This window comes from Athene noctua, chromosome 11 (assembly GCF_965140245.1).
Source record: "Athene noctua chromosome 11, bAthNoc1.hap1.1, whole genome shotgun sequence".
Taxonomy (NCBI): Eukaryota; Metazoa; Chordata; class Aves; order Strigiformes; family Strigidae; genus Athene; species Athene noctua.
In genome coordinates this window covers 23,407,118-23,478,528 of record NC_134047.1, presented here as the reverse complement: position 1 = coordinate 23,478,528, position 71,411 = coordinate 23,407,118, and the positions used below count along the sequence as shown (strand labels likewise).

The 71,411-nt window shown below is 43.8% G+C and overlaps 2 protein-coding genes across 9 annotated transcripts; one reads left to right on the top strand and one right to left on the bottom strand.

Moving 5' to 3' along the window:
* Positions 1-9,407: 9,407 nt before the first annotated feature.
* On the bottom strand, positions 9,408-22,886 carry CHMP1B (charged multivesicular body protein 1B). Of its 6 annotated transcripts, none has more exons than XR_012634344.1 (10): positions 22,743-22,886; positions 20,204-20,301; positions 19,276-19,422; positions 18,531-18,599; positions 18,055-18,162; positions 17,009-17,052; positions 16,064-16,136; positions 14,961-15,028; positions 13,456-13,515; positions 9,408-13,414 (listed from the first exon to the last, which is right to left on the bottom strand). XR_012634344.1 is itself a non-coding variant. In XM_074915078.1 (9 exons), exons 1-8 carry the CDS (start codon positions 22,756-22,758, stop codon positions 14,984-14,986), a joined length of 600 nt encoding a protein of 199 aa, XP_074771179.1. In that variant the 5' UTR covers positions 22,759-22,886; the 3' UTR covers positions 9,408-13,515; positions 14,961-14,983. The 6 variants fall into 6 exon arrangements, 2 of the variants coding, with proteins under 2 accessions (XP_074771179.1, XP_074771178.1); XR_012634345.1 differs by having other exon boundaries at positions 9,408-12,922; XR_012634342.1 differs by having other exon boundaries at positions 13,456-15,028; positions 22,743-22,885.
* Positions 22,887-50,218: 27,332 nt separating this feature from the next.
* On the top strand, positions 50,219-65,525 carry TENT5D (terminal nucleotidyltransferase 5D). 3 transcript variants are annotated; one of them, XM_074915212.1, is made up of 3 exons: positions 50,219-50,331; positions 57,109-57,231; positions 64,108-65,525. In XM_074915212.1, exon 3 carries the CDS (start codon positions 64,127-64,129, stop codon positions 65,300-65,302), a length of 1,176 nt encoding a protein of 391 aa, XP_074771313.1. In that variant the 5' UTR covers positions 50,219-50,331; positions 57,109-57,231; positions 64,108-64,126; the 3' UTR covers positions 65,303-65,525. The 3 variants fall into 3 exon arrangements, with proteins under 3 accessions (XP_074771313.1, XP_074771314.1, XP_074771312.1); XM_074915213.1 differs by lacking the exon at positions 57,109-57,231 and having other exon boundaries at positions 50,256-50,331; XM_074915211.1 differs by lacking the exons at positions 50,219-50,331; positions 57,109-57,231 and adding an exon at positions 57,505-57,592.
* Positions 65,526-71,411: the final 5,886 nt, after the last annotated feature.

The following is a 71,411-nucleotide window of genomic DNA, read 5'->3' as shown; positions in this document are numbered from 1 at the left end:
TGCGGGGGCCAGGACCATCCATCGTGCTGCCAGGGCACCTTTGTGGGGAGCTCCCAATCTGGATTTGAGATTTAAGGAGGAATTTGGCTCCCTCCGGGCAGCGCCGGGGCTGCCACTGCTGCAGCCCTTAGCAGAGAGCCCTGCTCTGGCGAGGCGCTGCCATCTGGCCCATCTGTTTTTCCAGTAACCTGTAGACACCGATAACATTTAACAATGAGATCCAGGTTATCACAGACCATTTGCCTTTTCTTTTTTTTTCCATTTGTTTTGCTTCGTTAATCTCACTCTGTATTTTGCTTTCCTCCTGCTGCAAACCAAGGAGCTCCGTGGGGGAAATCCCACACCACCTCGTTTCCCCTCACCGCAGCCCTTTTTGTCTCCTTTTGGCTTAGCTTTGAACCATTTTGATGCTGAAGGATTGTAGCAGAAGGCAGAAGAAGGACCTGCTTCCTCCCCACTTTTCCATGATTTTTTTCCATCACACTTGAAAGCGTGGGCAACTACCCTGGGCTGAGGTGACATCCCACCTTGCAGGTGACACCCCGCGGCTGCTCCTGGGCTGCAGATGCTCAGCACTGCCCAAAATCAAGCCCAGTGCAAACAGAATTGAGCTAAAACACAGTGGGTTTGGCTTTTCCTTTGGTGTGGAAGTACAAATCACCAGAAGCAGGTTTGGAAGAAACCTTGCCTTGGTTTCTGTGAGGGCAGGGTGAAGCAAACCTGCCCCAGGCATGGCTGATGGTTTGCATTTGCAGCCTGGCCAGGATACGCCCAAAAGACAGTAACTTCAGCAGAAGAGTACAGGACTGAAGCAGTAAAGGGGTTTTTCAGTGATCTAAGCTCTTCCTTTCCTCCTGGAGTCGGAGGTGAGAGCAGGAGGTCAGCACCCTCTGCTCAGAGGGAGGCACGGAGCGGGGTGATGGGTCAGCGCCGTCGGTGCGCTCAGTCTTTTTCTCGCTGCCCGTCGTGCTCTGCCCCTTTTCACTGTAAAGTTGCCATTTCACAACGTATCGTACTATTTCAGCTTCTAACGCACCAAAGGTTATAAAGTCTGACTGCCATGAGTTATTCATTTAAGATGAACTTCTCGTTCGATTCTTGCTGCTAATGGCAGGACAGTCCCAAAGAAAGCGTCTCCCAGTAACCATGAATCCAGTGATTCATCTGTTTTGGAAAGCTCTTCTGCCCTTCCCACTGCAGCGTGTAAGCACCATACTGGCTGTAATACACCTGTGGAATGAATTCCCGGTGGATTCCTACTGCTCTGGAAGAGCCAGGAGGCCATGCCCAGTGTCTACATCCTTTTGACACTCTACGTTGCACTTGGATGAGAAACCAAAAGCTCCTTGGGGTACGGCTCTGCCTCGGCCAGCCCGGGCAGTGCAGGAGACCCATCCCACACCAGGCATGTCCCGATATTGCCTGTCCTGGTCAACAGGACATTTTGGGGCTGATTGTTAATCATCTGCTGAGAAATTCTCTTTGCTGCTGTGCGGAGCTGGCTTGAGGAATGCAAAATCACATCAACTTTGATTTAATATTTTCACAGTCATAGAATCATCTGGGTTGGAAAAGCCCTTGAAGCTCCTCCAGCCCAACCATGACCCTCCCCCTGACCGTTCCCAACTCCCCCAGATCCCTCAGCGCTGGCTCAGCCCGACTCTTCAACCCCCCCAGGGATCCCGGGGACTCCCCCCTGCCCTGGGCAGCCCATTCCAACGCCCAACAGCCCCTTCTGCACAGAAATCCTTCCTCAGAGCCAGCCTGACCCTGCCCTGGGCAGCTTGAGGCCATTCCCTCGGGGCCTGGCGCTGGGGCCTTGGCTCCAGAGACTCATCCCCCCTCTCTGCCCCCTCCTGGCAGGGAGTTGCAGAGGGCCAGGAGGTAATCTTGAAGCATTAGGAAGTATTGCTAGTTATTCCTCCAGAAAAACCCAACCACCTCTAGATAGCACCTGCAGAACAAAAAATTAGATTTAAAGGAGCACATTGTAATTTTGAGGTGGTTTTTCTTTTTTTCTTTCTTTTTTTTTTTTTTTTTTTTCCAGGCTGCTCTAAGCAAGGCCGCATTTAATTAGCACTCTCTGAGTTGCAGCATAAATCTCACCGGTGGGGAAGGAAGCGAACTGCAGCGTGAGCTGTCAGCAGCTCCCTGTGATCTGACAGGGTCCAGCAAATGCTTCCCCCACCCTGACCCCGCCTGTCAGTCAGCTTTCGGGGGAGAAGCCCCTTCTCACCCGCCTCTCGTCTCTTTGGTGAGGGGCAGCAGCCAGCTACAGTTTTGACTAGCTGTCATTTATCGTTATTTTGGGGAGGAAGGAGCCAGGCAGGCACTCTTCACCCCAAAGGTGCAGGCAGAGCAGAATTTGAGATGATGGGTGGGGATTTCCACCGGCACAAATGGGAATAAGATTCGGAGCTTTCCAGGCTGTACCAAAAATAGCGGACCAATTTCAATCTCAATTATAGCTCGGTAACCCCAGAGTATAATTCAGAAGTCAGCTTCTAGTATTTCAATTCAGGATAAAGAATAATATTCCACTTCCCTCTCCGCACCCTGAGTGATTTTCATTGCTAATCTCGACTTGAACACGTGTTCCAGCGAGATACTAAAGGATATGAGTGTGCTAAAGAAAACACGTGAAAAAGTTAGGTAGAAATGCTGGGTTAAAATCTGCGGAGGACTCAGTTTAATAACACGGCTCCTTGTGACAAAATATTCCATTTATCAGAGTAAAATGTGAAAAACAACTTACTTCACGTCTGCGGCACTCGGGCAACTCCTGCAAACAACACGTCTCGTTAAAGTCTCCCACCACTGATTAGGGACTCGGTCTTCACAACAGGCCTGGCGACATCCCTCCTGATTGGAGCCAGCATTTTTAAGAAACACCAGAAAAACTAATAGTAGATGATGGTTTTATCTTCCTCGCCTTTACATTAGAGTCCCCAGGGAGCAAAGAATTGCTATTTTTGTACGTAAGCGTGAGCTGGGTTGTAAGTGCTTTGCTGGAGCTGAGTTTTTGGGAGGATGTTCAGGCTGTTCCCAGAGGCCGGAGCTCTTTGGCTTCACGGAAACCACGTACCCTGAGCTTTGCTGGATGCGCCACATCGTACCCTCCTCGCCGAGATAGGAACGGGGCCCTTGGGAAGGCGTTAGGGAGAGGAGGGTGTTGGTCTCTTGGTTAAAAGTCTATTTTGCACAGAGCTTTTCTGGAAATGTCCACCCCAGTGGGCTGTCGGTCCTGTAAGAGCCCAGCACCGGGATACAGAGGTCCAGAATCCCAGAATCATCCGGGTTGGAAAAGCCCTTGCAGCTCCTCCAGCCCAACCATGACCCTCCCCCTGACCCTTCCCAACTCCCCCAGATCCCTCAGCGCTGGCTCAGCCCGAAACGCAGCCCCTTCACCGCACTGTGCTCCTCGCTCTCCTGACCAGCAAGTCACCTTATAGGCAACAATAAAAGTTCATTTGTGACTATCGAGGGCCTTTTTGTTTTCATCATTATGATCCCATGCTTTGCAAATGATGCTTTTCATTTATTTATGTCTGTCGGCTCGGCAGCCGTTTGGATGTCTCTGTTACCACAAAGCTCCTACCAATGGGCCTTGTGGAGAAGAAAAAAAAATGTAAAAAACCCCCACACATATTTAGTCTTTATTTTGGAAAACACTCCTTTTCTTAGGCTTCCAGTCAATATTATCATTCTAATAATAAATCTCTCCAAGAATTAATATTTAGAAAAACCTACCTGAAGGCTATTTTCCATCTTAGAAGACGAGTCTTCATCTGCTCTCGTTCTGATGACAAAGGAAATTGGCTTTATTCTTTAAATTAACATTATTATCTAGAAACATATATTTATCACTTACATGGTTCACCTGTGAGCACTTCTATGCAATGCTTTGCATTTCAAAGGCCAACCGAAGAGATTAATCCCTTGGGTGGGAAAAGGGGATGCCGGAGGTACAGTTGAGGTATGTGCTCTTCCAACAACAAAATAGTGATTTTCCAGCCCTTTTGCAGTCTGTCACTGGGGTCTCCCAGGGCAGAAAAGCCCCTTCGGTGTTTCTGCCCACCCGTAGACCTTCCTACAGCTTTGGCTCACCCCTCCAGGAGAAAGGGACGGCACATGAAGACGTGCCCCTTTCCTGCTATGCGGGCTTTCCCCCTTTGCTGTAGGAATTATTTCTTTGTTACTTAATCATCTGTAATTATCTCCTGGAGTAAATTCTGTTGGTGCATCAATTTTCAAACACAACAGTCATTTTTATCAGTCATGTTTATTTAATTTTAGCTGATTAGCACAGAACCTAACAAGTGGCTTAGACTAACAGTGTGTCACTGCCCAAGTATTTTGTAGGTAACAAGAAGACATGGAACAGCGCACATGTTGCTTTGTCTGCATTAATCTATTTACATTGTAATTCTTCAACTGTTTTTAATGGCTGGTTCAGCTGGAAGCGATTAGTTGTCTAAATTAAAGCCACATTTCTCACTTTGCACACTGGAAAGGTTTTTAGCTGTTGTCTTTTCCTTGCTTTTTGTTTTCCAAATCAAGACGGATACCATTTGAAAACGCATGAAATCTGATTGAGGGGATTGATCCGGGTGTTTGGAGCCTTGTTCCCATGTATTCCTCTTGAAGCCAAACACTTGGACGGGCCACAAAATGGTGTGTTTAAAGTTGAACTCTGCAGCACGGCTGTCAGCACAGACTTGTCTTGGGCTGCGCAGGAGCCGACCCAGCAGCCGGGCTTTGGAGGGAAACCTCAGGGTGGCTCCGAAAGCAAGGAGAAGAGAAAGTCCTAAAGACACAGCACGGGATGTTCTGGGCTGGTCCACAAGGGCAGCAGACCTTTGTTTATAAATTAATTAAGTTAATATGTTTGTGTTATGCACAATGTAATTTCTATAGAACTTCAGAGCGTCAGCACATGTTGGATCTCACCCTTTTTTTTTTTTTTTTTTTTTTTTTTTTTTGGCACTTTACAGGAAAAAAAGGTCATATTTGCAAAAAAAGGTCATAGAGCACTTGTAGTCAGCTTGGTGTTGCTCCAGGCCTTGCTCCTGAGCAGCACGACAATGCTCATCCCATCTCCTCTCATCTCCCTGGCTGAGGATTTTCCAGGTCTGGCCCAAACACCACGCTCTTCTCCCAGCACCACAGCAGGTATAAGATGTGCCAAGTCTCACAAGAGATTTTCAGCTCAGAAGGCACCCACAGCTATGGGAGATTGCAGTCAAATGTCTCCCATGAGGTTTGGACCCTCCATGCAAGGTGGGGATAGATCACTTCCCACCCCAGCAGAGATGCTGGGAATTATTTCTCTGTATGAGCTCAGCGCAGTGGCTGTGCCCACATTCACTCCCAGTCGCAATGGTGCTGCACCTTCTGCCTGCTCAGCTCCAGGGGTTCAGATGAGTTTTTGGCTGTTAGGAGGTGATGGGAGCCTTCTGGTTGGCTTCAATCCAACCGGTATTAAGACCAGGCTGCGGGGACCTGCAGTCTCCAGCAAGATGTGTTCCTGACGTGCAGACCCGGGACGGCCCAAGAAGACCTTCAGCCTCCTGACTGAGTCCTCCTGACTCTGCGGTCTCTCTTGATAAGTATCGAGTGAGAGCTGTTGGCTTTGTCCTTTCCCAGAGCAGCATGGCAGTGCTGCAAGGTGATGTCTACCTTGAGGAAAGGGATGACTGTAACACTGGTCAGGCTCACAGATCCCATGGGAAATGCGGGGTGAGCAAATGAAGATTTCGCTGAGGATGCAGCACCCTCCGAGGGCTCCTATTTACCTCCAACAACTACCTGGAGTCACCTCTGCCAGCACTGCCTGGTGTGCATGAGGGACAGAGCCCCAGAGAAATTTTCCTTAAGTAGTACTATTTAAGAGCATTCTGCTTAAAAATATGCTCTCCATGCTATCCTCTTATGAAGGCAAGGAAAGAAAAGCCCCCGTTGTGCCTTAAATGGTCTTCAGAACATCCCATAAGGTGGTACCCAGGGCACCAGCCTGGGAAGGTGGATACAGGGGAGGAACCTCCCCAGAGAAAACAAGGTTTTGAACCGCAGCCTCCTGTGGGAGCATCTGCAAGGGCTGTCGAACAGGTTTCAGTATGGGCTTCACTGAACTCAACACGTTTTCTTTTCATTTCAGCAATTAAAAGTAAAATTCACGTGGTATAGTCCAAACTGGGTCTTAAGACAATATCCAAACCAAATAAATCAAGCATTTTCATAGATTTACTCCCAAGGAAGCACTTACCTGGTCGTCGAGCAAAACAAGGTGAAAGGAAGGAAGGGTAATGCGCTGTTTGTTCCTCTTCCTCTCCTCTTCCCACCCACCCCCAAACCTAAAGACAGCAGCCCCCAATCAAGAGTTTTCTGCCTTCACCAGTTTGTCACAACCTGAAAGTCCCTCAAATATTTGTGCGTATTCAATTATCCTATCTGTGGCATCTGTACCTCATTACATGCTCCGGCTGAACGGTGCGCGGAGTCGGGTTGCGCAGAGGCAAAGGTCAGAGGAACCTCCAGCCTGCATTTTGCCATCGGTTGATTATTCAGATAACAACCAACCATCCAGAAGACTGAGGGCTTCTCCGTGGCTACAGACAGGACCCCGTCGCTGTAGCAAAAGAAAAGACAGCTAACTCTTCTTAGCTACCCACTACCTTGAACATCTAAAAAATAATAAAGCAAATAGATGGTATTTCTCACAGCTTGGTGCACCGAGGAAGAGCTGGTACTCGGCAGTAGCCTTCTTGCCCTGCCATGTCTTGCTTTTAATATACTGCCCAGCATTAATCAAGCAGTTTAGAAGCATCCTGTATCAGCTCTGCAAAACAGAGCTTAAATGATTTACTGTCAGATTCTTTCAGCTCCTGTTAGCCTCCTGTTTTTCTTTCATGTGGGTAGCAGAGGTCAGCAGCGGCAGGAGATGCATGCTTTCACTTTGTCTCACATTTGCTGCTGTCATTCTGATCCCGCTCTGGTCCCCGCAGAGCGACAGGATGTGTTCATGCTCACAGCCCTGGATGCTAATTGATTTTAGGGAGCCCATTCATCAGTTAAATTTAGTAGATCACCCACCAGGTTTGCTGTTCACTGTCAAAGGTAATTCAATTAAGACTCCACAAGTGTGACTAACTATGCGACGGTGAATATGTTTAGCAGCTGTGTTGCTGTATCTTCTCCATCCTATTGTGTCTGTGAACCAGCCCCGGCGTAGCACGTACCGAGCCATGTACCTTGGCTGATTAATGTATACAACAGCTCTGCAGCAGTGCCAAAAATTAAGTCCAAATGTCTTCTTTAGTATGCAACGACATGCAAATGCCCAAGTGTAACAGCTGTAGTAAAACCTCTGAAGTGCTGAAAGGCAGCAGTGGCTACAGTGGTGGAATTAACTCCGTGCATCTACAGGCTTTTTTTTTAAGTTTCAAAAGAATAAAATTTGGATTTTCAAGTCCATTGGTAGCTTGGGATCTCTTAATTCCTACTTGTAAATAGCTGGTTTCCCTTTAGCCATCACTCAGGGTTCATATGAAAACCATCCACTATGACTTTATCCCACCACCGAAGCTGTGGATAAATCAGGCGCAGATTGCAGCACTCTTCTTAAAAGATGTTTCTATTAAACACGGGAGGTGGAGGAAGCCTTGCTGAACCCCTCCTGGCTGACAAACCACGCTCTGACTCTTCTCGTCTGCTGGCATCGGTCACCCGTATGTGGTTTGGTAGTAATTAAGCACATCAGCGATCCCATTGTACACCAACAGGACAAAATGGTGTGTCTGCTTAACAGATTAAAGGCAAACGTTATCTGAAAAGCGCAGGTAAACAAGACACACATCCCTCAACCTTTCACCCTTGAAGACCAAGGTTCACATCCCACTAGAGCACAAATAAATAGGAGACTGGACTCTCCTGAGTCACTGCTGGTGAGTTTATATTCATGGTGAGATTATTGAAAAGCCCGACAGACTTGGTGGAGGCAGGGATGGGAGAGGAAGGGTGGGATGCAAGTTTGGAAGGGGCTGGGAGCAGAGGTCACAAAGAAACTCCCCAAATCACTGCCCGTACAGAAAGCTGCATGTATTTACCTACAACGACTGCCTAAAATTATTCTTATAAAATTAACTAAGCACTGAAACGCAGAGTTTCTAACAGCTACCATTGCACAGGTCCTGTTTCAGCGATTTCTTCTGCAAGAGTCGAAGCCCAAACACTGAGATTTCCCAATTTTTGTGCGGTTGTAGAAAATAAATGAGGTGCAGCGACTCCACAAACCACCGGTCTTTCTGCACATCTTTTCTAGAGCAGGAGGAGGAATACTTGTGCAGTTCAGTAAACCGTACCCCGAGAAAACATCCAGATTTCCCAGACACCATCACAAACCTTTATGAAGAGCTTGGGAATACCTGGTCTGTTTAGTACTCTAACCACGGGCTAACTGAAATTGTAAAACTCCAACGAGAACACGTTTGAAAGAGAACCTGGGGTATTTTGTATTTGCTGCTTTACACAAGCTATACACAAGACAACTCGGGGTTTGGCAAGTACTAACCTTTGCTGTACAGTGTATTTTAAAAAAATAATATTTGGATGAAAAAGCAGTGCCATTTTTACATGTAATAATTACCCCTAATATACATTCATACTTCTGCTACCTTAACTAGAATTATCTCTGCAGAGAGGTTGTTAGAAGTATCTGTTTTGTACAGAGGCACCAAGTTTTTAAGCAGTGGTCAAATACAGCAACATAACTGGGTACGGAATGACTTTGGCATACAGTTGCTGCCAAGAACCCTTTTTTTGTTTTTCCTGTTGAATCTCTCCCTTCTTCTAGCCTTAATAAATTAAGGCACCTGCTATACAAATCAGCAGAAATCTGGAAAATCATTGTCACTTCAGTGTGGAAACGATGCCCATCACAAAAGAACAAATGGGGTATGTAGCCTACATGGAACTTTTTTTTTTTTTTTTTAAAAAAAAAAAAAAAAAAAAAAAAAGAAGGCTCTATTTGTCAAATTACTGGAGGAAAAGTTGATCTTACTGTTATGGACTTTATCCACTTCCAGGTCATATCAGTTAGTTACAGCAGTCTCCTGGAGACTGGAACTAATTTACAACACTCCGAACGGGCCTGCCTGCTTCAACTACGCATTTCAAGTCAAATGTTGGGACTGCACATTCACTTGGAGCTGAAAAACCACCAGCAACAGCAAGAGAGCTTAAGGGTTCCAGTATTAACCCATATTGCAGCAAGAGAAACAAAGTCCTGGCTGTGATAAGAACAAAGTGAAATAATTTGTACAGACTCCAGGATTATGTTAAAGTAATCTTTGAGAAAGGAAAGAATTCTTAAACAAATAAATAAAAAAAAATACTGAGTGGCTTTAAAGGAAGTTCTAAAATGTTTTACTCTCCCTGACAGCTCATTTTGACAGAAATTGATTGTAATAAAGAATTATGAATCAGATAGCAAGGAAATTAAATTAAGCTGATTATTATCTTGTCAGATACCCATATTAGTTGGCGTGTAACATTTATTGCTCTAGACGTTCACAAAAAGATTGTTTCACTCCGAGTTAACAAGTTTAGGATATCCGAAGCAATACGCACAGGTCGTGGCAACAGTAAACCATCTTTTAGATTAGAAATGGGTGATACTTAAGTACTTTTATCCTCTGGAATCACCCTCGTCTAGGTTAAGAGCCCGATAGCAGCCTGTCTCCTGCGAGATGGTCTGGTTCTGGCTGCTCCCCACGGCAGCTGCACCGTTGGCAGACATTCCAAAGGAGGGGAAAGAGCTGGGATCCTACGGCCCGGTGATTTTCTATCTCGAACGGTGTATCACAGCTGATTCAGCATGACTTTCTTAATAAAGAGTAGTAAAGGTCAAGCAAGAGCCTGTTACACTCACTCACCGCATCTTCTCCCAAGTTAAAAAGGCTCAATTGGCACTTGAAATTAGTTACAGATTGTTCGCATCAGACTTTTCCTTTATTTGAATGGTAATGAAGAGAGCTGCTTCCGATACAAGTAAGGCCACTGACCCTTCTTGGGATTTCATTGAAAAAATATTGGTTGACGAAAAAAGAAAGTACTGAGCAGAATGCTGCCATTAGTTCAGACCAGACCCTTGCAATAGCTGAATGCTAACGCCAAAGGCAAAAACTGCAACGCGCTATACGGACAGGGAGAATCCTGACACCAAAGCGAGTACTTCATCAAATCAAATCTCAACGTGGGCAACCCTTCTAGTAAGAAAACGAAATCTCTTACAATTTTCCATCAGTACAGTGTGCGTTTCCTTCTGTATAAAACAGAATTATCACAGGACAAAACCTGAACAACAGCTAAAGAAACCCAAGATGACTTAACTAAAAATTAAACCATTTAAAACAAGTTTTAAGCAAGAAGTTGTTACCGCACTCTTAACAGTAGCTCTCAAAAATAATGCCTGAAGACAGCAAAGAAACGTTTTGAAGTGCATTTAGCACCGATGGCTAGGTGTTGGCACAAATTACCTGGCAGCCCTGTGCAACGTATTTCCAGGTTGTGTTTCCTGCAACAGAGCAGCTTTTAGGCAAGGATCAAAGCCCTGACACAGGCATGTCCTACCGAGACGCGATACTGCCCAGAAACAAATGTTCCACAGGACACACGGTTCCTTCAACCAGCTAGTGAGGGCTCTGTGAAAGTCCTCTTTGTTTTAAGAATTTGAAAAAAATAATAATTTATGTAGGACCTATGCAAAAGCAAAGCTTGAAGCTCCCTCTGCTGGTTCCCAAACAGTAATGGAAGGCAAAAATAAAACCGGGAAGTTTTCAGCTCTGGGGAGGACAAACTCCAAACCACACCAGCTCCTGCCAGCTTTCCACATGACCCCTTATTGGATATGGTAAGGAGAGAAAACCCTCTGAGATGTTTAAACATGAGGGATACACTCCATTCCACACTAAAAATCTTAAAAAAAAAACCCACGCAATTTTAAACAAACCCGCTCAGATGTTTAAGCATAAAGGATACACGCTCCATTCCACACTAAACATCTTAAAAAAATTCATAAAACTTTAAATAAACCATCTCTGATGTTTAAGCATGAGGAAAACACTCTATTCCACACTAAACATCTTTAAAAAAACCCATAAAATTTTAAATAATTATATTTTATGTTGTTATACTTAATCACTCCCTAAGCCGTTGTCCCAAATCTTTCACGATAATACCCACTTTAGTTTCTTCTAAAAAAGGAAAATACTGATAACATCATGACATCTGCCTGTTCATCCAGACACCATGCCCGCCAGCCAACAGCCCTATAACCTCGGAACACATCCGAAATACGTGTCCGTACAGTTTTATTTACCACTTGCAGTTACATTTACAAATCGTCCCGTACAAGTAAAGCAGTTTTCAGAATGAACTCTACCAGAGCTACAAAAATTATTCTTTTTTCTATACACGTCACCAGCTTCAGAATTTATTTCTATACACGATTGCTGATTATATTTAACAAAATCTCACTATTTTTTGGCTCTGGGGATCTCCACAAAGGCAACTTGATCAGTTTATCCCATTGCAACCGAGAAAGTTCTTGTTCTTCCTTTCCTTCCCTCTCCTTTCATCTGAAGCTCTTCATGGCTTTTTCTGGAATTCAGATGAAGGCGAATGCTACTGTACACTAGCAGTTTTAGTAACCGAGGAAAAAAAAATGTCGAGCAATACCATCTTGCAACATTTCAAGCAATGTTTCACTTTGGAGGTGCCTGCTCAGAATCATAAATATTGAAATATTATCTGCTAATAAGGTTACATAAAAGCACATACCATTTATTTAACATGAAATGAACTTCTACACACACAGTCAACTGAGGAGAAACACCAGCAGTGTAGGAGTGAGGAGCCAGTTCTTCAGAAAAGAGCAAATGTTTTGAGGAGAGCCTGAATGGAGGAAGGATGTGAAACTCAAATATTGCCCTAAGAGTAACTTCCAGTTTTAAGCACTTCCAAAAGACGTGAGAAAAACACACACATTAAAAATGTAACTGTTAAAACTTTCTAAACACCAGCTCTCACCCACAAGTGCTTCCAGAGAGAAACAAGTTCTCCCCAGGAGAGGGCAGCTGCTCTCTACACAGAAGCAGCCAGTACAAAATCCTGGCCCTGCTGTAATACGCAGCAATTCTCAGAGTAAAGTCAGCAGGGCAAAAATTCCTTGTTTCAAACACGTCTTCCTACCCCAAGTCAGCTAAGCCTGCTCACCTTTTTGTATCATGGTCCCACAGAGGTAACAGTAATAATGTCAATCAAGCCTTTATGTTTACTTGTTAATCGCTTTTAAAAAACGATACTGGAGATCTATTCTGGTAGTGGAGTTAGCAAGCCTGGGATAAGATCAAAACTATGAAACAGGCTGTGTATAGCCAGTCAGATAAGCTGATTTAACATTTACTTTGCGGCAATCTAATCAGTCTCATCTCCCTTTATTTTTAAATTCCTCCAAAGCCCCGAAGCTCACAGCAAGACAAGATACTCCAAAAATCAAACACACGGGATCTCAGAATTGCTGTCTACCCCCTCAAATAGTTGAAGAATAGCCAGGAACAGTCTAAAAGCAGCATAATCTTTAACATTAAAATAAGCCAGGCAAGCTAGCTAAGTTGTCTAATATCAAAAACCGAAAACCTCACTGCTTTATGGTACAGCTTCATCAACAAGCAGCCGCAAAGTAAACTCAGATGCGGATTTATCACACAACAGCAAGTTTCCAATCCTATCGTGATATGAAGTAACTGAATATCAAAAAAAAATGATGTAAGTTCAGCAAGGCAAAGGCACACACACAAGCAGTTACCACAGTTGTGGTTAACCTGATTGCATAGATACACCATTATGTTTTGTTCAGAAGGAGCTAGAGAAGAAAAAAAAAAAAAAAAAAGTCATATATAGCCCCTTTCCTAAGGCGTTTTATTAGTAATTTGAAAGAATTGTACCAAGACTACAGCTGTGAGGACACGGTTTTTAAACACCTGCCAATTTACAGGAATAACGTTCAAGGTGTTTGAGAGAAAGCTGCATTGAAAATAAATGTAAACAAGTGAAAAGACCCTATTTTAAACAAATTGTTTTACTTTCGGCCACCAGTGAGAGAGAGACAATTCCACAACATTTTAGGTTGTTTTGTCTATCTTATTTTCCCTATTTTTACAGTAGCCTTGAATACTTCAGTATGTAACATCCTGCTAAACCTTCAAAGTGATTTTGAGTAACACATTCAAAATGCAGTTTGAAACTGCTCTGAAATGTTTCAGCGTTTTCACGGAAAAAATTCCGCTTGACTAAAAAAGTGAAGTTTTTTTTTTTTATTTAAATATTTCCCCACCACTGGAAAACCCACGTGATCCTGATCATCAGCAAATTAAGAACTAATTCCAAGTCTAGTACCTGAACACCAGCAGATTAAGAACTAATTCCAAGTCTAGTGCTTCACACCTTTCCTCACTCCTACAAAGAGAAAACAAAAAGATGAGCCCAAAAAGTCAGAGAATTTTAACATCACCGTTTATGACAACACATCACAAGTAGTCTCAGCTACAAATTTCTACAACCATTTCTTTACTTCGCAACTGCAGCAAGTTTGAAGCTACTGAACGCAGGCAGTAGATTCTCTTACTGTGCAGGGATAGAAAGGGATCACTCAAACCAGTTTCTCCATACTACTGCTGTATTACAGATCATGGCATTTTATCTGCAGAGAGCAACACTATACCTTAAAAAATAAATGTGGCTGTTCTTAATGCAACAGAACTCCCTTTGAGCGAGCTGGCCTACGCTGCTCATCCACATCCACACCCCACCTGCTGTGAGGTGCAGAGGAGGAAGAGCTGAGCTAAGGGAGTGCCCTGGCTAGAGAAGAGAGGGCTGGGACCTCGACCCACGAAGGGAGGACTGGGAAGATGTGAACCTGAGGAAGAGCACTTTTGTATTTTTCAAAGAACACTGAGCTGCATCACAAGACTTGTCTTTACATATAAAAAAGTGACAAGATTAAAAGCAAAGATGGAGTGAGGAGGAATGCAGAAAAGCAGGCTTCAGTTACTTCATATAAGGCTTCTCCGCTTGAATCTACAAAAATGGAGAGCAGGAGCTCCCTGTGAACAGGAACTAGAGGTTGGCAGAACAGAGGTGTGAGTGGCAACACTGCCTGCACCTGGGATACCGAGAAAAAAGCAAAATGGAGAAGCTACAGCACCTGATGTTACACAACAAGCAAGCTGCAACACTCAACAGAACTGACAAAGAGTTGAAAATAGATTTTATTCCTCCTGTACTAAAGGGATGACACAGTACACAAGTTCCCAATTATATGAAAACAGCTTTTGGGAACTCATTTTTGAACTAAATCACCAATTTCAGCACTATTACCATAGCTTTAAAAGACTAAAAAATTCAGACTGAAGTCCCCTTATTTGTTTTAAGCATATTTTCCATGAAGTTCATGCTGCCCAGCATTGCATGTTTCAGGAGCCTGGCTGCCTAAGAAAGTTATCTACAACAATCACCCGAACTGAACACATCAGTTCTCCAACCATAAACAGTTCTCATAATTTAAAAAAAAAAAAAAAAAAAAAAATCACTGCATAATTTAAAATATATATCAATGACACACAGCTTTTCTTCTAGCTAGAATGTACCAACATTACTAGCTGACTTAGAATATCAACTTGATTTTGTGAAAAAAGCTTGCAAAAAATGTGTCAACTTCAAAATGTACAGAAAAGGACATTAGAGATGGTATTTTTGGGTTACTCCATGTATTTTAGAAAGAGTAGCAAGCTAGGAGTGAAGCACCCTATATTAGAAATATTCAAACACTGAAGCCATACTGCATACACCTTTCTAGTGTAGTGAAGGGTTAGGTACAGCAAGGGTGTTTTGAAAGCACGTACAAAGAACCACAGCTCCGTTTAACTTAAACTTGATCACGAAGGCGGGCCAATCTCTGTGACAGCTCATCCTGCAGAATTGTAAAACACAAAGAAACCGCCTATCAGTAACATGAAAATTAATTTTTGCAACATTCTGCAACGGTCAAGCAATCTCATGTCTAGAGGATGTGAAATTCTCTCACGTACAAGTCTTAAGATTTGCTCAAGACCTCAAGAAGGGCTGTACCAGGTGAGACCAGAGGTCTCTGCAGCCATTTTATCTCCAGCAGCGGGTACCTAGGAAGGAGTTTCAGAACACAGCAAGTAGAGATATGGTCGGTTTAGGTTTGGTTGGGGTTTTTTTTAATCATCATCTTTGCAAGTGCAAATCAGCTCTTATCATCCTTATTCGGATGCAGCCTTGACTGACAGAGGCTGGTATCCAGCTGAACTGCTACAGCCAGGGAGCAGCAGGTCAAACTCTTTTAGGGGGCCTGGTACAAGGTGAAACTAAACTTTTCAAAGAATGGGGGGTACTTGGGGCTTCCCAAAGATTGGTCAGTTAAGATAAGGCTCGCTAAAGCCTTCTCCACAAAGACAAGATGACAGAAATTAACTGTTCTCTTTCCATTCCCTCAAATATATTCCCCTAGAATGGGAAAAGCAACTCACCAACAGATCTGCACAACCTTGACATCAGGATCTGCCCAGGCACAAGGAATTCTAAGCTATCTACCCAGGGTGCAGGTGGAATCCTTTGCACTAGTCCCAAAAGACCTTTCACACATTAAAGGGGAAAAAAAAACCCAAAGGTCTTGTGTATGCTATGAGAAATGGCTGGATTCATTCAATTCGGAGTAGGAAGGAGAGTCAGTTGTTTGGAACTCTGTGAAATAATCATGCGAAAAGTACACCTGAAACATCTACGCTTTCTGGATTTACTAAGCAGACAAATGCATCGTTAAAATTATTTTGATTGCAAGACTGTTTTAACTACACACTATTTCTTTTGGACAGCTAAAATCTAATTACAACTTAGCAAGCTTGTTTTGACCAAGTGAAGCGTTAACTCCCATACCACCTTTCTGTAGAAAACATTGATTTCAACTGAATCTAATGCTTACCTGTTCTGCTGAGGCAACACTTGTACCAACGGAACCCGTCTGTCCCTGAGGTAGTTCCATGTTCAGATCAAGACTAACAGGAGGAAACAAAACAAAAAACCCCAAGTCAGGCATAAATGGCTAAAGGAAGAAGCACAATAACTGACAAGCAGAGGAATCCTGAGATAGCATGAGGCCACCAGCACCCCATGAATGCTGTACTCCAGCTAGTTAGACAAGTTAATTAGTAAATCTGACTCATTACCAAGACAACAACTATATATACTTATTATATATTATAACTAGCTATAGCTAAATGAATTCTGCTTAACCAGGACTAAGCAAGATTGCTGGTTAACAGAGGTGTATCAGACAGGGCATACATACGAATAACAAAAAGGTCACTCGTAAAAAAAGTGCTTTACTAAAAAATTTGTAAAAAGTATTTATCCTTAAGCCAATGGAGTGACATTTGCATCTTATACATCACCAAGAAGGCAAGGAAAATTCTCTGAAATAATTCAGCATATCCCCAAAGGCTTAAATATCATGACAAACTGTTTTGCAACGTCTAGCTTGTGAGAGCAGAACTACAGGAAGTTTTAACGTGGTAAGAGGGGGAAAAAAAGAGGAAAAGAGTGGAGAAATATGGCAAAGATTCATAATGCTAAAGCTAACCCAAGTAAATAATAAAACACCATCCTGACATGACAAGCGATGTACGATTTTAGGCTTTTGCACAACCACCCCTGTATCCTGACATTCACAGCAGCTCTGAGTAAAACCAGAATGAAATACTGGCAACTTAACTACAAGAGTGATGTCCAGAGGTGAAAGGAAAAGGGTGATTCTACTCTGCTTCCAAAAGACACATATAAAACAAGGGTATCTGACCTTCAAGTTAACCAGGAAGGGTTGCTGGAACCAGGATTTATTCAAAAAATAGTCACGTAAAATTTTACCTACCCTGCTTCATCTGCCATTTCTTGTAGAAGCATATCCACTTGGTTCTAGAGTAAAGAAAAAAAAATAAACTGATTGTTGCATATTGTAGTTTATGGCAACCTTTTCTGCTAAATCTTGAGAGAACAGAAAATATTTTAACAAAACTGATTTAAAGGTCGACCTTTTACAGCGCAGTTTTGTGCTTAACCACCAGAGGGCCCTGTATGAACTCAAAAATAACACGTAGAGGTGCTCAGCCTGTTAAAATTAATTGAACTCTAGCTTCTGAAATAATGCCTCTAAAAAATTAAACTTACCTGTAAAAAAACCCCCAAACATATACTTGAGTATTTCAAGTGTTGATTATCAGCTGCTAAAACACTGCTTTGCAGAATACAGAAAAAAAGCTCACCTCCAACAGATTTGATTTACTGGATTTGAGCTTAGGTTGGTTTGTTTATTTTGTTTACAAAGCACAATCTCCAGTAAATTTCTCTCTCCGACAAAACTCCCCTTGGAATAGCACATTTAGCTCCTTGTGGAATAGCACAGTCACTAGGAATTCTTAACTATGTTGAGCATTGTTTAAAGATTTATTTTAGTAAATAAATTGAAAGTAAGTAGTTAACTACATTTCCATTGCATATACTGCTACTAATTTGGTGGTGACTACTGTCCTTTTGTTAATATCAGCAAGTTAGAACTACTGACTTTCTCACAGCGTATTCTGCTTTGATAATTAATGATGTAGCATCTTCTGGCTCAGAATTTCATTAAGAACTCATCAAAACACTGCTGATTCAGTAGGAGGGTTAAAGTTTTCAAGCTACAATATAAAATAAAGCCTATTATAAGAGTGAAACAGACTAAAATACACCTATGTGATCCTCTGTACTTGTGACTAATTTGAAATAGTCTCTTCATCACAAAGCAGCACAAAGCACAAGTGAAAAGGCTCCAGTTGCTGCTAAGTCTCAAAGTGGGCAGAAAGAAGAGAATCGGGCATGTCCATAGTTTAGACACACAATTTAAGATCACCTTTTTTAATAAAAATGTACTATTCTTACTTGTGGCGTCGTTAGCGTGGTAGTGTTGCTCATTGTGTCTTCCATCTGTTGTGTCTGAACGTCTAGTGTTTCAAACTGATGCTCAAATTTATCCATTAGTGCAGATATCTATTAAAAAAAAAAAAATCACTGAAATCAAAGATCTGCAGATGAGAACTGTATCTCAGCTGGCAAACACAGAATCACACTACAAGGACAAGCGGCTCCTGGAGCTCAGAAGTTGTCCCCCTCCCCTCCCAGTGCCAGCTCTGAAGCTGATCTAACTGCAGTTCCAGCAGGCTGGTCAGGGCCCTGCCTGGTCAGAGTTCTGAGCATCTCCATTTCTGAGCACTTTACAACCACACTGGGTAACCTGTTCCAAGATTTACCAACCACACCACAAAGCTTTCTCTCTTGACTGGAACCTCCTTTTTTTACAATGTGTGTCCATTGCCCTTTCTGCTTCAGATGTGCAGCTCCAAGAGAAGCCTCTTTACCTTTTCCAAGTTCATGCTCTTCAGTGTGGCATCCATAGACTTAACTACTCCTGCCATCGACTTCGTTACCTGAATTGATGTAAAGGAAATTATTACAAAGAAAGAAAAACAAGCAGTTTCTTACCAAGCTCTCTTATCACTGGCCACAGAGTTTCGACAGTATCAAACAGCAGGGCACACGCTATTGCCATCTAGAACGCCACTTTGTCTTATAGCTTATATAATTTCAAATTCTATAAATTAAGGACTTCAAATATGCATTCTGAGCTGAAATTCACTAAAACCTGAGGTGTATATGGCATTACCTTTTGTGGGTCTTGAGACCTGTCAAAAGTTAAGGGATATATTTGGCATACAGATCACATGACAGAATAAACTCTCTGGCTGAAGAGCAGTAGCATACCTTAAAAAAACACCTGAGCTAAAAAACATTTCTGGAATCACAACTTCTATGTCATGACTTTATGTCTTTGGAAGGGGAGCACTATTTCTGCAAAATAATCTTAACAGTATAACCTGTGAAACACACTGTATCCTTGCAGGCACGAGTAGTAACAGCTAACAGGAGTTATAAGCTACAAAACACAGTAAAGACCAGCTGCCAGGGGATCCCAGCACTCCATTTACTACTGGCTATATCTGAAACCAAATCTGAAACTTTTCAGCTCGTTACAGACAGAATTAAGTCACTTCCAAGAAGATGAGGGGTTTCACCTTTACAGCAGACTTGTGCAAACAGACTTACCTTGCCCATCGTCACTGCAGTCTGAACTCTGGCAGCTACAGCGTCTACCCTGGCACTCATGCGCAAGAAGTTAATGGCTTGATTCTTCTGGCGGATCGCGTTCTCCGCGTGTATTCGTGCGACTTCCATGTTACCCTTCTGAATTGCCTGTTGAAAAAAAAAAAACCAACAGAAAAAAAGCATTTTAACCCTCCCTGCTCTTGTAAACATGATTTCTGAATAGCCTATTTAATTTTTGAAATAAGCATCAAATATGGTTGGACTAGATGATCTTCAAGGTCTTTTCTAACCCAGATGATTCTGTGATTCATCACAGTATCTTTTCTATTAAAAGAGAAAATAAACCCCTTCCTAACCCCCCCCAACAGTTCTCAAACATTTTCAGAATGTGAACCCCTAACTTCTTCCCAAGGAAGGCATCTAGTATGCACTTCAAGTGGGAGGTTTTACAAAGTTACAGAAACATCGTTTTCTCATTTCTAAAGATATTTTCATTATCAAGACCCAAACACAGATACAGCTGGTATGGTTGTATCTCATGGACAAAAACACAGTCAAATAAATTTAGTCTCTCTCTTTACTACTTCAAAGACCCAAAAACTATTTCAAAGTTCCTCTTCATAAGCCCTTTTAACACAAGATGATAAACATTAAGATAAAATATTTTTAACTTTGAGAACAACAATCTGTAATGCAACACATACAAGACAATCTGCTCAGGTTTGACATGCCATACAAGAGGATACACAAGAATGTATCCTCACATTTATTAGTAAGGGAAGATTTGTACCCTTGTATTTTAAATCACGAGCATCTACCACAGTATTATTAGCATACATACCAGGAAAATGGTAAAGACACCAGATATTTTCCTGCTGTAATATGTAAACAATAGATCTAAAGAGCTTGCTTCAGACTCACTGCTTACCTTCTTAATTTTAGCTTTCTCAGCCTTTTCTTCTTTGTCACATTTTTTTGAGTTTCTGTTGAGCTCCTTTGCAGCAAACTTCAAATTAAACAGGTGTTCTGCAGCACAAGTTAAGGGTTCAATCCTTTCACTGTTGTATACGGCTCTCCTGTTCACAGTACTACCAAATCTAGCATATACTGTGGTTCCCCATTAGCAATATTAAAACTTGGAAAATGTTATTTAAGTAAGCCCTTGAAATTCACACAATAAGGAGACCTACCAAGCTGCTTTAAAATTATAATGCCACTTACCATCTAGATTCTAAGATGCAAGGTCATAAAAAATAAATTCAGATCCCAAACTGGCTCCTTTTAACATCAGACCTACTTCAGACTGATAAACACAACCAACCAAATATCCCCAAGAGGAACTGAAAGCCCTACAGGCAAGCCAGCTATTATACTTTCACTCACACACCCAGAGTCCTCTACTCCCAGTGAAATGAAGAGCAGTTTACTGGCCTGTCTGGAACCTCTCCATCCAAAAAAAAAAAAAAAAAAAGCCACTGAGGAACAACAAGACAAATTAACAATGTAGTAACAGCAAACTGGCTTGCCTGACCATGCCGGGGCACAAACCACGAGCAGAGCTGCCCTTTCAAACCACAGCGTGATCTCGGGTTTAAATGGCTCCCACAGCTCCTTCCGAGCAGCCTCCCAGCCCTGGGTGATGGGAGCAATTCTGGGGGCCCCGCCACCTCCGTCATCTGACTTTTGGGGAAAGAATACTTAAGTCAGCAAGAGAAACTTTTCAAAAATTCAAGTCCTGCTTAAGCTGAAAGCTCTAAGAAGACCGTAGAACGAGCCTTCATAGTGACTTTGAGCGACTGCATTAAACTGTTACGGACAGAGAATAAAGCATGTGCAGTAAAAATAAGAATTAAAACCCCATACTCTTAAAACACTGTTGATGAAAGCTTCCAAGTTCTATCAGTCTCTCTCAAACAAAAGTACAAAGCTTTAGAGGCTTCATTTGTGCCACCTTTTGATATCCCAAGAGGAAGATGCAGCAAGTATTCAGATGCTTAACAGTTAAGTGGAAGCACATAAAGCTAAACATTATGAGGCACTTGAGGGTTCTTTAATACTTCAAGTATGTAAATTATTCTAGAAGTGTTGGGTTTTTTTTCCTTTAAAGTCCAGCCATGCATCTTAGAGCTCTGTCAGCAACCTGAAGACATTAGGAAGCCTGTTGATGTAATTGTAATTCTGTAAACATCACAAGCTAAAAAAAGGTAACAGCCGTGCCTATACATCTAGGATATCCATTAAGGTAGCCGTTAACACTAAAATTTCTGCTTGTATTTTACTTTGTTCCTTTAAAACCTGGGTCACTACCGCTCTCTGCAGCAACGTGTACTGCACTAAGCCACAGATTAGGTCGTTTACCAAACAGGAAAATACTTTTAGGTTATTCATTGAAGTAGACTTCAGGTCAGAGACCAGAATAACTGGGTGAAACGCGGCACCAACTATTTAACAGCATTGCAGAGCAGTTTATTTCGAAGTAACTTCCTCAGTTACTCACTTGAGGCACGCACTTTTGACATCAGAACAGCTCACCCTGCCACCTCCGGAGCTCTTCCACCCCATGACGAGCACATACTCGCTCCTCCCTCGAAACGCCTTTCTCAACGTGCCACGACCCAAGTGAAACTAAACTTCCACCACTAACAGTGACTCAGAGTCATCTGCCCCAGCACTCCCACAACAACCGGCACACCGCGCACTGCCTGCACATCTCAACCACCCCAAGACCTCTGCAACCTTTCAGCTTTTTCTGCCCCCCGTTAAGATACAGCAAAAAAGTTTAGGTTCGCCCGTAAAGATTTTCCCTGCGTGTAACTTGTTTCCAACACCAGGGTGTGTTCTGCTGACCGCGCCTGCTCTTTGGGGGGACAGTTTGCCTTGCTGACAGCCCCCCAGCCCACACCCAGCGCTGGATGTGCGGCCCTGCTGCACAGTCTGCGCTGCTCTACGCTGTAAATTGGTTTTTGTACCTCAGGAACTGGGCTGTCCCTCCGTGCCTCACAGCCCTGGGAGCGGCCACACCGCCTTCCCCCTCCTCGCCCCCCAGTTAAGGTTGGCAAGAAAATCTGAGCTTCCCATTTCCTCCCCAACCCATGCGGAGGTGTGGGGGGGAAGCAATCCCCAAATTCAGAAAGCACAGCTCCCTTCAATCACAGCCAGCCCCCAACCCTCCTCCTCCTCCTGGAGAAGCCCCCCCTGAAGCGAGGCCCTTGCCCCCCCCCGCCGCGATGGGGAAGGGACTCGCTTCCTCCTTCCCACCGCACCCGGTGGTGTCCCGGCGGCTGCGCCCCGGGCGGAGAGGCCTCACCCGACACCCCCGAGCAACCACGGGCCCCAGAAGCGCCGGCTCCCGCCTCAATCCGCCCCCAACCCCGTGAGGGCCGACACCCGCCGGGCCTCCCCGCCGCCAGCCCCCCGCCGCCCCTCCCGGCGGGGGCGCTCGGCCCAGCGCCGCGCCCCGAGGATACTCTCCATGTTGGACATGGCGGCGGGCGGCTCCGCGGCGCTCCGGCCCGGCCGGGCGGCGGGAACGCGACGCTACAACCGGCGCTGCTGCCCGCCCGCTGCCTCCGCCCCTCCCTCCCCGGCTCGGTGTCCCGGCGGCTCCGGCTTCCGGCCGCCCCCGGGCCGCTCCGCGCAGCCGCGACGGGCGGGAACGCGCATGCGCGGGGCGCCGCCTGCCGGTCACGCGGCGGGAGCGGGAGCGCGCGGGGCCGGGCGGCGCCTCAGGGGGCTGCGCGCGCGCTCCCTCCCGCAGCCGCTGCCCGCCCGCCGCCATGGCCGCGGGTCCGCAGCCACCCCCAGCCTCCCCCAGCCACCCCCAGCCTCCCCTCAGCTTTTCCCAGCCTCCCTCAGCCTCCCCTCAGCCTCCTTAAGCTTCCCTCAGCCTCCTCCAGCTTCCCCTCAGCCTCCCCCAGCCTCCTCCAGCCTCCTTCAGCCTCCTTCAGCTTCCCCTCAGCCTCCTCCCAGCCTCCCTCAGCCTCCTCCAGCCTCCCCCCAGCCTCTTCCATCCTCTCCCTAGCCTCCTTCAGCCTTCCCTCAGCCTCCCCCCAGCCTCCTTTAGCTTCCCCCAGCCTCCCTCATCCTCCTTTAGCCTCCCTCAGCCTCCCTCAGCCAGCTGAAAGCACCAGCTGATAAAAATTATTTTTTTTCTGGCAGCAGCTTCAGCTCCCGTTTATATAAAGACATTTCGAAGAGTAAATTTTTGCTTTGTCGCATTCGAGGGCCACTTGAAGTATGCCCAGAGCAACTATAGCAACTTCGGCGAGTGATCAGTGCATTTCACAGAGTGAGATGGTAGGAGTCCGTTAGGAAAAAAAACGCAAAGCACGTTAATAACTTTTTGAGGAGAGATGCCGATAGATAAAGTTTTAGATCTGAGATCCCGCAATCCGGTGTCTAACTGAACTGCTCATGTGTGCATCCCCGTGATAATCAATACTGTAGGAGTTAGGCTCATGGTTGGACTGGATAATCTTCAAGGTCTTTTCCAGCTGAGGTGATTCTGTGATTCTGAGAATGTAAAAGGTGACCCCGGGGCTGGCTGGCTGCGGGCAGGGGTCTGGTGAGCAGCAGGACGGGGTGAGCGCGGAGTGACGCTTTCCCTGCGGCCTCTCCAAGCGTCCCAAAATTGGTGATAAAGGTACGTCCCCAGCCACGCATTTCCGCGCCATCCCGGGTTAAATGGCTTGATGCGTTTTACACCTGGGGCTTCGGATTGGTGAAAAACGCCGACATCCTGAACACCCTCTGTTAAACCGCTCCGGTGTGTTGTGGTAAGGACTGCTGTTGGCTGGGAACTTTCAAGGTGCATTAAAGCATCTCAGTTAATTATCAGGAGAGACAGTAAGCCATTGTTCCCTACTCACCTTCTACGTGACATTTATTATTCTGTAGAAATTTCCAGAAAACACCCTTAGCCCTTTCTTTTTCAGTCTTTCTTCATTACAAGCATTTTCCGTGCTTCATTTCTTGCAGAGAAACGGCTTCATATAGAATTGTGTTGGTTGTGCTGGTAATATTCTTTTCTGTTTTGTTCTCTATTCCTTCACAGAGGTTCATAATATTCTATTCAGTTTCATCATAACCCACCACTTGTCCTTGAATAGTAACAGGCAGCTCAGAACCTCTGTTTTATTTGTGAAATTAGATTTTTTTTTTTTTCCTCCATCACTGCACATATATCTGCGTTGAATTTAATCTGGGATTTTTTTGGCCAGTCACTCACTGTCTGCAACTCTTCACAATCTACAGAGAAACATACCTGAGCAAAGTTTGCCACCTCACTGTTCATCCCCGGTTTAAATAACATCCCTGCTAAATGTGGCCTAAACCAAAATCAAATGGGATCCCTGGTCTAAGGAGATGCAATTTAAATCCCAGTCCTGTAGCCCCTTATGTACAGGCTTAACGACGGGCACTTTGTCATCCTCTGGGTGCCAATAAACCAACTCATTGTGTGTAAATTTAAGCACGTAATAATACCAATAATAACTGAGGAGGGAGGATCTTACTAGTGAGAATTTAAACTCAAGATTTGAAAATATCAGATAAGTATTTGTTAAAAAATCAGGGTCATATTTATTTGCTTTGGAAAAGATAGACAAATTGATTAGATATGCCTTTTTTTTTTTTTTTCTCCCTGGAAAAGTATCTAAAAATGATGATTTTATATTTCCAGTTAGATTCTGATACAGAAATGTTACATGCCAAGTTTCAAAATAGCTCGGAACATTTTTATTTATATCAAGAGGGTTTAATATAAAATACATTTATGTTTTTATTACCAAAATATAAAATAAACAAGGTATGTAACCATACTAAGGAGGCAGGGAAGTACATTATACACCCGTATTTTTTTTCTACCTGTTGCTAGGTATCATCTCCTCAACTCACCAAACCTTAAAAATGTATTTAAGCTCCTGTAAACAACCTTCAACCAAACCAAAAGTGCAATGGGACCGGTTCAGAAGTTTAAAGATAAAGACGTGTTCAACTGCTGCATAGTGCTATAGTTGATGCTACTGCATTTTTCTCTAAAGCTACGTTGTTGTACAGCGCAGGATATATTTGTGTCTACACATGCGTGCACAATCTTGATATATGGAGGGGAAGGATAACATAGACTGAAGTTTTGTATTGGCCTTACCTATAATTTATTTATACTTTAATTAAAATATTCTGTTCTTTTTTTAAGATTATCCCCTCTGAGGATATGGTGTTAAGTTTCATTTCAATTCTAATAAAATACAGTATCAATATACAGTAATATTTTTTTAGTGATAATAACTTTTAAACCTGACAAGCAAATAATGTAAAACTCTGATGCGCTGAGGGAACACTGAAAACCGGTAACATCAGATTTTTCTGTTGCTACCCTTTCTTGTCTTCCAGCAGCAAAGGAAACCGATGGGATTACTTTTCAAAGGAAGCAGAATCTTATTCCATGAAGCTATGCAAACGAACTGTAAATCCCACGCAGTATTTCTATAAATTTTGCGTCCCTCCCCTGAATTCCCCGCAGTGTGTCCTACCTGCAGCTGTAGGCTATTCTGGGGTAGTGCAATCTCTGCTCTTCCCTTTGAGGCTGAGCAGAAGAGAACTACACTAAGTTGCAGAATTTTAATACATTGGAAAAAAAAAAAAAAAAGCAAAATAGCCAGAAAAAAAGCTACTGATTTAACACCCACTGGAGTTACTGGAAGAACTTTCACTGCCTTGCGGTTAGTGCAAATGTTCAGAGGAACAAGGTTTATGTTCTGAAGAACAGAGACTTTAATCTTTAGAGCACTGAGGATGACCTATATAAAGCCTTGAGCACAAGTTTGATACCAAACTGTATTTTTATCATATTTATCAAAAAGTCCCAAAGTTCTGCAGTTAATTGCACGTATTTCAGTGTCCCTAAGTAGAAGATACCCCACTAAGCGTGCAACATTTCTCTTTGGGCCGCTTGGAACACAAAGATCAGACGTGAGTTGTGTTTGCTCTTGAGTTGCTGGAGATGCCATTTTACAAGCTCGTGACAGTCGGCTTTAATAAGTGGTAGTTCCTCCAGCACATTAAATTATTTTCTTGAGTCACCTTGCTGAGTCACTCCGATAGCTTGAGATGCAGGTTTTTTCCTGATGGTGTATCTTTCAGACAGAAGTCGTTAATGGGAGTGCTGCGATGTCTAATCATTAAAAGATTGAGAGTCAGGATCAATAATTTTGAAAGAGCTAAGGAGGACTCTCATTTATTATATGGTAACAACAGCATAACTTTATGCACAGACCTCTTCTAAGACAAAGACCCGCACCCAAACCCCACTTCTCCAAAAAAGAAAGAACAAAATGACAACAGCATTCATCATATCTACTAAACTGTTCAACACTTGGAAAAGAGCGAGAAAATAAGATCTTCTGCCTTTGAATTGACTGCGAGATAGAACATAATTATAGGAACAGAACTTCCAAAAATAAAGTTCACAAGCATATCGTTAGCTGAAGGGCTTTTTTCACCCTTCAAATCACTTTAAGAGAATGTATTTCTGATTGCCTCCAGCTTTTAATTAAAGAACTATTTTTAGCAGTATGAAGTAAAATGAATACTTTTAGTAAAAGCTATACATCCTAGTTAGATACAAAATACAGATTATATGTGTTAAGGTTTAATTTTTTTTTTCATTGCCTTTTATTTCTTTAGATAGATAGGGCTAGAGTCTCACCTGCCGGCGTTCCAAACAGCATGTCAGCCATTTACAGCAACTGAGGAGTTGGGATTTAATCTTTTATGATATTAAAAGAGCTCGATTCAATCATTTATTAACTTTCAGCTAAACGTGAAGTAAATCTCTGTGTCTGTCCCTGTCCCAGAAGCACATTGGGGGAGTTAATAATCCTCCCGGTATCATTCCCAGACGCACAGCTGCCATCACACTGGTTGACTCTCACCTCGTCTGGCAGCAGCAAATGGGAAAAAATCAGCTCTCTGGTGATTGAAAGTGGTACAGTCTTGACATCCCACATCTGAGAAGTGTCATAAGCTTTATTTCTGGTAACACTTGACTTATTCAAAACTGACAGCTACTCGATCTAAAAGCTAAAAAGTATTGTTATTCATACCAAACCTGTTCTCCTCCCTGAGTTCAAACCCTAACTTACTCATGGTCGGACCTTGCTTACTACAGGGTAAATGTAACTACGGTTCTCAGAGTTAAATGCACTGTATTTTAGAGGAGTACAACTTGCAGTTAGACTTAGACCAATATATACTGGGTTCAGCTTTGGGCCCCTCGCTACAAGACGTTGAGGGGCTGGAGTGTGTCCAGGGAAGGGCAGCGAAGCTGGTGGAGGGGCTGGAAAAAGGAGGCTGAGGGGAGACCTCCTGGCCTTACAACTCCCTGACAGGAGGGTGTAGCGAGGTGGGGGTCGGTCTCTTCTCCCAAGTACGAAAAGACAGGACACGAGCAGAAGGTCTCAAGTTGCCCAAGGGGAGGTTTAGACTGGATATTAGGAAAAATTTCTTGACTGAAAGGGTCGTCAAGCGCTGGAACAGGCTGCCCAGGGAAGGGGTGGAGTCAGTACCTCCATCCTGGGAGGTATTTAAAAGACGTGTAGATGTGGTGCTTAGGGACGTGGTTTAGTGGTGGACTTGGCAGTGCTGGGTTTATGGTTGGACTCGACGATCTTAAAGGTCTTTTCCAACCTCAATGATTCTGTGATTTTTCTCTTCAAAACCTGGTCTTCCATGTAGAGTTTTAGGTGTCATTCATCATTGATGAACTAAACTATCAGACTAGAGCTTTATTTCTTTAACAGATCTTTCTGGCCAACATAACTAGGTTAATCCTGCTCAAACCTGAAGAATATTCTTGCTGGTGTATTGACTGATTCACTTTGAGTGCCACTAGCCGTCAGAATAGGGAAGCAACTGCATTTTTCAAATGGAATGTGTAAAACTCTTTATAGTGTACAAATAGTCTATGTTAATGTGAGGTCATCTGTTTGTTACACAAATAAACATCTAAGATTCTGATTTTTCTTCCAAACTGAGTAGAGTCTTTTAATGTCTTAGGGCTGGTAATTGGAAGCCTTTAGAAGTGCTGAAAATTGGACAGTGCTAAGAAGGTTGATGTTCACTACTTGTCTTCCATCAGAGAAGGCTTTCTTCAGGTACCAGAATTCTTATTAGTAAAAATTGCTGATTTGTTACTTCATAGCTTGCTAAGCTTTCAAACATGAAATCACATTTTTTCTTCATGACAATGAACTTATCTCTCAGTCTTAAACACGGGTATCTGTATTATTCATAAATAGGGTGTTCAGAAAAGGTATTGCAACAGGAAATTTAATCCTGCTTTTTAATAATTCAAGTCTGTATTTATTTATTAGGATCATTCTGTATGCCTCCTGAATTCTTGATATAGTCACTCGGATTTCTTAGAGAAGCCCGTGAGCGTTACTTAGCTGTTGCTTTTTATGGGAAGACAGCAGGAATAAAACATTTTGTTACTTCTGAAAACACCATATCAAACCATTTATGAATGAAAACCTTTCATTCCTGGACTTAGAGCCAGACCAGGAAGTTTGAGATTGGGTCGAGGAGCCCTGATTTACCTTCTTAGGTGAAGGTGGGGGCTTTTGGGTCAGTGTAGGAGCGCTGGCCCCGCGGGCTGGTGCGGGCACAGGGGCGCTAGGAAAGGCGGCTCGCTGGCTGCGTGGTTAATACCGTGTTCTGCCGAAGCGTCTCAGGCAAAACCCTGCCAATAACGGGATGTATCAGAACTGACAGCTTCCTCATTTACCCCCACCGTGCGAAATTCATATATGAATAGCTTGTAGATGTGGTAATAATGTAGGAGTACTTATAGCAAATGAACTGTAATAAGTGTGGCAGAAGACACTTCTGAGCAAAGCTAGTAACAGTAATTATTCTAGCTTGTGTCTCGGGAGTCTGAATTCATAATGATAAAGATTGCTGAGTCCTGACTGTAAAAGCTTTGAAATACCTCCCGGTGACAGACACGCGGTGACTAGCAGCTGCACTGCTCTGTGTTTCTAACGGGAGAGGTGGCTGTAAAGCACCTTTTCAGGGGATGCGAAAAGATGCAATTATGGTGTAGGATTTTCTGGATCTGATCCATGCTCGTAAGTAATTCTTAAAGCACTGGTTCGCAGAAACAAGTCATTTCGTCTGTGGTTTTAAAACCAAATCTGTGGAGAGACATAGAAGAGATTTAACATATTTAATAAAGAATTAACTGTGAGCAGACTGCTCCTGCGTGACCAGCCCTGCTGAAATCAACCTCCGGGAAGCTTGTGCAGAAATTCTCATTAGTAATAGTTATTTAAATGAGTAAGGTTTTCCAGGGTCAGAAACAGACACTGGATCATTGAATATCCACGGGTTTTTTTCTATAATATTACTGGAACTCACTAATTAGGACATGATTCAGAGGTGGCAGCAACATTAGATAGGTAGTATTAGAGTGATCATCTACTTTGAAAAAAAAAAGCTTCATTTCATCACGTCAAAGAGATGTAAAACTGACCTGATTATCCACAACAGTGTTAGAGAACAAAGCAGCAAAAAACCGCTCAGAAATTGGAGCATATAACGTTTTACCTCGATCAAACCTGAAAAAGTATAAACCAGATTCACACAGCTGACACAGGGGGGAGCCAACCAGGCTACAGCCTCTTCAGTGCTGCTCAGGACAGAAGCTAGCAGAGCCGAATTCCCACTTAGATCTCTCTTCCCTTTTGACTGCTGAAAAAAATACCCGTCTGGTGCTGGGCTCCTCTCTGCCTTTCCCATTTTCTCCAGATCACAAACCTCCTGCAAAGCTGAGCAGTCACAAACCGATGCACAGCAACTGCTTCCCTTCCTTTTCTCTTACAAGGTCCATGGCCCCAGAGATAACTTGGATGCGATTTCGTATCCTTCCTCTAACGTCCTGCAAGGGCATTAGAAGGAAAAACAAAGGCGAGAGGGAGAGGACTGACAGACACCCCCGTGAAATCAGTCTGCCTCCGACTTCACTGCTAACTTCTCCTAGTAAAGAGCCCGGGAGGATTTCGAAAGGTAGAATCAAGCAATGAAATCCTCGCAGACCAAAAAAAATGTGTTAGGACCATGGCACCACCAGAAGAGAAGATGTTCTTTAAAAGCTGGGTGTTAGCTCAAGTGAAATTTAACATCACAAAGTTCAGAGGGCTGAGCAGTTTGAAGAATAAGCTTAACCACCTGCAAATTATTGCTTCCTAACTTTAAAGCGGTAAAAGTCTAGAGAAAGTAGCCTATTATTGACTTTTTAGTCTCTACATTTATTCTTTTTTTTTTTTTTTTTTAAAAAAAAAGAGCCCTTTAAATGTCTGGAAGGTTGTAAATGAAATATTGCCAAAGAACCTCAATCATTGCCATGGCAACATTGTGGTTGTGGTTGTATCACAAGAAAAAAGAGATTTTATTGCTTTGCAATTCCTTGGTCAGCTCCATGTCAGTGTACAGCGTGTGAAGTACTAGAATTCCTGTCGACTCCATGGGAGGCGGATTTCACCCCAAGCACCACGTTGTTTAAGTGTAGTTACGCTAGAGTACAACATTTAACTGCAAAAGTGAATGCTTTAGGTGGTCTTCACTCTTTCATCCACCTGTTATTTTTGATCTTATCTGCAGATGGTGTGGCTTATTCTCTACCAAGTCCTGGTGCTTTTAAGAAGATTAAACTGCAGAGATTTTAAGGATTATTGACCTGTTTATTATCCAATCCTATCAGTGTTGCAGTGATTAAGAGACAAGCAGCATTACCAGGGAAATACATTTTACCGTTTTTTTTTTTTTTTTAATTCCTGACACGCACCACTGAACTTTCACGACTGAAAAAACACAAAGAAATTTGGACAAACCGCATTACCCAGCATTTGTCTTCAGCAACCTAAGTTAAATATTTTGTCTGCTGTGGGTGCAGATGTAGAGTCATACCAAAATGTTGGCAGAGACTGCAATGAAACTTGGGTATTTCATATATTTGTAAAGCTTTTCATTATAATAGCATCCTGAAAGTATATTAAAATATATAAATTGCATATCCTCTTGATGATTTCATTTGAAATTTACTATTTCGTGGAGCAGGGAATATATATTGCAGGGCAAATTATACCAGCTGAGACTTGATAAATGCTGATCTTGCAGCTGGGGGGAATCTGCAGAGCCACAGTCCAGTGCCATTGCTGGAGCACGGGGATAATGCGGGTCATCCTTGGACATTCCTGCAGGAAATTGCCCATGGGAGAGGCAGAGATTAAACTCTTTTGGTTCCACACTTTAAAGGTCCGGGTGCAGGGATCGATCCGAGGGGAGCACAACTCATTGCATACGAAGATGGGGAGAGTCCTTTCCCCCGGATACATTTTCCCTCAGCAAAAACGAGGCAGCTTCTGTTTCTCCTCACACTGCTGTCAACCATGGCCGTCGCAGCTGGAGTGTTTGCACAGAAGCTACAGCATTGGCAATCGGCTTCTGAATTTCACAACCATTTAAGGTTTTCTTTTTCTAATTAATTGGAGATCCAAGTAAAAGCCCAGTGCTTGGAAGACAGGCAGAATTCTGTCGCAGCAGAATAGCAGCGTGGTGCTGTTTTTCCAGATTAAAAGGTTGGAAGGGGACTGGAAATACATCTTAAATGCCCCGTCTTCCTTGAGGGATCCAGTGAACACAAACTCTTTTAGTTGTGTTACCCTTAGGTTCAGTTCACTCCCTCACACAGCCAGCTTGCACTGCACGCTGCTGCAGGTGGCCTCCCAGCTTCTCTCCCGCACTCTGAGCAGCTTCCCTGCCACTAGGCGTACAAGGACGGCCAGGCCCCACCAGCTCCATCCACGGGGAGCCTCCATCCACAGGGAGCCTCCATCCACAGGGAGCCTCTGTCCACGTGAGCCTCCATCTGTGGGGAGCCTCTGTCCATGGGGAGCCTCCATCCCTGGGGAGCCTCCATCCGTGGGGAACCTCCATCCATGGGGAGCCTCTATCTGTTGGGAGCCTCCATCTGTGGGGAACCTCCATCCGTGGGGAGCCTCTGTCCGCAGGGAGCCCTCCTGGCGGGATCCCTCCCCACGGCTCTCTGGCCAGCTGTCACGCTGCCACCGGGGCAGAGGGGACACGGCCCTGCTTGGGCCGGCTTTCCCCTCAACCTGAACGCTGACACAAACTACCTGTGCCATGCTGCTGCGCTGCCAGGGGGCTTCTCCAGTTCAGCTCCATTTTAGTAACTCTTCAGCTGGCCAGAAGCTGTATTTTGGGGGCAGAATGAGACATCACTTATGGGAACTCGGTGCTAAGACCCTCCAGCCTGTCTCATCTAGGAAAAAGGAATAGCGATAATTTTGACATTTGAGTCACTGGTATTTGGCACCTGAATGACCTCCTCTTTGAAATGAATAAAGCTGTTGACTAATCTCTGAACTATCAGTACAGACCTTCTGCCTCTGTAAAATGAGGAGGAGTTTGCTGTATCCTGCGGTTTTGAAAGATCAAGATGCAACTGTTGACTTTGTCCAGACGATAAAATTGTAAAAAAATTGGTTTACCTTACTTCAAACGCATCATAGATTTCCAGTACAGACTGCTTACTTCTCGTTAGGCTGAAGTCACCCTGCACAGCCGCTATTTCTGAATGCTTGCCTCCTGCTTTCTGCATCTGAATTCTTGATATGTTCATTTTAGAGCCTCAGCCATTTTGTACTATCAACTCTCAATTCTCAAACCTCTTCCGAAAGAAGCAATTTAAACTCTACCTCCTGCTTCCCCCATCACCTCCCCTCCTACACAATCTCCATCTCATCTTTGATGCAGCAAACATTTATTTTTCTTTAAATTTTATTGAGTTGTGAATTATATGTTCCCCCCTCCATAGCACTTCGGAGAAATAAAACCGACAAACTAAGCTGCACAGGAGGATGAGCTAGAAAAGAAGTGAACTGAAAATATGAAAAAAAAAAAAAATCAGAATTATTAAATAAAAGTGCTGAAGAACTACAGCAGAATTCAATTTCCAGACATGATGGAGGTATATGGATTTGCCATTTTAATGCATACACTTACAGGTGCTGATGGCTTTTAGGACAGGAATGAGGCAAGGAGGTTTCAAATATTCATTACATAAACAAAATTTTCCCTCTCTGTCCATGGCGTTCCAGCTCAGTCTTTCTCTTGCTCTTATTCTTGCCTCATCACACCCCCATTCTGTTTTTTTTTTCCCTTTCCTGTGTGCTTTAACATGCAGGGACAGGCCAGTATAATTGTTGTCACAGGTCAGTTGTTTATGAGCTCATCAGTGGGGAATGTTACAAATAGTTAATATTTGTGTGATGCCTTTCAGCTAAGCCCACAGAAATAGGTGTCACTCTTCATGTTTTCTACGAGGAAACAAAGGCACGTTTTATTTTCATGACACTTGAGATCCCATGTGGCGTAAACCTCCCAAGCATGAGGCTCTTGCTATAAAATGACTTTTCTAAAATGCATTCAAAAGTAAGTACAACTTTACCACTAGGTATTAAGTTCATAAACACAACTTGCTTTTTGTTCTCCTGATGATCCAATACTATCATTTTGACATAGCAATAGTTCTGCTCCGCTCAATGAAACTCTCACCTTACGTAGTGGTTGCAAGACCAAGCCAAATCATCTCCTGTGCGTTCGCTCGTGAACTGTGACGCCAGGAGTGCGTGGCGCTGACGATCAATTGTAATCACAATAATTGATCTGTACCCTTAGTCATTCCTAATGTCAGTCACGCATGATGCACAGGAGAACGTAAATGTTAAAAAGAAATTCAGGGGATGGAACGTTAGAACAAGTAAATCTCGGTATGATACAAACACTACGGAGAACTTCAATGCTGTGGAGAAGAGCGTTGTAATTAAAATGCGGTTTTCGTAGCCGATGCCGAGTAAAAGCAATGCAAGGATTTGACTCACATTGTATTTAACGTCTACATACAGCAGAAAGAAATTAAAGTGATAAAGCTATTAGGGAATGTGGGATACTTGCTAGCCAACGCATTTATACATCTCTGAAGCAAAAGCAGTTGGCTAGAGAAGACTGAATGATGTTAGCCGTGGGGCTGAGCCAGGCAGCTTGGCCCCCTCGATCTCTTCTGATGGAGGAACGCTGGCACAGGAGCCTGCACACCTTGCCCACTGTCTACTTTGCTCTTCTACTCACAGCAATATTCATTACAGCAGATGGACTCTGAAACTGAGAATTACCGATGGCCCAAACGCTGGGGACACACCAGATTTCCATTGCCAACGGTTGGCAGCTGCAGCGAGTCAAGTTCAAAGAGTTAACAACAAAGTGTAATTAGTCCCGGTTCATTGTGGAGAGCTGATGGCAAAATATAGCTCTGCCCGCTTCCTACACTTGGGTAAACGCGGAGGTTCTGACTGTAGGGGGTCTGTACCTGTGGATGTAAAAAAGCTTATTAATCTAGGCAATTTTTTGCGCCACATTCTGTGTGATTATCAATCACAAAATAAGCATTTCCACGTTTCAGTGCAGTCGCTGTTAGTATAAGGCAACAGGAGACAAAGAGGTTGCCAGTCACGGTGACTTAATATGAATGTTGCTCCATTCAGAACCGAAGCACTGGTTCTTCTTTCACAGAGATACTTCTGTGATATTTTGAGTTAAAAAATGCTACTGGAAGTGGACAAAACTAAATTTCTGTTCCACAAAAAGTTAACCAAAAATCGTTCTCATTTAGTGTGAGTACCAGAAATTACAAAAGTACAAAATTTTCCACGGAAAGCAGAGTCAAAAATTTCATATTTTAAACAAACCTAATTTTCTGTTTTTTTTCTGCTTGCTTTTTTTTTTTTTTTTTTTTTTTTTTTAATTTCTGTTTGTTTTGGAAGTGTTCAAGGCCAGGTTGGATGGAGCTTTGGGCAACCTGGGCTAGTGGAAAGTGTCCCTGCCTGTGGCAGGAGGTGGAACTGCATGATCTTTAAGGTCTCTTCCAACTCAAACCATCCTGTGACTCATTCTACGACAGACATATTTCAAAACCTCCTCTTAGTCATATTTTATTCTCTTAAGGCATTGTAGACTTTCTTGTTGAGGGAAACACAACACTAAAAGCAACCTGAAGGAAGAAAGGGCCTGCAGCTTCCCTTTTGCATGGATGGATGAAGAGGGAAGGACAACCCTGCAACTTGGAGGGGAGGCAGCACTGTCTGCCCCACACAACTGAGATATTCTGGATGATGCTCAAGAGAAGGAGGAAATGTCGGCGGAGCGGTGCACAGAGGCGTTCTGTCATTCTGTCTTGGCCTTTTCTGTGACAGCTGAAGTAAAGAGTGGAAGGATGCAGAACTGGAAAACAAAACAAAACAAAACAAAAACAAACAGACAAACAAAAAAACCCAAAAAACAAAACAACAAATTTTGGAACAGGAAAACTTACTGTGCTTTGAGTCAAACTGGTCATGCAGCAGTTTCATTTTGTCACAGCTGGTATTAATCTAATAACAAGCTGCATAAATTTAATCAGAAGACCCTGGAGTACATAGCATCAGTGCTAAGCAAACAAATAACCCCCCAAATCCCTGAACTGCCGTTTAGTCGTTCTTCTAGAAGACCAGAGTGCTTGTCGACAGACCCAGTGACAACAAACAGCTTTTCTTCTACATGGCACCCTGCAAATACCTTCACGTTTTGATCCGTAATTCACGTGCAACCAAACCATATTTTTGTGGCTAAAGAACAGGTTACACAATTCCAATCAGGAGACTCTACAGATGTCAAGATTTTGTGCGTGTTAAGAATTTAGTCCTGCAAGCCTGCAAAAATTGCTGGTGATAGGCCCGGGCTGACCGTTGCTCGGGTGCTTTTCGGGTTGGGATATGCCCAGCAGCCTTTGTGGGAGCCCGTGTGGGCTCTGCACCCCCCAGCTTTTCCTGAGAGATCCACCCCCTCCTCGGGACACTGTTCCTTGGTGGGAAGCGGCGTATAGCTGAGGATCAATGCTGAGAAACAGAATTTATCTGCATATACTGCCCAGCTTGTGCTTTTACAGATAGGTTTGTAAAAGGGCAGGGCTGGAGGCAGCAGCAAATGAGTACTCGGACTGTAGATGGCCAGTGCTTTCCTGTCACTTCAGTAATTCATACAGGTGACAGTCTGGGGGGGTCACACAAGATGAGGAACGTGCTGATGGTAGGTGCTAAAGCAGCACCTCGCGTTACTGGTTCAGAGGTGCCTGGTGTCCCTTCCCAACATCCTTCTGCACTCTTTCCCTCCATCTCTCCTTTGAAATGTCACCTTCTCCTTCAGAGTTTCATAGAGAGAAAACTCCTTCCGATATGGACATCATGTATATGAAGTAGCAGAGGGATTTCTCCTGTCTCTTTGGAGAACAATGAAGGAAACCCAGAATGTAAACCCTCTGTAACTTGGATGTACTGTTTAGGTATTCAGACCTCACCTGCCAGGATCTGAAAAGCAAGTGGCTGGAGGGCATAAAGGAATCAGTTCAATAAAACCATTTAAGTCTCCAATACCGGCATTAATTATCTGATTCTCTACCTCTGAGGGCCACCAGAGCAACGCGCTTGATTTGAAAATGAAAAGAGGTCACTCTCTTTAAGTATAAATAAGGTAAAATATAATGGCCAATGGACTTGTGGGGGAACAACCCGCCTGCTAACACTTGAGAAGGCTGCTGAGGCCCTTGAGAGCCCCTCGCTGTTCCCCAGAGCTCGCTCCAGCTACAGGAGCTTGCTTGTGGGTCCCATGGGTGGTAAAATAAAATAAGCTGTGCTTATGTGCAACGTGTGTGTCTGCGTGGTCTTGCCACGATAATTGCAATCAGGATTTTTCGTGCTCCCAGATTGTGTCGTTTTCAGAAGAAGTGGTGTAAATCTAAGCTAGATCTTCTTGAAAGTCAGTGATACCAAATGACCCTACATCACTGAGGTGATTTTTTTAAAATAAATTTTGCTCCTGCTCTATTACCATGAACTCACTGAATAAGCTTCATTTCTAGCTTATCTCTGCCAGTAAGACTGACACAACCATCTACTGAGCTATAACAGTAGTGTTCTGTAATGGGATATTGATAGTCAATTCAAAATAAGGACATGGGGGTTTCACTCAAATCAAAAACAGACTGAAGAAAATAGACTGCCAGTTCTCAAAAAGAACTGAAAGTTTATTTCTTTCCAAAAATGCTTCATTTCTTTTCTTAAATAGATTAATATTTAGACTTTGAAAATACACTGTCAACCACTGAACAAATGAGAAGCCCGGGACAGATTTAAGGAGAACATTAAATTCAGTTAATGTGGCAGGGAAATGAATTTTCTTCTGGAAAAAAACCCAAAAACCAACAAACCACTAGAGGAGATAGGCAGCTAAAAGAACCTGCATAGAAATAAAAAACACAAGATTATTTATTTAAAGAAATGAATGCTCCTTTCAACAGTAAATCACTACAATACCCAGGGATGGCCCTACCAGTTTAACAGGTTGTGTAGCTCCGGTTGAAGTCAGCCATTGCCTTGGAGGAAGACAAAGGACCTCCAAAGGCTCACGGAGATGGCAGGTCACAAAAACTTTTATCTGGAATAGCATATTTTTTCAAATGAAAAAGATATTTTTATGTCCTTGCTTTACATTTTTGCATTTTATTTGGGGGCACTTTGGAGAAATGATCATATGCAATACTTCTAGGGGTTTTTTTCCTGATTTTTCCTAGCTGCCTTATGTTTTTCCAGGTAGCTGTCTCCTCTGCAGAGCAAATGACGCTGTAAAGCTAGGCTGACTAAACTACCCGAAGTTTTTTGATGCTTCAGTAAGTTTTAATCTGTAATTATTTGCTCGGGGTGGGAGGAAGAATGTTATGTATTTTTAAAATCAGTTTTAAAACAGCTGAAATTGGTCGCCTTAAAAAAAAACCCACATTGTTTTTGCAGCAAAAGTACAAGTGACAGAGCAGAGGGTGTCCTGGGAGAAGACACAGACGCCCCAGGACTCGTGGGACACACCGTGGGTCTCGTCGCTTCAGTGTGGGACAGAGAGTTGATTTGTCTTGTTCTCTCCCAGACTTCACCATTACAAATCTGGTTTGTAACCATGGGGAGAGACCTCTAATCAGAGCTGTGCTCGGTGCCTCTCATCCTCGAGGCAGCCTTGATGTCACAGTAATGGAAAGAACAAACCAAGACAATCCAGCTTGCATAAGCTTTTGATCCTTGCTTTCATCAGCCTTCCTGTTTTCAACTCCCTGATAGAAGAAAAGGAACAAAATGAAATGTACCTATACGAAAAAAACAAAGTGTACTTTGACGATGGTGTGAATATTAGTGGCTCCTTCCTGCATAATCAAGTGCTGAGGGGTTTCAAACAATGCCAGAGATCTCTGACCGTACACAGGCCAGAAAGCCCAAGCCTTCATGTTGCAGATTTACAATAAATATAGCACCATTTAGTTGGACTCTTTTGGATTCTCTTAAGCAACTTTTATGTTTCTTGCTCTATAGGTGAAAAGCAATACCTAGTGGTAATAAAAACCAAATTTATTGTTGTATGTAAAGTTATACACCAGATGGTCCTTGCTACTAGTTTTTGAAGAATGGCTTTTAAAACTTTAATTTCAAGTGATTCCTAACCAATAATCCAACAGCTTCAGCTTTCTATGAAGCATTTCCTGGTGGACATCTGGTTTCTAGATGGAGAGTGCTACCAAAGGGTAAAACATGCTTTCACTAGGCCATTACTTCACCTCTGGTGAAGAGCACAGAGGCGTTACATGGCCGTGGCTGGCGAGGTGGATACACAAGATTTAGCAAGGTGGGTGCCCTCCAATGCCAGCTCCCAACAAGGAGGTGTAACTGAGAAAACACCATTTCTCAGCACCCGAGGACTGTGGTGTTGTATTATTTGAAAGCTTGTGTTACAGCTGTGCCTCTTGAGCTATTAGAGGTTGGTTGGACTCTCCGAGTGACTGAAACTGCTGTTTAACAGCTATTTCACACGATGCAGCTCACACCATCTATCTTCAGCTCCTTTGCTGAAAGTAATTTTCTGCCGGAGTTTAGTTTTTCACAAGAGTTTCTGAAAACATGAAGGAGAAAGCAATATAAGAACAAATGAACAAATAGGCACCTCGCATCCACAAGAACACAATATATTGCTCAGGAACTGCTCGGGGCACATGGTGGTATCGCGGTTCTGACCAGACAGCGATCATCATTCTGATGATGAGCTTCATCATTCTGATCAGCCTTTTCCATTACAAATAAGCATTATTGCTTAACAGTCAATATTTTTTTTTACTGATCCCAGCGTTCTGTCATAGCCTCTTGGTAGGATCTTTCTGCTTACTAAAGGAAGCTGCAGGTTTCTGTTATGTGCAGACTGGTGGGGATCGGTGAAAAGAAGGAATCTACAATAAATCAAATAAGAACATCCTAAACCATTTCGCTAGCTCCTCACAAAGCAATTGCTGTGTGATCAGTCTCAGAAATCATATAGGAATTCTTAGAGTGAAAGGATAGAGCATCTGGACTTCTTTTTCCTCTTTATTATTTGATGGTTGGGTTCTTTCTTGCTGGGCGAAGCAATAAACCCGTTTTACAGTTCTGTCAGCTTCACTGCAACAGGTTGCAGCCTGTAAGAAGAGAGCTGTGAAAGCTGCCTGCAAGCATAACACCTCTCATTTGTGCACAGAGCAATATATTTGTTTCACATTTGCAGGCCTTGGTGAGCGGGAAGCCCTGCGTAGACATCTCATGGTCTGGGAAAGGACCAGAGAGGGCGAGGGAAGGAAAAGTCACAGCCTGCCTTGTGCTACAGCTGCCCCATCCCGTGGTTCAAAGGGCCCTGCTGAGCTGGAGGTAACTCCGCTTTGGTGGCCGAGTTGATGTTTGCTGCCCTTTTAACCTGGTGCCAATTTTAAAAAACCCAAACTGCTCAAGAAATAACTCTCCGAGTGGTTATGTAGGGCTGGTCCTGGTGTGAGGGGTCTCCTGAGTTCCCTAGTCCTTTCATCTTCAAGGAGGAGATAGACATGGGGCTCAGAAAGAGAAGGTTCGTTGCATCCCTGGGCCAGCACATTAATTTTGTGCAGGGAGAAGGCGAAGGCCCTTTTCTTTCATTTCCTTATCATCTGCAGCGGGGAAAAGCCAGTGGGAAGCAGGAGGCCTAGATAAGCCTCACCTTCTCCTCCTCCAGCATCCCCAGCAGAGCAGCAGGACGCAGCAGAGGGGATCCTTACTGCTGTACATTTTAGAACTCGGCAGAAACTACCAAACCTCTCCCAGGTTTAGGGCTGAACTGGCAGTGTCCCTGTCCCACAGGCAGTCCCGCCGCTGTGCACACTGTCCCCCTCTGCGGTTGGCCCGTGCCGGGGGGAGCTGGCAGCTGACAGCTCACGTGGTGGATGCTGTGACGGGTGCTGCCGCAGAGCCTACAAGATGGCTTTATCGCTCCGGGGATTAAGAAAGTTTTGCTACCAGGCCTGCCCATGCTTTACTGAGTATTTAAAAGACGTTTTTTCGATGATGATGAAAACAAATCTTCCCTCTCTGCACAGTATTTGTCACAAAGGTTATTCTCTAAAGCTCTTGCTCTGGATCTGCCATTCTTTTTGATTACTACAATATTGCACAACATAGTAAATACTAATATCAAGCTCCAATGCAGCTCTTTACATACAAAGCCCATAAAACAATTCTTTGTAGCACATGAATACTACTAAAGAGCCCTGCTGCTTCGCTAAGCCATTTCTCTGTTAAAAATACCATGAAATCTGATCTAAGCTTTTTCCACTTTGCAAATGTGGAAACTACTAACGTTGTTCCTTTCTACCCCGGTGACTCATGCGCTGCTGGCGTCATGCACCGAAGCGGCAGCTGAGCTCTGAATCAGTGCGTGCAGCCCAGCTGCATACCTGTCATCCCCGGCCGACCGCCTGCTCCATCACCGCCCGGTCACTTGGTGACATCGGCCCCCACGGCCTCTGCTCCGGGGCTGGGGCCAGGGCACGGGCGAGCCCCCAGCCTCTGCCCCTGCTCCTGTGCTGCCGGCGGGGAGGGCTGGGAAGGGCCATCTCGGCTCTTTTTCCCCTTTACGTATGAAGTAGAAGTTAGGATGTGCATGGCTTAGACAGGAGCGGATCTGGCTCCAAGTTATCTTCTAAATCAGCAAGTTTAGGAGGGGCTGGAGCACCCCCTGTGAGGACAGGGAGAGAGAGTTGGGGGGTTCAGCTGGAGAAGAGAAGGCTCCGGGGAGACCTTAGAGCGGCCCCCCAGGGCTGAAAGGGGCTGCGGGAGCGGGGGGGGGCGGTCCTCTTGATCAGGGGGGTAGCGATAGGACGAGGGGGAACGGTTTTAAACTGACAGAGGGCAGATTTAGGTGAGATGTAAGGCAGAAATTCTCCCCTGTGAGGGGGTGAGGCCCTGGCCCAGGCTGCCCAGAGCAGCTGTGGCTGCCCCCTCCCTGGAAGGGTTCAAGGCCAGGTTGGACGGGGCTTTGGGCAACCTGGGCTGGTGGAAGGTGGCCCTGCCCGGGGCAGGGGGTGGCACTGGAGGGGCTGTAAGGTCCCTTCCAACCCAAACTGTTCTGTGATTCTGTAAATGCTTCCTTCCTTACCATTCACTCCCCCAAATATCTTTGTATGCCTTCCTGCTTTTACTGCTGCTCCTTCGCACAGGTACCCTTTGGGGCTGTATCCTGTTCTCCTCCCCCGTCCCTCTCATAGAAAGCAAAAATTAAGAGGCTGCTTGACTCCGGAGTCATGAATCCACAGATGCCATGAAGTCACCATCAGTACTTCAGAAGTCCTGATCCTCGAGACATTTTTATGGGACCTTTAGTCTTGCTCCTCCTCTTTGTACCAGAGGACAGCCGAAGGCTGAGAGGGTGTGACCTCCTGTGGTGCCCAAGGATCTTTTTCTGCAGGAGAAACCTTTCAGTGGATAACATGAATTTACAGCCAGTTGGTGCCGTTGTAACAGCACCAACGAGTAGAGGATGTCACGAAACGCACAGGGGAGACATGCAGCCAGGTGTGGGCACATCTGGGGACGTTCTCCCGGCCAGGCTGCAGAACGGTCCCCGGCACAGGTCCCCGTGTGCTGCTGCTCTTTCTGAGTCCCCTCAAGGGCTCCGCCGTGGCAGGAAAAACCCGACAGCAGGAGATCACCTGCCCTGGAGGCTGACCGGCAGAAATTTCATGACGTACTTTGAGTACTGATGCAGAAAGGCATTTCAGGAGCTTCTCTGCTGGTCTGCAGTATTTAGGCAGGATTTGATTCTCATGCCTCAGGAGCTCCAGAGTGCCCTACACACAGAGATTATTTGAGCTTTCCTAGGAGAGGAGATTGGATTATCAGCTAAACAAGGCCGATCAGGTTATGCATTTCGGTGCAGTTTTATTTTCTTCCCTACCACCACCGGGATATGTCTAAAGGGGCACATGTATAAAACCACCAGGATTTGCCATAGAGGGAGATCTTGTTATAATACCCACACGTTTCTTAGGTGTAAATATTTGTATTTGGGAGGTGATGAAGGAGTCGGAGGTGAAAGGCACGCACAGAGCTTGTCTTTCCTTCTGAGAGGACGGTCAGGAAATAGCATTTTTCTGAGCTTCCCAGCTGCCCATCAGTAACGAATTACTGCTTGTTCCCGTTTAGCCCAGCTTGAGCTGGTCTGAATATATTCCATTGACAAGTGCCCTGAGATTAGTTCAAGTTGCTCCAGACTTCAGTGTGCTGACGTTGAAGGAAATAAACAGAAGTAATTTGCTGATTCACCATAACAATTTTCATAAAATATGAGTCAGGATTTTCTTCTCTCTTGTACTGATGAAATTAGGTTAGCATGCCTTGCTGAGCACTTAGCTCTACTATGTGTGTTCCCAGTAGCATCTAATAGTCCTGCAGTATATTTTTGGAAGTATAACCAGATTTATGAGGCCACATCTCCTCCTCTGCTTCCCAATGAACTGACATTCACCATTCTGTCTTGAATTAGAAGCCTCTTCTTCACTCCATTATATAGTCATGATGCCAAGTGGATTTTCTGCAGCCTCTCCGCTGTTGGACTGTCAAATCTCCATTTAAATTCCGTGCTTACGTGGGCTTCTCCAAAACCGGAGAGCTGGAGCAAAGCTTGCTGAATGTCCCAGGATCCACCTCAAATTACAGAGGAGGGAGACACGTTTCTCATTCATCTTGGAGCAGGGTCGTCTTCGCAGACCTTTCCCACGCGCCCGCGCACGTGTGTTACCCTTTCGGCGTGTCTCGCAGTGAGATTTTGACGGTGTCTTCCTAGTTTCCCACAGCTAAAGAAGCTATTTCAAACTGAAGTCGTTACTGTAGAAAATGACATCAGCATTTAAATAGATTTCCTGAGGAAATGGCTTAATGGTCATTTTTATAGCTTATTTTGCGCTTTTAAACTTTTTTCCTCTCTGGCCAAAGGTCAAGAAATTATTTCATACAGACCAGAGCTTGAGCATCAGTACAGGAAAAGAGCTAATTCTGACTAATCTCATGGTTTTGATGGGTTTGATTAATTTTCATTCCGAGCACCAATGGCAGAAGAAAAAGTGAATTGCATTCTGTCTTCAGAGAGACCTTTTTGGATGAATGAAAGCAGTCTCCACTTCTAGGTTCAGGCAAGAAATAAACTTAACAAGTCTCTTTACATCTAAGAGTAAAACTCCATAAAAGGTAGCAGGAGCTCTAAAAATTCTGACCTCACTGGACTTCTCTCCTTACACTTTCTTTCAGAGACATTTACACATGAAGAGGTTCTCAGTGCTTTTACTTGGTAAGATCTGATTTTCCCTCTGTAGCTACTAAATTGAAAAAAAAAAAAAGGTCTAAACAGTATAAATTCTTTCCAAAATCTGGCCGAGCGCTCCATGCGAGGTGACCAGGGATGAGAGGAAGAGCTTGCAGTGCTCTGACAGTCGTGTGTGCAATCTGCTAGCTTCACCCTGGCGGGATGGAAAGGAAAATTTCTTACGATTATCTTTCCCTTTTTGTGTGTGTACATGCAAAAGTGAATTCCTAGTTAACCTGGAAAGGGCACTTTCCCTCGCCGTGCTGTCTCAGAAACATACGCTTAAAATTAAGGCCAAGGGGATTTTTGTTTTCTCAAATGATTTCCTTTGAGACAGAATATGCATCATTCATGACAAGAAATTCTGGAGTTTTGGAAGGAAAACGTAGTCCTGCGATGGAATTTTCCCAAGGTAAAGATGATTTTGTTCCACCTCGCTGAACTGCAGAGCGGAGAGCTAAATGCGCAGGATATCTCAGATCTAAATACACGTGAGAATTGGGGAAGTGTAGATCAGGATCTGACCTTTACAGTTTCAAGCTTGGTAATCTTCAGCATTTTGCAACCACCTTTATTGCTGTCACAGTTTGAACTTGTTCTGCACATCAAAATCCCTATGAAATTTGATAAAATCTGAAAGTAGGGCTGGACCTCGCCGTCGCAGTTGAGGATTTAGGTGCTGTTGTTCCAGCAAAACCTGACCTTGCATGAGGGTTATCCACTGCATGCTACGGACCTTGATCTCTGCATTCATAAAACCCGATAAAGGGCACCGTTCCAAGGCTCTGTGAAAAATTGGCTGTGCTTCTAAAATTTTATTCAGCAAGAAATCAGTGCTGTGCGTCACTGGTCAAAAGATGACTAAGCTCTGGTTATAAATGATATAAACGATAAGGATTTACAGTGAGATTATCCCACTTCTTACTCCTATTGAGTAATACCTTACTTCTTAACCAATTAATTAGAGATAAGCTAATATTTAAACTAGGTGTTTGCTGGAAAGCTTTGCTGATGAGAAATGTATTTATGTTAAGTGCTTTCTTGTATTAGTGCCAAAGTAGGAGGAGGCAGCAAGAGAGCATTTCTTGTACAGCACATCAGCAGAGAAGACCTGTCCTCAGAGGTTACCTTTAAAATCCTCGTTTCCAAAACAAAGGGCTCTGGGTGAAATCCCGGCTTTACTGAACCCGGTAGCAAAAGTCCCAGCAACCTCAGTGGCCCCAGGATTTCATCAGACAGACAGACAGATCTTCTCCCTCATTCAGTCTCCTGCCACTTTGCTAAGTGTTGAAAAATACGTTGCTGCCAGCCCTGTGATCATGTCCCTGCTCTGCCTGCCCGTGGCCATTCGCAGCAGCCCGGTGACATCACGGTGGCACAGATTTACATCCGCCTCCCCGAAAATGCGCAAAGAGGTAAAGGCACGATTCCAAGAAAATCCAGCTCTCCCTGCCTGGCACTAAATTAGGTTTATCAGCCATCGAACGTAAGCTTTTCTCTGTATATGAAACACTGTTCCCTCACCCAGCCGTACCACGATGCTGGCAATTGCGTGGTGATATACAGTGGGGGAAAAAAAAAAAAAAAGGAAGAGACGTAGCTCTTCCTTAGTAATTCACTGTTTTCAAAGCGCAGTAGAACCATTAACTAATTAATTTGCCCAATTAATCACTCAATAGCTACACACAGTGGTTGGGCAGAGCTGTGGGCTTCATCCTGGCAGGGGCTGAGCGTGCAAACTCATGTCCTGTTCCTCTCTCCAACTCGGCTTGCTCAGGGCCACTGGCCTCCGGCTCGGCTGCGGTGGCACAGAACCAGGCAACTGGAAAATACGGTTGTTGTAGCTGCAAATTGGTTTGTGTTTGGAGTTTAGGAGGGTTTTGGAAGTTAGAAAAGTCTCATTACCTTTTTAAAATTTGACAACTAGGAATATAAACTAATATAATAAATAATAATATCATATCAACTTGCTTAAATACAAATATTTTGACAGCTACGAATATAAACTAATATAAACTAACTTGGTGTCTGTGAGATAAAATGACGTTGGCTCGTGGGCAGGATTCTTTAATTACAAAGTGCTTTGTAATTGCTGCAGTTGCTTTATCACTGGAGTCATAAAGCTGTTCTCAAGAGGAAGTAGGCACTGGAGACGTTTTTAAGGGCCCTAAAGAATAACAGCTGGTTTGGGGATTTTTATGCTTAACGAGGGTCTTATTTCATTGCTGCGGATTCTTTTGAGAGAAAAAGTTAAAATCTTGCTTTGGCATAATACCCAAGAGCCAGCCTAGAAGAATCTGGGTGCTGTAAGTTGAAGTACAGACACAGCTATTTAAGGTCATTATATATATTTTCTTATGATAAAATGCAGCTTAAAATACTTCCATAACCTTTTTTTTTTTTTTTGACAAGGCATGGTCATTGTTATGAGTCACCATAGTACTCAATCTGCAGTTTTTCAAAAGTAATCATGGCTTTCCCATTTGGCATAGCTTCTCAGAGCACTAAAGTAAATTATCTCTCACTTCAGTTCTGTGTACTCGGACACTGCACAGCAGGAAATGTAAGGTATTTAGTATTACAGTCGACCGGAAAGGACCAAAAAAGGCACAAATGCCATAACCTACGCAGGATTTTATTCCAGCCAGCCAGTTAAGTGATCAAAAATAGTAAATTTTAATTGGAAAGCCTGGCTTTCTAAATCTGTCATTTAAAACCAGAACCTAGTCAGTGACACTGCACATAAAGGAGCGTATGGAATGTGTGTGGAGGGGTGGAGGGAGCTCCTGGTCCAGGGCACTGCGCTGCGGGAGAGGCAGGATTTGGGGCTCGGAGTGGCCGAACTGCAGGTACTGGTGCTCCCCACGCTGACTTCTCGCAGCAGATTTAGCCAAATCACATTAATCCTTCTGTTTGCATCCCTGAAACTTCAGTTTTCCCTTGCTGAGATTCCCTTGGCAACTTTACGACCTCTTGCTATGCACAGTATAAAAATATATCTCTATATGTGTACGTATCTAACCAGGCGGGGGGCTGACCTTGGCTGACCCTTCCTACCACTCCTCTAATACAAATAATGAGGCCAAACCCACCTGCTTTTCACGCAGGAAGGATCTCTGAATCAAAGAAGTGTTGTTGTAACGTTTCTCGGGGTTAACGAGCTGAGAAATAGGTCACTGGAGGACGAAACCATCTGAAATGCTGGGGTTTCAACCCCAAGCCCCACATTAAGGTTGACATATGGTTGACACTGGGTTCCTGGCCCCTACACTCTGTCCAGCCTCCAACCCCTTTCCAGGCTCCCACACCTTTTCAGTCTCTACTTTTTTTTAGCATCTGCCCCCTTCCAGCCTCCCACCCCTTTTAACCATTTTACTTTTTTCCTGGTCTCTACCCCCTTTACAGCCTCCCACCCCTCTTCAGCCTCCACCTGTTTCCTAGTCTCTACCTCCCCTCCAACTTCCCACCCCTTTTCCACCTCCCACAATTATTCAGCCTCCACTTTTTTTTCCTGGCCTCTACCCCCCTCCAGCCTCCCACTCTTTTTCAGCCTCCCACCCCTTTTCAGCCTCCACTTTTTTCCTGGCCTCTACCCCACTCCAGCCTCCCACTCTTTTTCAGCCTCCCACCCCTTTTCAGCCTCCACTTTTTTTTCTGGCCTCTACCCCCCCCTCCAGCCTCCCACTCCTTTTCAGCCTCCCACCCCTTTTCAGCCTCCACTTTTTTCCTGGCCTCTACCCCACTCCAGCCTCCCACTCTTTTTCAGCCTCCCACCCCTTTTCAACCTCCACTTTTTTTCTGGCCTCTACCCCCCCTCCAGCCTCCCACTCCTTTTCAGCCTCCCACCCCTTTTCAGCCTCCACTTTTTTTTCTGGCCTCTACCCCACTCCAGCCTCCCACTCCTTTTCAGCCTCCCACCCCTTTTCAGCCTCCACTTTTTATTTCTGGCCTCTACCCTCCCTTCCAGCCTCCCACTCCTTTTCAGCCTCCCACACCTTTTCAGCCTCCACTTTTTTTCTGGCCTCTACCCCACTCTAGCCTCCCACTCTTTTTCAGCCTCCCACCCCTTTTCAGCCTCCACTTTTTTTCTGGCCTCTACCCCACTCTAGCCTCCCACTCTTTTTCAGCCTCCCACCCCTTTTCAGCCTCCACTTTTTTTCCTGGCCTCTACCTCCACTCCAGCCTCCCACTCTTTTTCAGCCTCCCACCCCTTTTCACCCCACATGTGTTTCCTGACATCTACCTCCCCTCCAGCCTCCCCCCCTTTCTCAGCCTCCACTTGTTTACTGGTCTCTACCCCCTCCAGCTTCCCACCCCTTTTCAGCCTCTGCACTGCTGGGGTTTCAGCCCCAAGCCCCACATTCAGGCTGACCTCTGGGTGATTCCCCCAGCCCTTCCCAAAGGGGGGGAGTTTCCCTTTAGGCTCCCCCCCAGGGTGGGGCCTGGCAGACAGAGCCATGGGGTAAAGGAGCCCCAGGGGTCTGCATTACGTACCCAGGGTCAGGTGTCCCAGCAGGGATCACAGCTGGGACCATTGCAGGAGGGGCGATGTCTGTGTGTGAGGGGGGTGCCCTGTGCAGAGTTCCCTGCTGGGGAAGGACCTCCCGCCTCCCTGGGACTGGGCTCCGCTCAGCTCTGGCTTTGGTAAACCCGGGCTGTGCAGAGATTCAGTGTGGGGCTTCCTTGGCCTTATGTGTGTGGCTGGTTGACTCGGTTGTCTCCCGTCCCTTCTCTGGGAGACTGCACGTCACCGTTTCCCCCACCCATTGCTGGTCGTGCGGTGTCGTTGTTGGGGTCAGTGATGTCGATTATGTAGAACCTGACTTGTTTGTACCCCCAGCGCTCACCCGTGCGCTGACCCTTTTGCATCCAATACAGCCTGGCTATTGGTCCTTCTTGATGCTGCCCGTGTCCTTTATGCTCGGCCTGATGGCTCGCGAAACACCATCTGCCCCCAAGTGACTGGGACCTTCCTTCGGCAGGTGCGGGGTTGACAGTGTCACCAAAGTTGGAAATAAACCTCTTAACCCCAACGCAGCATTAAGCAGCAGATATTTGTTGGGCGCCGGGTGCGTGGGGCATCATTCCTCCTAACGTGCACACCCTGAAACAAAAGTCCATCCTTTACATTCCTTAAATACGGGAATATTCATACATTTTCCGAGAAGTCTCTGCCTTTTCACTATCAACTATTTTTACATCAAGTTGGTGTTGCAAAACCACACTACACACATGCGGGGGTCTCGGGTGGTCGTTTGGGGAGTTGCCCCCTACTCCTTTTTCCCTTTTATGGTCACGAGGCTTTTGAGGACAATTCCTTCTCCTCAGGCGTTTCCCAACAATATTGTCGGACCAAGATGGGGTTTTTTTGGCTTGAGCAATTCTGCCGGGACGTATCGATTCGCAGGGTTAGGGCAGCTTCTCTCTACGCTTTAATCACTCAGGCTTCGTTAAATACAAAGTTAAACATTGTGTGATTAAAAAAAAAAAACAATAAAAACCAACAAAAAACCAACAAAACATTGGTTTGAACTTCAACATTTCCACCCTTTTGAGACTGCCAAAGTACGATCTCTCTGGGAGTCTCGATCAGATTGCGTAATTCTGAGAATATTGCCGACTCCCAGGTACGGCCCGTTGGGCACAATGACCGTATGAGGTATAATTGCACGTTTCTCTCATCGCTAATTGTTACGGGCCTCGACTTGCCGCCGTCAGGCCGCAGCGCCGGCGCGGCCGGGCCCGAGCGCCTCAGCGGGAAGATGGACGACGGCGGGTGAAGGGCGAGAGGGCCGGTGGCGGGCCCGGGGAGAAGCCGGTTGTCCGGCGCCGAAACACGACGCTCCCGCCGGCCGCGGGCCTTGCCTCGGCCCGGGCGCCGTGTGGGCCCTCGGGAGGCGGCGGGCGGGGGGCGGGCGGGGGCTCCCCGGGGCGGGCCCGCCTGAGGCGGCGGCGCGCGGCCTCCCCCGTGAGGCGGCGGGCGGGAGCGCGGGCGCTCGGCGGGAGCCCCCGGTGGCGGCGGCGGCCCCGCCCGGGGCGGTGTGACGCGCGTTGCCATGGCCACCGGTTTACGCTCCGGAGGGCCGGCGGGGGCGGGCGGGAGGGGCGGGCCGGGCCGTTCAGCACCAGGGCGGCCGCGGACAGCAGCGGCGGCGGCCCCGGCTCGGCGGCGCCTTCTCCCGGGGCCTGCGGAGGAGCAGCGGGCGCTCCTGCGCGGTGAGTCCGGCCCCTCCGCGTGTCCCCCCACACACACACACCCCTCCCTACCTGAGCGTCCCCCCGCCACCCTCCCGGCGCGGCCCGGCCCGGGGCTGGGGGTCTCTGCGTGCCGCGGGCTGCCGAACCCCCCCGGGGGCGCTCCCGGGAACGCGCCGGTGCCCGCTCGGCCCGAGCAGCCCGTGCCCGAGCTGCGGGATACCGGGGAGAGGCGGGGGGGGGGAGCGGGTGTCGGAGCCACCGGTCTGTAGCGGATCCCTTGGAGGCGTTGGGGTTAGTTACAAAACTTTGCACAGCCTGGCGCGGCTGCCTCGGGGGGGCCCTTTGCCTCTCTTCCTAAGGCGTTTTCCGTAAAAACTTTACCAACTTGTGAAAGGAGCGGTTTGGCAGATTGACAGGGTGTGTGTGTGTGGGGGGGGGGGGGGTGTGCGTGTGTGTTCTTGTTGCACGAGGTCTCTGTCTTACTATGGGCGTTCAGCTGCACGAATCCTAAAAACTCCTCGAATTTTGGGCAAGACCTGCCTCGCCAAATGAATAGTAGAAGGAGTAGAAACCGCGTTACTCGCTGCTTGCTGTCCGATCGGCTGCTGGAAGCTCCATCACCTCCTAACCCTAGTACCCAAGGTCTTTCCTAGGGGCTCAGAAAGGGCCCCCCCATGTTCCCTGGTGCGGTGGGAACCTGGAGGAGGTCAGGCAGCGGGCTGGGATTCTCTACCCTAAACTGTCTGGAAGTTCTTTTCCAATATGTGTGCCTGCGTGCAAAGCAAAACTGGTTTCCTGCAACTCAGGGCCGGTATTCGGTGTCTTCCCAGCCGGGAAGTCACTCTCCTGTGCTCGCTGCCTTCTCCCACCCACAAGCATTTCTCTTCTATACGTCTGTTGAGCCACTGCAAATCTTTAACCCCGTTTATTATTCCACCAAAAAGAGCGTGGCTGACTACACAGGCGTACACATTGTCTTCCGCATGCTGCATTAACAATAACAGTTTGTTCATGCCTCCCATAAAAAGCAACAAGGTAGGTATGAATAATGATGTGGATCACTGTTAAAGGCCAAGAAATGAATAATAAATGAAGGTGAATCGAGAGCAGGGACTCTCCCACTCTTTATGCTCTTGTGTTCTCCTCAGAGGCAGGTGTGACTCGTGTATGTCCCATTCAGAAATGTAAAAACGATCCCCTCGTCCTCCTGCGTGCTGCGGCTGCAGCATCCAGGAGTAAGGAATAAGGGCTTGATCTGTGGAGGGGAGAATAACAGAGTCTGGTTTATACCTTTCTACTCCTTTATATCTTAGCCCTCCTGCATTCCCACAGCTTAGTTTAAGGAGAACAGTAGTAATACCTTTAATTTGCCGTTGCTGCGGACCTTTGACCTCGTGGGAGTGTTGCTTGCACACTGTCCCTGCTCAGCTATGCATTAGGGACATAACTTCACAGTAAATTTAGTTTTGTTGCCTCATTAGGCATCAGACATACAGCGTTGTAGTAAAGACTATGTGCTCTGTAATGATTCAGCTGCCAGAAGGAGAGACTTCGAACGACCCTCGCAAGCAAAAGCCTGAACTTAAATACCTGCCCCAGAGAGTGTATCAGCAGATCCTGCTCAAGTTCAGAAGTAACTGCTGGCGCAGCAGGGTCCGATAATTTATGATAATTTAAGTTCCTTGAAGGACCACTTTGAAATCACATTGAGATTGAGTTATCTTGGAGAGTAAATTAAGCAGCATTTAGGCTGGCAGTGGAAACTCATTCATTAATTAACACTGCTTGAAGGAATGAAATTCTACCCGTATTTTCAAAATGCTCCTAATCCGGATTGGTTTTACGGCTTTCCCAGTTCTCTGATGATCAGGTTCCGTCCTCAGCTCTAGCTCTGGGACTCCTGGGTGTGATCCGGGCTCCAGGATGGGTTTGGCCTGTGCCATCAGCGCTTGGCCACAGCAAGGGGTGAAAATGGTGGTAGCTTCTGCTCTGCTTTGCCTCTTTCCTTCATGCTGAGCAACCCTTGGTGCCTCACCCTGAGGTTATGGACAGTGTTTGTGGAGTTCCCAGGAGCTTCCTTGTCATCTGCATAAGAGGATAGAATTTGTCTTATGGATTTAAGACATGGGTATGTCTTATGCGTCATATATATGCCTTGCATGTCTGTGTTTAACTCCCACTGGTTTTAATGGATGAAGATCAGCCAACAGTTGCCAGATTTGCAGGCAAACTCCAAGCCTAAATTCACCATCCATGGTGAATGGAGCGAGGGATGATCCACCCAGAGTGGAAGGGAGCTCAGAATTTCTCTTACTGAAGTCAGGTGCCCAGCCATGGGCCAGTTCTGCTCTCATTTACACCAGAGCAGTTTCTGGGCTGAGAACTGAAATTATGCCATTGGGATTCAAACATTAAGAAAAAAAAAAAGAGATATCTTTTGTAAGTTACAGCCTGGCTTTTCCCCTTTGCCACCACAATCTTCATGCAAAAATAATCATTCAGAACATCAGCAGAGAATCTAAGATACCACAGGGAATCAGCAAGGTACCTATTGTCTACTGCCACGCAGAATTAGAGTGCAGTACATAAAGGGAGAACACAGATGGCTGTAAAATTTGAGCATAATATTGAACATGGTTTTTTGATGTTGCAGAATTGCTCACAGATAAACCATAATTTTGCAGTTTTTTTCTAGCCAAGATATTTTTGTGGCCCTAAAAACTGTTTCTTTCAGTACATTTTAACAAAAGAATGGGTTTCCTCCATAAAACACTACAAACTGGTACAGCAGATGTCAATTTGTGTCAACATCAGCTGATTTTCTTCTCCATTACCCTTTTCTGATGGATCTTTGCTTATCTAGCAGGTCTTGTCTTCTTGACATCCAATGTCACGTTGAATGTTTTTTCGTGTTTGGTGCTAGAAAGCTTGACTCAATTGTCAAAAATTGGTGTCGTCATCCGCATGATGGTCATTATGCATTATTGATAGTGATGGAAAACTCACGAATACACGCGTCCTTGCTGCAGGGCCTTAGCCTTTTCCTTTGGTTGATCATAGCTTTATCTTCTCTCTGCATTTTAGTAATAATGTCAACAGAGACATTTCATGCTGCCTTCACCACGAAAGAGTGGCACTACCCCAGTCCCGGTGCCGCAGCCAAAATCCTCTTTTCTGATGTCATTTGAGTGGAGTTATGCTGGTTTTTTACTTTATCACAGAATCCTAGAAAACATTTTGATTATCAAAAAGCTGTTTTCTCAGGGAATCCTAGCTCTTACTGATGCAGAATTAAGAGCAAACTCTTGTACAGCGAGTACTTTGAAGTTAATAAATAATTCATGTATTTTTCCTCACTTTTACAATGTAACTCATAAAACTGGGAAAATAGCATTAAAAGGAAGTCCCACTAGTGTATTGACTAGTGAGAGAATAACTTTTTAATATAAGTATGGAAATTAATTCATAAAAATATGAATTATCTGCTAACATTATAAACACAAAAAGTAATATAAACAAACTATGGAAGACATAATAATCTTTGAACAGGACCCCAGCTTGCCCATTTCTGTGGAGGGTGCCAGCCAAGCCTCATCCAGGGTACAGAAGGTTTTTCCAACTCAATTTAAACTCACCGTTTGCTGTAGCAGTCACAGAGAGCCTTTATTTGGAGGGATCCTAGACTGCTTAACAAATCAACCTGGAGCCTGGTCCTAGCGTTCATGTCTTCTGCCATAAAATTAAAATACTTCTGGAGTGAAACAGGGTAATTGCTTAATAGCAAATACTTTTATAAAATATGCAGAGCAGAGTGGGAGAGGACTTTATGGAACATGAGTGCATTTGTCTTCTGCTTTCTGGCTCACCCCAAGGAAAACTCTCAAAATCCATTGTACTGCTGTAGGTACTATCAAAATCCACCCTCGATACTTCAGTGGCTCAGTACTGATTCAGAAGGAAGGGAAAAAAGAAAAAAAAAAAAAGGCAAAAAAGCATTGCATTGATTGAATGAACTAAATGCAGCTTCCAGCAAGGCTCAGCATTTTTTTGGTACGATCAGTAAAAAAACCCGAAATCCATTCAGTTTACTGTGTGTGGTGTGTTAGAACCCTCTCACAACAGACATGGCTGCAGACCTACAGATATCTTCTAATGCTTTCATGACTAAGGCTGTCCCACAAGACAGGTTTTGGGGAGATTCTGCCCCTTTTGTAACTTGCCGGGTCTCCCTTGATGTAGCTGAGAGGAGGAAGCCTCTTGAGAGTTTTTGAGAAGAGCCTTGACTTTGTAACGCCCTCTATCCCCTGAAAACAGCCCAGAATTAGGACTGTAATGGCATGCTGCATAGCTCATCCCTCTTCCTCCGGCATTTGAAGAGGAGAGATAATTATGAAGATGGTTAATAGATGGAGAAGGAGGATTGTTTCATTCTTTACCTTGCCTGCTTTTGCTGCAGTTTAGTCATAATAATGAGAGTTTTTGATAAGTGAGCCTCAGATTGAGTCACTGGTATCTCAAGTGAGTAAATAGATTTTGGTATTAGTCTGAGGCACTGAGCAGAGCGATCACGCGCTGCTCTTGGGAGCTGGCGGGCAGAAAGGGGGAGGCAGGCATCTCTGGAGGGGGGACAGCATCCTTGGCTCGGGGGAATTACCTTGAGATGCTCTGGGTCAGCTGATGAGGTGGCTGAGCAACCTCCATGCTCACTGAGGCCCGCGGGAGATGGAGGCACCCAGTAGGTTTGGGGGTCAATATGCCTCCTGATGGGACCTGGGAGTGGGGACGCCCCGGGGCAGTGACCGACGGGGCCGTGCTCTCAGCAGCGTTCGTGGCACGGCGTGTCGGAGGGGGAAGCCCAAGGCGCAGAGCCCTGTGCTGTCTCCTAGACCCCGCTGGTTCTCATTACAGTCTTTTGCTCGTTATGCACAGACACACAAGGGTAAAAGACTTTGAAATGAGTTCGTTGGTGCATAGCGTCGCAGTTCACATTTTGAATTCGAGAATAGGAAAATATTAGCTTTGAGACACAAGGTAATCGTTGACATAGTCGTTTTTATTTTTGTTTTTACTTCAGTTCGACAAATCCAGGAAACCACGAGTACAAAATAATGAAATGATGCACTTTTTCCTGTAATGATGGAGCCAATAAAAGGCAGCCATTGAGAATAATGTCCCAACAGCCAAAGCATTTCATCAATCTCAGCTGCTGCTTCTATGAACGTATTATATAATAATGAGTATTCTTCTACAAAAAAATATTAAGGTCTTCTCTCTCTCCTTCCCCTAAATATCACCAGGGGAAGCCATTAATTCTACTCTAGTGTTAATCTATTCTATCATGATGATATATCCATTAATGGATATCATATATCCATTAAACCTTCCATGCTCGCACAGAAAGAAATAACAATAGTTCATTGTTAAAAAGACTAAGTGATGGTGGGGTTTTTTTTTTAGGTAACTGATTATATATTTGTCTGACTTTTCCTCCAGGAGTCCAGACTCCACATGCTGAGACTCTTTTATCTAAGCAGTCCAGAACCTCTTTTCCTTGTTATTGAAGACGTAACTGGCTTCTTGCTTTCAGGCTAACCAGAGCTCAGCCCTTGCCAGACTTAACCCTTTATTCCCAGCTGCAAACCTGAGCCTGCAGGGATTTGGGGAGCAAGTCAGGGAACATGCATTCATTCAATTAGTAGCCCATCATGAGTTGGGAAGAAAATGAAAGCTGCAGACAGGTCCTGGCACAGCAGACGGGTCCTCACAGAGTTGGAAAGCAAGTGCTGGGCTTCTGGCAGCAGTAAACCAGCATCTTCAGTGATAAAAATCTGACTGCTGTAGCATGGAGGAAAAATCCATAATATTCTTAATCATATGAATAATACAGCCTCCTTGGGCTATCGTTGCCGCTTTTCCTGCAGATTATGCATGTATTTACACTCAAGTCATACTCGCTAAGTTATCTTTACTCAGAAGCGTATATACTTTCAGCATAAAAATTGAGATTGTGGAACACAACTCAGCAACGAGGAGTAAATTCACGTGTATTTCAAATCATAGAGTGGACAGGGCCCAGCTCGGGATAGTTAAGGAACCTTGTTTAAGTGTTGTGAACTTTGTGGGATGGGGTGCTGGAATGGAGGGCTTTGAAGGAAAGACTAAAATAAAGCTACCTAGCTGTCAGCATGTCTTTGAGAAACAAGTATAAAAAAGTGCCTTTATGATAGCATACAAATATTTACAAAAACCAGTTGTAATTCCTGCGTAGCCGGTCAATGGGCCATTCAGCGCATGGAAATTCCAGCAACAGGCTGAATCCTGGGCTTACTGAAAATGAACCAACAACCTAGGCTGCCAGGAAACAAAACCTTCCTGTCATCTGCACACTGTTTTTAGAAAGAATATGAAGCCAGTACACAATTCATAATATTTGATTTTGCTGAGTTATTCTCAACTATTCTAAAAAAACAGTTCTGGTTTTTTTTATATGATTCCACTATGTCCCCGCTAATTTGCATGTCTGTTAATAACATTAAATTCTTATTCAAAATCCTGTGGAGAAAATAGCAAGTTTGTTAACATCCTTGCAGAGGATTAAGCATGACCTGAAACCCGGAGTCTTTATAAGCACTTCTGTGCCTTTCCACTGCTTTTACCTTATCATTTCCGACTTAAAAGGCTATTGTTATGACTGCCACGTTGTAATGCATGATTTATTATGTACAGCAGGTGACTGGTAGCTAACCTTTATCTCAAAATGAATATTAGTGTTTGTTGGGGGCTTTCTTCCTGCAGCTTTCCCTGGGAGGTTCCTGTTTCTGTCAGTGAGAAGATGACAATTCATATTTTTACCAAAGGATCCAGTGAGTCATCCTATTAACTGCACTGAAATACATGCTTGCCAATCGTCCTGCCACGGTAAGTCTGTGGGATGTTGCATTCTCTTTGGAAATGTTATTCAGGAGTGAGTCCGTAGTACATTTGGTAGTAGAAATAATCTTTCCCTAAAGCAACAACTTCTCAGTGATGACCACAGCCCCAGATAGACCAAATATTGCATATCACACCTATTTTTTTTTTTTAAAGTTATTCAAGTATTTTGGAACAAATGAGAAGACTGGCTGTGCCTCATACCATGCTATTTACAAGGGCTTGGTTTGTTTGAACCTGGAGGCGGTGTAAGAAGGAACCTGGTGTGCCGTGGGAACTGCTACAAAGGCATAATATCCCTGACCTTGAAAATGTTGCCCTGTGAGGGGATCCACATGCAGCTGAGAACGTGAGTCATGATGGAAAAATTCAACATCCAAAAAAACCCCAGATCTCCAGGATGACATAACACGGATTACATATTCATACTGATTGCCCAAATTAAACTCCTTATTATTTTGTCCCTCCCGAGAACTCCCAGCTCGTCGAGCCAATATCCTGTAAGGTTCCAGCAGAGGTGTAGGTTACTCGGTTCCTTCTCCCAGCTTTGTGCCACAGGAGAGCACGGCTGTGCTGCTCTGCAAATCGTTTCCATCTGGGGGAAGGGGGGCGTGCAGGCTGGCACATGACTCCGTTGCTTTTCCCTGTTCCTTGGGTTGGGTTGGAGAAAAGGTAGGACGCATTTTTGTTGATAAAGTCTCTCCTTCTTTTCTGCTTACTTGGTCTGCTCTCGAAGGTAATATTCTGTGGCACAGTCCAAGCAAACTGCCTTCTGCTTAAGTGTATTTTGTGCACCATGCAACCTTATCTCGCAGGAGAAGAGCATATGGCCTTGAGTTATTATTTGTTATTTCAGGGTAACTAGATGGTAACTGTACTGAAAACTTATGGCAACTCATGCGTTATCTCATGATAACAGGATAAATAAACAGTATCTTCACTGCATGCATTAACATTAATGGAAGGAAAAACTCATGAAAAACACTGTCAGACCAGTTTAAATATATCCCCATTATAGGATGCCCCAGATGCTTTACTGCTTCTACTTGTCTCGTACGTGTTTAAATTATGACTGGGACTCCTTCCACGTTTGACATTCTTGCCTTCAGAGCTAATGCCAGCTGCAGTCCTTAAGTCACTGAGCATGCAAAATACTTTAAAATGTCCAGCTTAACAGAGAAATATATCTTGGAATTAAAATAAAGCTTTAGCATGGAACTCATTAGTGGTGCATATACTGTGCATGCAGCAAAACCAATACGGAGATCTTAGGGGAGAATTGCAATAGTTTGAGTATCGCGGGGGTAACCCTCAAATGCTACAGCACCCGACGAGACATTTTGCTTGATCTGCAACCTATTTCAAGTGCAAACGATGTAAAGGCAATTGGAGCTTTAAAGTATCCCTTGTAATGTTGTAAAACAGACAAACAGGGGAGCAGATCAAAGGGAAGAGTGGGGAGCTGACACGGCTGCACAAAACCTGTGTCAGATGTATTCTGCTTGAGAACGCCAGCACATGGCAAACCCTGTGAAAATACACTGAAGCAACATTATAGAGTATATCCAAAGAGAATCTTAAACACTTTATCAGTAAAATGCAAACTAAATTCGATGAGACTGTCCTCTCGACTGTAAGTATCTGTTTCTATGAAAGCTGTGTGCAACACAAAGACTACCACTAGTGTGGCGGATTTTCCTCGTTCAAATGTAAAGCCAGATCTGCTTTATTTTTTTTTTTTTTTTTGATGAAGCTGGTGTTCGACAGAGTGCTAAGAGGTGATTAACTAAATCTTTTAGCATCATTGTATAACCGAACTCACAGTTGTTTGGTCCAAACTCTGCTGAAGAAAATTAGAGCCTCTATTTTCAATATAAAAATAAATAATAAAAATTAGCAAAACTATGTTTAATGATTCCACGGTAACTAAACATTTTTCCACATTACAACCTCTTCATCAGATGAAGGTGAGGTGACCACTCAAGGACAAGTTGGAACTTGAATCAGGAAAATATTTTTCTAACCTTATAATAAGGATAATATATCACAAAACTTGACTAGGCCTGATCCATCTTAGTCTGTGCTTTTCTAGGCAATATATGTAAAAGAAAACACCATGAAAACTACTTTTCCTCATCGCTTTATCTGTCAGAGATATTAAATCAGGCAGGATTCAGGGTCCATTGCAGTTTATAGTACCATTTTAAATCCCATAAACGAAAAAATAAGAAAAATCACTCGGAGAGAGTCTCAGTAAGTTACAAATACTGATGAAGTGAGGAAAAAAACCCTCTTTCAATACACAATTTCAGACTATTTGTTCCTTTCACTGACATGATGCTAGTGTTTATGCAGCTTTCCATTTGCCCGGTACAGACTTTTAAGATAGGAAAGCACTGAACGTGAAACATGTGAGATACTTTGAGGTGTTCATGAGGAAGAAGTTACAGAAACTCAATTCTTTGACAGGGTGCAGCAGGGCAGATCTTCACATATGTGGTTACCCCAAACGGCATAATGCTGCTCTGGCAAAGGGGCAGTGAGCTATAGCTGCCTCCAGGGATCATCCTCCATGGCAAACATCACCAGTTTCCAAAGAATGAAACAATTTTCCAGCCTCTTTTCCCACTATCTGACCCAACTTGGGATCTCGCTGGCATTTGGCTTTGTCTGGCTGCTGTGGCCACGTGCAGTGAGTTGCATTCCCTTCCTCCCTTGATCTCTTGTTTTACACAACTCTTTGACTAATTGTAGCCTTGATACTGCTGCTGATTTATTGTAACTGAAGCTTACTTGCATTAGTAATAACGCCTGACGTTAGCCTGAGCACTTTGGTAAATAAATTTGCCACTGTTTTAAGGCATAAGGTTCCTAATGTCTATAACATTGCCTAGAAAATGTTCTTGTGGCCAGACAAGATTAAGGAAAAGACCAAGAAAAAGTCCTTCTAGGAAAGTGCAGGGTTATGTACTGGGTTGCAAATTAGTAAATAATGATAATGATGATGATGATGATGATGATGATAATAATAATAATAATAATAATAATAAAAGAAGTTTATTTCGGTCTATCTGTAAACTAATTATATTCTTGACAACTTAATTCCTGGTTTTCATAGGACATTTTCTTTCCTTGTCAAAGCTGAAGGCATTATTTCAGCACAGAATTCTTAGTATTTATCAAAAGACATTTCTCAGATATTAATGTTGAACTCACAAAGCATCACCGGATTCTCCAGAAATCACTTTAGAGAAATGACATTTTGAGGTACGACTGTTCAACACGAAAGAGATATTTACTGACATTACCTTTTCCTGTCATTTTTAAATCTTAGTATATTGCAATAAAATCTAAAATAACTAAAAACATGTAGCAATAAAGGAAGGATTTCTAAGCTTATTTAGGGATACTTCTATCTTCTGACTTTCAAAAAGTGTTTGAAGAGGGTCCTTCTGCTAAAAAAGGGGATTGAATTTCCACATTCCCCTCTCTAAGCCCTTTCTTTTACAGCACAGTGTTCACCTTGGAAAGCTCTCTCAAAGTTTTGCAATATTAAACAAAGCACGTAACAAAAACTACTGCTTATACAACAATTCTGACAACTCTTAAATTTGCTAGTAGGTCCTTAGAACTGGTCCACCATAATCTGACCCAGTAATAACACAGATGACGAACGTGGCAACAAAAAAAAAGTTTCTACAAACCTTCTCCCAACCTTCTCACTCCACCCAGTGTTGTGCTGCTTCCAAGATTCACAGTGACTTTCTGTAACGGCTGGGTTTTATGATGAACGTGTACCGGGATGTCATAAAGGCTGTGAAGGATGGACAGAAGTTTTTTGTAGTAATAGTTTGTGGTAATAAAGGAATAAGCATGGGATCATCATAATAAATAGCTAATGGTAGTGTCATGACTGTGTAAAATAGGCGGTGCCATGGATGGCAGTTTCTCTCCTCATCAGTTCACATGATGAATCTTCTAAATGCCTGCAGAATGTATTTCTGAGTGTGTATGCAAACATATATACATTTGTCTGTTGTATATATGGAGTTACGTGCTGCATAAACAACGCCAGGAACTACGTGGTTGTGCCAGAGCTATAGGACTGAATCCAAGACCTTCACACCATCCATTCAGTGGCAATTTAACTCCCAACCTTGGTCCTGGTTTAGCCAACTTTTAAAGCATGCGTTTAATTTCAAACATATGGTTAGTTCCATCCTTTAATGAGGCCAGAAAGGTGCGTGAAATTACCTGTGCTCTTGATTAGCTTGCTTGGGAGCTGAAACTACAGTGGAAGTATGTGAAAAATAGCCCCGTAATATTCCCAAGCCATTTGTCATTCACAAGTTACTTGAAATTACTAAAGTATTCCAGAACGTGGAATCTGAAGGCGAGGGAAGGAAAACATATGACAACGTGCATATGTAGTCACTACTGATTAAGAAACAACAGTGTAGACTTTTCGGTAGTGTTGTTACTCGGTATGATTTTATTTTTTATTCTTGAGCTTTAGCTGAAAAAATATGTTTTACCATCTGTCTGCAGAAACATTTCTCGATGTTTCAGTAGTACGTTTGCAGTGCTGGCAGGTACCCAAAAGTCACTTCTTCCACAGGGCTGGTGACTCACTGAGCTGTTTCAGATCGCACCTGACCACCACCTGAGTTTCTCATCTCCAGACACTTTTCCTCAGTCCCCCCAAAGCCCAGCTTTGCATCAGCCTGGCTGGGAGACACAGCTTGGTCTGGGCAGCGGTCCCAATTGCTGCCTCCTGAGAAACAGCCACCTACCTGCAGGGGATTTCATAGTTTTTCTGTGGAAAACAGATTATGAAGTTCCACGTCATGGTACAATTCCCATCCTGTTTGTATGCAGTATTAAGAAATACAGTGATCTTTATTTTGGTATTCTCTTCAGGTGCTCAGGGAGTGTTTCAACAGCAATGATCTATCTGCATTCCCTTGCTATGTAACAATTTCTTTATTGCAATTATTTTAAAATTATTTCCAGTTTCCCTGAATTCTCTCTGAAGTAAGCTTGCACAAACCCAACAGAACAAGCTTTAGTTAACGCATACAGCATTAAGGGAGAAAGCAAAATTTTAATGTTTGCGCAGAAAAAAAGAAATTCCTTCGGTAATCAAAGCTGTTTTCAGTACCTCCACCTACAAACTGTTTAAACAGCAGCTTCCCATGGGTTGGGGATATCCACATCTGACTCAGGAGCGTAAAGAAGTGCCCAAAATAACTGTATTGACTAAAGAATTTTTACTCTCTTGAGCGATGATGAAAGGTCCCACTCTGTCCATTAATGTTCTCTTCCTTTACCCGTAGATCAGAGCAGCAAACAGCTTCAAACAACACACTGAGGCACAGCAGCCAAGCACTGGGGTTAATCAGAAAGTTATCAGGAAATCACAATAGCTGCCTCTGAGTTATCACACGATTTATGAAATAATATTAAAAAACGGTATGATGGGATAGCAATAAACCTTTCTGATGAACCGTCTGAGCGTTAACTACTCCAAAAGAACTGAGGAAGCATGAGCAGGCAAGAGGAGACACAGAATGAAGTGATGCCTGTGAATTCTGGAAGTTTTTTAGCCCGCTGAACTGGTCCTGTTCTGTAACACTGACATAACTGTCAGGAGACAGTAGGATGAAGGGTTTGCATCTTTCATTTCGCCCTGGACACCCGTGGCCCAACAATGGTTTTCATATTTCCTTAAATGCACTTCTTATTTACTTACTATAATCACACCTAATTACGTAATTGTGTGATTAATTATATTTACCGTATACATAAATAAAATTTTAAAAAGAAAGCATTCGGATTCCCATTACAAAAATTCAATTAACAAAAAGTTTGCGTATGAGCGATGAGAAATATTTTAAAACCAGTATTGTGGGGTTTGCAGCTTTTTCTCCCCTCATTGTAAAAAGTAAATAAATTATCCGTGCTAAGGTCTGTTTGATTGCTAAATATGATGATACGAAGACAAGATGTAATCTTAAACTGAGGAGTTCCAGAGTCTGAGCTTTATCCAGTGTATTCTATAGGTGCTTCTTTACAGGCTTTCTTGAGAAGTTTTATGAGAAGTTTTATGAGAAGTTTTAGAGTATCAGTGCAGACTGGAAGGAGTTTTCTTATCAGTTCTGCAAACCATAACTTTGAGCACTGATACATTAATGTAGGAACACGGTCAATGGCTTAGAAGGAAAAGATTTGCCTCAGAAACATAGTGGAAGCAGCTTAACAATTGTCGGATATCCAGTTACTAACCCGTAACAAGTGGTATTAAAGGATGCGTGCGTATAGATGATCCACAGAGACTAAAGTACATCCAAGGCATATGACTAGATAAACAATGAGCATGTTGCATCATTCCTGCTTTTTAAACGTCTTCCTGGTCTTTCAGTAGTTTTAAGTATGCAAGTCACAGAAGATAGAAGGAGATTTCTAGGCAGGATAGAAAGAAAAAATTTGCTCATTTTAGCTCTTCCTAGTGAAATTTATTTGGAGTTTCATTATAACCACCAAGTATTTCATGTTATTAGCCTCTGAATAGTTTTAAATGAAGCCTATATGGTTTACTGCCTTTACTTTGAGTCATGGATTATACAATAACACAATGGTTTCTCAGCAGGATTAAAACCCAAGTACATTAAAATTCAATTAAAAGCCTGTGACAAGTGCAGCGGTTGACTCAGACTCCTATCTGGGATTGTGTCTCTGTAAAATGAACTTTGTCACTGCACCGAGGAAAGAAGATATGTTTTTGTTATAACTGAATGAAGTGTCAGGCTCTCTTGTGTTTGAGCAAGTTCTAACATTTGTCTCTTAATTTCTGTTCCTCCCTAGTTCGCCAACTGACATCACAATGACTGAGGACTTAGACCACAGATTCAGTAGTCTCACCTGGGATCAGATTAAAATCCTGGATCAAGTTTTAGCTGAGGCCATACCTATTCATGGGAGAGGAAATTTCCCAACCCTGGACGTAAAGCCGAAGGATATCATTCATGTGGTAAAGGAACAGCTCATTGAAAAGCAAATCAACGTTAGAGACATCCGCCTGAACGGTTCGACAGCCAGTCACATCCTAGTAAAGCAGAACGGAACCAGTTACAAGGACCTGGACATCATTTTTGGGGTGGAACTTCCAAGTGAGCTGGAGTTCCAGGTTGTTAAGGAAGCAGTTCTTAATTGCCTGTTGGACTTCTTGCCAAAATGCGTTAATAAGGAAAAAATCACTGCGCAGACAATGAAGGATGCCTACGTGCAGAAGATGGTCAAAGTCTCCACCGACCACGATCGCTGGAGCCTCATCTCGCTGTCAAACAACAGCGGCAAGAACGTAGAATTAAAGTTTGTCAACTCGCTGAGACGGCAGTTTGAGTTCAGCGTGGACTCCTTCCAAATCATCCTGGACTCCATACTGAACGTTTACAGAGCAACGGACTGCAAACTGACGGAAGACTCTCACCCCACTGTCATCGCCGAGAGTATGTACGGAGACTTCAATGAAGCAATGGACCACTTAAAATACAAACTGATTTCCACCAGGAACCCGGAGGAGATCCGAGGAGGCGGCCTCCTGAAGTACAGCAATCTCCTGGTGCGTGACTTTAAGCCAGCAGACGAGGCTGAAATTAAATCTCTGGAACGTTACATGTGCTCCAGGTTCTTCATTGATTTTCCAGATGTTGCTGAGCAGCAAAGGAAAATTGAGTCATACCTGCGCAACCACTTCATTGGGGAAGAGAAGAGCAAGTATGACTACTTGATGACTCTGCGTGGAGTTGTAAACGAGAGCACGGTCTGTCTCATGGGACACGAGCGAAGACAAACTCTGAACATGATCACAATTCTGGCTTTAAAAGTACTCGGAGAGCAAAATATCATCCCAAACGCAGCCAATGTAACATGCTATTATCAGCCTGCTCCGTATATCAGTGACAGAAACTTCAGCAATTACTACATTGCTCACGGACAACCGCCCATCATCTACCAGCCATACCCATTTCACATACAAATGCAAAGTGGCATGGTTTAGGAACACGATAACCTCCTCAGCACTTACACTCCTCTCTCTTTGCAGTTCTCTCCGTAATAAAGGCCTCATTAAAGCAAGTTTTATCATCACTTTTGGTTTAAGGACATATTTTTGTGCAAGTTGCCAAAGTTATTTGGTTGATTAATGTCTAAGTCACCATTAAGCAGATCGTAAAATAAGTGAAATGGCTATCATTCATGAAGTATTTATACCCCTACATGTGTTTGGGCTATACTCTTTTTTTTTTTTTTTTTTTTTTTTTCTCCAATGAAAAGAGGATAGAAATTACTCTAATTTTATAAAATGAAATGCACTAAGTTCTGGGTTCTAAAAAATTCTTAAGATTAATTTAAATAGTGTAAATGAAAAATGAAGCCAATAAAATACCTCTCAGTAGAAATGCCTGATTTTAGAAGTGATAGTGTTCTGGGTACGTTGAAGTAGATCATCCATCAGTTATACCCGTGCAGTTCCAGCAACATTTATTTGCAGCACCTTTTGCAAATACGCATTGATGGGCTGTCTCTTGGTGGTTTGAGCTCTGCTTTACAGGCTCGGGTCTGATCACTCTTCAGGTCCAATCAGAGACGTGAGGTCCCTCTCCTCACCAGAGTACTCTTTAGTAAGGGTTAGCAGGAAACATCCCTCCCAAGAGCAGACTCAGCAGATTTTGTGCATCCAGAATTTCCACTGATCCGAGAGACTTGGCAGCTTAAGTAATGCAGTGTTGGACCCCAGGATATGCCTCGCAGATAATGAAAGTTGTAAGACATACAACTATTCTGATTAAATTGGTCTTGAAAAGCAAGGTAATAAAATGAGAAAGGTGAAAATTGAGCACATAGGGCTTGCTTTCTACTGCTGATTTGTTATCGATCAGAGATGCGTTAATGCATAATAAACGGAGTCAGGAAAAGACCAAAAAGCCCAGGACTGTGTTGTTTTTAGGTGAATTAAAACAAATCCTTGGCAGTGGCATTTGAAAAAAAATATTTTATACTAGCGATGTCCTGTATATGTTTAGATACTCGCACGCATACACTAGCAGCAAATGAAGATTCCTCCTATGATCAGGAAGTCAAACGTTAATTACAAGTTTGTGTGTGTGTGTTTACCAAAGATCAGTTTTAAACGTGTCACATAAGTGCCTCCCTGTGCCAGTGGCTCCGTGAACGTTGTCATGCTGTTGGCAGTCATGCTAGAGAGCTCCTGAAAACCCCTGAAAGGGGAACGTGTGCCCTTGGCACCACACCGCTGGGTCGCCGAGCGCTCGTAGCGCTGGAGGTCGGAGAGGGCACGCTGCTTCCGTCAGCAGGAGCAGCTCTGGGACATCTGGATCGAGGGTCCTCTCACCGAAACTCCTCCAGGTTAGACGCTCAATAAGGTACAAGAAGGAGTAGTATGAAAAGGAGATTTAGAATGGGTGTGGTTGTAAAATTGGAGCAGCCAGCTGGAAATGCAAGCGGTAGAGTTTCTTCCATCTGATGCTTAACGTCGCCGTGTCGTACTACGAGTTCGTTGCTGGTGCATCACTCTGCGTCCTCATCCTCCCCGCGTTTAAAAACGATGGCGTTTTATCTCTTTACAACAGGTGTCGGGTCTTAGAAATTTCTTCTACTTGGGAAAGAGTGTTTGATTTATTTTACACAGAAATAGGCTACGTACCGCTATTTTAAATCAAACATTTCTAAAATTTCTAAGGTCTATGAAGTCCTATTGCCAGTGAAATGTAGCTTTCCCCTTTGCCCATTATATGCCTGTACAGTAGAACAAAGAGCTGTTTAAAGACAACTTTGCTGACCATCATCACTAAAGTCCACTCTTTTCTGTAAAATATAGTGCAAAAACCAATGTTTGTGCAACATAAGAAGGGTATACTAATCTACTTGGAATCTGATTCATTTTGTGATGTCTTTCACTATTATTTTTGTTCATTTTTCAAATGTGTCCAATTCCGTGTCTAAAAGCACACTTGATTTCGCTTCCATGAGTATCTTTCCATTGGCTAAACTATATTTAATAAAATCGGCAATTCTAATTGCTATGTTATCAGATATGATAACACTATATTTGCATGTAAGCACTCCTAGGGAATTCCCCCTGTCAGAAGCAAAATGGAGTGAAACATGATGGATTTTTTTTTTTTTTTTTTTTTTTAAATTGTGCTGTTTAGATTACAAAGGGAACCTTTAAATTTAGTTTGGTGTTTGCCAAATTAAATAGCATTGTGAAATTCTCTAAGAGCCTTATGCAGGTTATGTCCCTGAAGAGCTGGGAGCTGGACTGCGCACAGCTGGGACATTCTGATGGTTCTTCAGGAGTCAGGCATCCAACTGCCTTGAGTTTCAGGAGGAGCTGGGCTCTTAAACTCCCTAAATTTCTTTTAAAATCTCGGTCCATCTGCATCGGCCTGTGCCCTTGATGTAACGTAGCCACATCAACTTATTACTCCTCCGCTCCTGGTTTCCTTGCTTGCTGGGTGGAGAAATGGGTTGATCTCAAGAGCTGGGAAACAGCACAGCCGAGAAGGAGCATTTTCAACACGTCACGTACACGCAATGATCCATCCCCCTGTGAAATATATCAAAAAGTGGTGGTTTTTAGCCAACAGGTAGAAATATGTATCACCCTGTATAAAGGACTATAATTCTTTCCTTGAGCAGGCATTGTGAAAAGTATCAGGAATGGTGAACCGAATTTGTATAAACCAGCCTGTCGACTTGCACAGCAACTCTTACTTAAATATATATATATTTAATTCTGTTACACCTCTGTTTATACACCCAGGTTAGATGAGGAAGGACTCAGTCCATGGAATTAGGGGGAAGATTCCACCTAACTCTGACGGGGTTTGTGTGAGACCCGAAAAAGAGTAAAGGACTTAGGTAAAGGTACAAAGACATCAATATGCAAAAAATGTCTCAGGTATAAATAAACCCTTTAAATTTATTGAAAAAGGTCTTGTATTTCTTACCTAGAGGTAGCAATGTTGAGGGTTAAGTGAGGTTTATGATTTTATATATGCTTACAAGTATAAAATCTCACGTATCTACACATACACGGGCAATTAACAAAATGTGATGGTTTAAAATATTTCCTTCCAAATGTTTTATTGATACCTGGCAGCAGTATTTGACCTGGAGATTTTTTTTTTTTTTCAAGGTAGTAGTGATTCTGTAAACTCATGTTAAAAAGGGGATGATGTATAGACTGCTGCTTGCAAAACACTGATATCAATGTGTAAGACGGAATAGTGTAACCTCTTCTCCAGTTGTTACTGGTTTTACTACGTGCAGATCTAAATCCACAGAGAATTGAGAGAGTTTTCTCGGTACCGGTCTCCTGAGCTTCATGTTTACATTATAATCGTATCTTGTTGTTACAATCTGTTCAATAATTATAATACCTGGAAATTGTAATGCTGATTTATTTAATCACATAAAACTTCTTAACGTTTACAGCTTAAAGTAATCTAATGTTGTCAGGACCTAAGTGTTAAAAGTTTCAAGTGCTTTCCTAAAAAAAATGTCATTTGAATTTTGTGTTATATTGTAAAAGCCCTATTTGAAGCATATACTTTATGGTAGTTTCTTTAAAATGTAATTTGTGAGCTTTATACTCGACACATTACACAGGTTTTTGCAATGGGTAAAAGAAATGTAAAAATTGTCCTCTGTCGAGATATCGTCTGCTGTGTTACACTGAGCCTGCAGATCTGTGAAATAATGGATCTGATGTACCACCGTGTCACTTCAATTTTCTAGCTGTGTCATTTGACTGATGGGAGAGAAGCTACATCAACATAAATTCGGAGTTACACAGGTGTGTATCCAACGCGATTTGTAGAAATATCTGGAGAAGGGACATCAGAGAGAGTTTGGCCGGTCAGCATGATTCTTACAGCTCAGTTTTTGTTTGATACGTTTTTCTATTAAACTAAAAAAGAAAGGCTATTCAGGACAAAGCTGTTGCAGATGAAAGAAGTATTTCATTTAATGTGCCATCTGAAGCTGTTGAAAAAAAATACTGTAATGCTAAAAATGTGTACTAATCACACAGATGTGTAGGTCATTAGTCCACAGTGTTGACTAGTGCCTTTGGGTATTTGGGGAGCGATCATTAAAATAACTTTCTTGTTTAACGTATGGTTTGTTTGGAATACCTTCATTATTCTGGCTGGACATCAGTTCTAGCATGCGGACTCCTTCCAGCAGCCAAACTGGCAGATTAAACCTGCAGAAATGCTGAAGATTGGGTTACGGTTCGTTAGGTCAATAAGCCACTAACTCAGATTTACCACTGATCCGCCGTCAGACCTGCGCTGCAGGTTACGGAACAGCCAGATTCTCATGAATATTTTTGATACATTTGCATGGCTCTACGCTAGTTGTCAAACAGGTTTGTGTCAAATATTCACATTTTAAGTGCCTAAATATATATTTATGTAATAAAAACATGACTGTCTGCTGGGTGAATAAAATTCATACTTAACTTGACAAACAATTTGACTTTACATATGCCTAAAAATACATTTTACCTACGCTGAATGCACATTGCCATAAATCTAAACTCATGTTTATCCGGGCTGTAAACTTTTTGTCAAGTATGGACACGGCCAATGCCAGTGATGTTGGCCCAAGGTCAGAGAAACTCCTACAAACTCCCAAGTTTTCAGTTGGGCAACATAACTACATTCATCACTATTAGGTTTGTGTTGCTCAGTTGGATTTTCTGGGTTTGGTGGGTTTTTTTGGTTGGTTGAGTTGGGGTATTTTTTTGATTTATGTGCTGGGTTTTGGACGACTCCTTATTAACTTAATCACGTTTTTTAAAAAGAACAAGGCAATATTGTTCTTTCTTCCTGGGGGTGTCAGTAGACTGTGAGATCCTATGGAGCATCCAGAGCCTTACAGAGGAGGGGAGGGAACACGCCAGAGGTTTTAGCCCCGTGTGAGAGCTCAGAAATTCCTGATTTGGGTTTTATTGCCTTTTAGCCTCTGGCAGTGTTGACTGTGCAGAAAAGAGGCTCATTGTGGTTCACACGTGACAGATTTGGTGGGAATGGGGAGGAGAAGCAGCCGGGGTTGGGGCGGCAGCCTGAGGATGAGGAGGAGCTCCCTCGCCAGCCACATCGAGCTGCGCCCCAAAGCCCCTCTGCTATCAAACCCCGGACGAGATTCCTCTCCACTTGAGTGACATTCATAGATCGACTGAAAATGGGCTTCAATACTTTACCACTTCGCTTCACGCGTGCGCAGCCGGCTCCGCTCGGATCTCCCGTGGGCACTCGCTGCCATCCCGAGCTCTGGGTGTGGGAGGGCAGCTAGACACCCACAGTCTGTGGAAAACTTTTCTTATTTTTTTTTAAAAAAACGTTGCTCAAAACATGCTCTTTCACCCTGTATTTCATAGTGGAACTGACACATTTTTGTAAAAGCCTTCCCATTTTTTTTTAACCAGTAATAACCATTTAATCATAATTTCATTTCCTGACTGTTTCTTTTCTTTTTTACAGCCAGATTTTAAATAGTCTGCCTATTAATAAAACGGTAAGTGGGAAGATGGAAAGGCAGCCCACATAGGGGGTTTTCCTTTCCTTAAATATTCACCAGACACTTTCCTGAGGAATTAAAAATCTAAGGAAATAAATGAAGGTAGAGGAGGGCTGTTTTGTTTTCTAGTCCCTGCCACCCCCACCCCACCCCCATTTTTTCTGCTCCATCAGTCTCCATCATTAAATACTATTTCATAAGCAAGTGATTTGCTTCTTACCAGCTGCTTCCATATTCAGCTTCATTTCATCTTGTACCATTGCAGAACCTGTGTTTCTGAAATCACAATTAGTTACCATGGAAAGCAACTCAATACCGTAATAAATACACTCAAAGGATGCTCACTCAGCTATGTATTACAAAATAAAAATGAAAAAAAAAAAAAAAAAAAAGCCCTCCAGACAACTGGATCCAGATCACGTGCATATATGTTTATGGGCAAGTATGTGCTTGTATGTACACAGGTTAATGTAATTTTTTATGATCTTTCCCTTGCGTGCTGGGTGTACGTGAATGCAAACAGCATAGCAAACCCCACTGAGGTGCAGCCCTGCTCC

Coding starts and splice junctions, on each gene's coding strand:
- TENT5D (XM_074915211.1), top strand. CDS start 57,555: ATGTTGCCCTGTGAGGGGATCCACATGCAGCTGAGAAC. Junction 57,593..64,107: donor ATCCACATGCAGCTGAGAAC/GTGAGTCATGAT, acceptor GTTCCTCCCTAG/TTCGCCAACTGACATCACAA.
- CHMP1B (XM_074915078.1), bottom strand. Junction 19,423..20,203: donor AGAAAGCTAAAATTAAGAAG/GTAAGCAGTGAG, acceptor TTTTTTCAACAG/GCAATTCAGAAGGGTAACAT. Junction 16,137..17,008: donor GAAATGGCAGATGAAGCAGG/GTAGGTAAAATT, acceptor TCCTCCTGTTAG/TCTTGATCTGAACATGGAAC.